The 72,089-nt window shown below is 42.3% G+C and overlaps 1 long non-coding RNA gene across 3 annotated transcripts; it reads right to left on the bottom strand.

Annotated features, from left to right (window-relative positions):
* Positions 1-45,465: 45,465 nt before the first annotated feature.
* Positions 45,466-58,758, bottom strand: LOC133071772 (uncharacterized). 3 transcript variants are annotated; one of them, XR_009696524.1, is made up of 6 exons: positions 56,894-58,758; positions 54,564-54,863; positions 53,652-53,749; positions 53,040-53,278; positions 49,311-49,966; positions 45,466-47,528 (listed from the first exon to the last, which is right to left on the bottom strand). It is a non-coding gene; the product is annotated as an uncharacterized LOC133071772 (long non-coding RNA). The 3 variants fall into 3 exon arrangements; XR_009696525.1 differs by lacking the exon at positions 54,564-54,863 and having other exon boundaries at positions 58,539-58,758; XR_009696523.1 differs by lacking the exons at positions 54,564-54,863; positions 56,894-58,758 and having other exon boundaries at positions 53,652-54,522.
* Between the last annotated feature and the right edge of the window lie 13,331 nt (positions 58,759-72,089).

Raw genomic sequence — 72,089 nt, 5'->3', positions numbered from 1 at the left:
ACAAAGAAGTATTTGTAGAGCATTATTCTATATTTTTTAAAAAAAAAACTATAAGAGGAAAAATTGAAGAACTATGTATTGGAATACAAATTTTGGTTTTTTCTGGATGGTAGGAATATAGTTGATATTTTCCTCTGTTCTTTTTTACCCCCTGTATTTTCTGACTTTCCTACAATGAACATTATACAGAACATTGTGTGGAACATTGTGTAGATAGGATTGCTCTTGGCTACAAGTAACCGAAAGCCAAACTCCAGTGGTTCAGTGGCTCAACAAAGTGAGGACCAAAGTCTGAAATTTTCATGGTTTTTCCTTCATGACCCTGATGTGGCCACAGCCTCTCCAGTCATATGTGTTTTCAGAGTAGAAAGGGGGACCAGAAGGACTGATGCTTTTCTCAGGAAAACAAAAGCTTTCCCAGGGACTCCAGGACAGACTTATGTTCCACTGGCCAGACTGGTGCCACATGACTACTGCTAGCTGGGAAGGTGAAGAGAGAAGGGAGGTGGGAAATGGAGGTAGTCAGCCCCTTTGCAACATCTGCTACAAACACAGATTGCTTTTGTCATAAAAAATAAAGGTTATTAAAACATTTCAAACAAATTTTTTTTTTTTTTTTTGTTACCTTGATGCCTCCTCTGCCACCCTCCCATCCACTCTGGCTGCAATAGCTAGAAAATCATATTCTCTGAGCCAAGAGGGTGGGGAAGGATGGAGAAACTTGAGTGGAGGCTGCACCCTCCTAGGTGGAGGGAGTGGAGAGACGGGCAGAGGGCCAGAGACCTGGGAGATCAGCCTGTTGCTTGTTCAGCCAGCTTCATCTCGGTGTCCCTGATCTGAGGCTGTGGCTACACGAAGCTTATCAACAGAGACTTTTGCAACATCAATACTTCTGGCCCTGCTGTTATTTTGTGGTGTGCTGAGCTGGCTTTGGTAGTTCATCAAGCTTACTTTGGGCTCAGCAGGGCTTCCTAATGAGCATAAAGAACATGTTCATGACTCCTACTGAGAGACTGGACCGGATTGCCTGGCTCTAGATCCTGGCTGTGCCACTTACCTGTTATGTGATCTTGGACCAGTTACTTAAGCAATCTGTGGTTTGCTTCCTCAACTGTAAAATGGGAATAATAATAGTGTACATTTCATAGGGTTGTTTTGAAAGATTAGATGAGTCAGTATTTGTCAAATGCCTACAATGTACCTATCACATGGTAAATACTATAGAAGTGTTTGTTTAAAAAATAAAGCTAAGAAAGGCAGAAACAGCCATTGCTGTCTGGATCATATTTGTATGAAGTCACATCTTACATGACATAAACCTGAAACATCTAAAGCTATAAAGAAGCGCTGAATTTTCTTTCTGTTCCCTGCCAGCTGCCCCACTTGGTCTCAGGAGGGGGCAGGGGAGGCAGAGGAGAATCCACAGAAAGCCAAGAGCTATGGAACACCTACTGGGTGGTGTAGCAAGCAGTTCATTAAATCTTATGAGGCAGGTATATACTGTCTTCGTTTTACAGATGGGGAAACTGAGGCTCAGAAGAATGAAGTAATTAGGCCACAGTCATATGCTGGGATTCAACCCCAGGTACCGTGAATGTTACATGTTAAGATATTTACACAAGGAAACTTTCCTGTACAAGATCTTAAAAGGTTTAACATATACATCAATCCCAAGTTGAAAGACACTTTGTACTTAAAAGACCGTATCACAAATCCTTCTGTAAAATGCTGTATTTATCTATATTTAATTTGGCAAATTTGAACTTTCATATATTGTGTTTCTTACAATATATAGTGTGTCTCTCTTGTTTAAAAAATAAATTCCAAGGCTGAAACTCCAGCTAAAATTCTTTTGTAGGGTAGTGAGGAGGAAGGAGTGTTGTTGGACTTTTTTTGTCCTTTTTTGTTTGTTTGTGTGTGTTTTTTTTTTTTTTGAAGTGCAGAATGCAGTATCCAAATGTAGGATGTACCCCTGAAAACAGCTCAAGTTTATAACCCCTATTTCCGTATCCCAGGTGGTGCTAGTGGTAAAGAATCCACCTGCCAATGCAGGAGACATAAGACACACGGATTTGATCCCTGGGTCAGGAATATCCCCTGGAGAAAGGAATGGCAACCCACTCCAGTATTCTTGCCTGGAGAATCCCATGGACAGAGAAGCCTGGGAGGCTACAGTCCACAGGGTTGCAAAGAGTCAGACACGACCTAGCACACACACATAACCCTTATTAGCAATAAATGACCATTTTGTTGCCACTTCTAGGCAAATTGTCTTGAAGCTCAAAGCCTGGCTTAAACCAGTTGAAATTGTGCATAACTAATATCATAAATATCTTGCAGGTCAAATTCTTCCATTCCTCCTCTCTGCAGTGTTAATGCCACCTTTGAAATGCCAGTTACAAAGAGATGCAACCAGACATAGCTCAATGGTTTCCTTTGTGACTCTGATCAAGTTCAAGCAACGTGTAAACATTTCAGGAGTCTCTATTCTTGCCCTTTAAGAAAAAAAAAAAAGAGAGAGAGAGATCTCTAAGCCCCACCCAGCCCCACCCTTAGTTTCTAAGGTTCTGGAGTCAGCAGTGCCAGAGACAGAGCCAAAATATCAAGAACTGAAAAGAAAATGGGCTTTTTTTTTTTTTTTAAACTTTTGTTCCCAGCTCTTATACCCCACCTCCCCTAAATTGAAGTCCTGAAGTCCAGGGATCTGGGATCTGTCTGTAACTGACCTGTGCCACCTGGGGAGCTCTCCCTGGCCTGGGGCCAGGCCTGTGCAGGCTGAAGTCCATTCCATATCAGCCCTTAAGGCCATCCAAGGGGAATTAACCCTTTCAAAAGGCAGGAGGTAACCTCCAACACACCCACCTTCCTATTTTGAGTACTAATCTACCCCCCTTTTATGCTTTTGGCTTCACAGTAAATCTCATTCTTCTGCCAGGAGGTTAGAGGGTGCAAACAGCCAAGAAGCAGCTGCAAGGAAGCTCTGAAGTGCCAATCTTGCAGGTAGGGCGACCGCCGCAGGCAGAAGAGACCGGGAGAGAGATTAGGTGAAACATTAGCCGTGGCCTTTTGGATTCAGTCCCGTGTCTTTCAATTATTTCTTTATGTGCTTTTGGTCCTGGGTTTATTTGGCATTGGACAGGCATCCATTAGAAGATTTCACAATGATTTGCCATGTTACAGTTCTAAACAGATGTGAACTTGTCACCAAAGGAAATTTATGTTTTACCATCTTTTCCCCCACCTCTCCCTGGGGAGCTGCAGGGAAAAGCATTCCAAGCGAATTAATCAAAATGACTAGGTAATGCTCTAAAAATAATAAACGGTGTTGTAGTCTGGATCTCTTTCAAGTTTGAGCTCATTTTGTGAGCTTGAAGATCCATACATCACATCGCATGTATATATTTTTTATTAGAGTGAAGTGGGCAATTGCATAGTAACAGATAAGTTATTAAGACACATAAATGCAATTACTCTCATAACCCTGGACTGCATTTTAACTAAGTTAATTAAGCAACTGGGCCAACGAGGGGGCAAGGGGTAGGTGTCTTAATGATTCCTTAACTTGCCTCCAGAAGCCAGCTATGCAAATCAGGACAGACTATGACTCTGAAATCAGGGCTGGACAGAAATGGAGGTACAGGGTTAGAATAATAACAAAAAGGGAGAATAAAAGTTGTGTCTTCTTGGGCTTCCCTCAGCTGCTAACAGAAGTTACACAGTTGCTAGACAGAGGCAGAAGGACTGGAAATTTTGGAAAACAGATTTTATAAAGTCAGTGGATAATGAAAAAACAAACAAGCTGGCAACATTATTATCACCATATTTTCAGAATATCTTCCAAAAGCTCCAAAAGAATATTTTTATACTAGAACAAACAAGCAAACAAAAACCTGTAGCAGTCTCCTGGATTCTCCATCGTTGGAATGAGATTAGATAAGCCTCAAGGTGAGGTTGGGAAGAGAAATCCATACTGGAAAAAAGGAAAGCATGGATGATAAGATAGATTCGTTTCTTATTTTAACTGATGCAGTTTTTCAATTTTCAGTTGGCCTCTTTTCCCTAATATATGTCCCAAATATCCAAGAGCAAGATATTCTCTAAAGATCTGTATCCAAACCAGCCACAACCCTTGATGAGAATTTATCCACATCAGGCAGGAGCTACTAAGCCAGTGTGACTGTGAGGAAAACTAGGAGCAAGGATTGCCCAGGTTTGTCATGCGTGCCCTTTGTCTCCAAATGCAAGCCCTGCTGTTATTAGGCTAAATTATCGACAAGGATAATTCCAACCTAAGAAATCTCATCCAGCCTCAGAATGCTTGTTAGATAATTTCCACGTCTTCATTCTCCAGAAACGACTGATTGCAGTGTTACTAATCTCAACCTCCTTTAGCCAGCTTCCATTCATCATGGCTGGCAGCAGAGACTAGAGGGTTATGGGTAATTGAATTCCAGCCAACCTTCCAACCTAATTTAAGTCAACCCTTTGACCTCTTACCTGACCAAATCTGCTGCCAGAGTTAGTAAACAAATATTGTTTTTCCATTAGAAGAAGCTTTTTTGAATGCCTACTATGTGTCAGCATGGTGCAACACATCCTTTATCTCACCTCATTCATTCGTTCTGTCAACACTTCGGTGGGAACCCAGACATGAGGAATTAACAGATAGTGAAGATGAGTGTAAAGGTCGTCTCAGGGTCGGTCTGGTGGGGGAAATGTGTGTTCTGCAGACACCCTGACTTCCTATCTTTGAAAGAAGATAAATCCTTAGCTCTGACGGAAAGCCTGAAAGCTCTTGTGCCCAGGAAAATGAAACGGTAAACATATCCCGTCTCTCAAAAAGAAGCCACGTAGGATCTCTGAAGTCCAAAGACTTCCATTCCAATCCTCCCTCCACTGTATCTGACACTCCATGTCAGGTACCTATTTAAGTTCCCTGGGCCTCAGAATCCTTGTCTGTGATAAGGAGATGGGGGTGTGATGTGGGGGAGGTAGAGGGGAAGGAGTAACAACCTTAACTGGCAAGGCTATTGTGAGGGTTTGAGGATTAAGTGATATACTGTGGAGGGGAGCTCCTTGTAAACTGTAAAGCTCCTCACACGGCAGGAGATTATTGCTAATTACTCCCACACACTGCTAAAACTGCCATCCAGCTCTGAGACCATGAAAGAAGGGCTTCTGATCGAAGGTCTAAACGCACAGTAGACGCTCTTATTTTAAATCATGGAAGCAAAACTGTAAGTTCTTGTGAAATTTGCTTCATTTATTTTCTTTGGTAAATCTCTGGGTCACCATCACATCTGCTGCATGTATGTATGATCTGAACGTTTTGTTGCCAGAAAGCTTTCTAGCATTTCAAAGTCATTAGAAATCATGTTCCCGTTCCTATTATTTCTCATCCTCAGTTAGAAACCAGCTCACGAGAGACTAGTAATGTTCGACTGGTTACCCCGCCCCCCACCCCGAGTCCATACTAAAGCTGGCACTGAATTGCTACAGATAATATTCTTGGCAGCAGAATTTTTTTAGGAACAGTCAAGGTCTGTTCAGGGGAAAAACTAATGTATTTGAATAATTTATTTCCCTTTTTAATTCTAAAATGATAAGAGGCCCTAAGATTTCACAAGCAGCCAGGAGACCCTGAACAGCCAGAGTGGCTGGGTTTAAATGGTAATGCTAATGGAATTATCAGTTGATGCTGGATGACTGTCTGCTGGATAATTACCCAGGCAAAGATGAGGTATCGCTGAAGATAAACACTGAAGGAGGGACCTCAGTGTTTATTTTCCACGCTGCAGCTTAATTTCCTCCGCTGTTTAACTTCCTCAGCATCACTGCTAACCCCAGGGCCACACAATTTCACTTAAAAGGAGGAAATTAAATCACCAGAACATACATGCAGTTGTGAACAAAGTTGCAGGAGATGTGGGCTGGGATGTTCTCGCTGCCATAGTCAATGGCAAACAAGCATTCCCTTTTACCCTCTCCTTCTCCATTGTGTGATGAAAAGGACAGCAACATTTACTGAGCTCTCACTGTGGGGCCATGCCCTCCATTAAGCATTTTTCATACATGGTTCTAGTTCATCTTCACGTGCAACAGAGTTAAGTACCAGTGGAGGGAGCTGGGTGTCGGAGAACATAAGTAACTGGCCCAGGGTTCCAGGACTCGTGAGCAGTGGACTGAGGCTTTCAATTCTGGTAGACCAGCTCCAGCTGTTCAAAGAAACACACTGGGACACCCAAGTTTCCCCATCTCGAGTCTGTTCTTCTTGACTTCAGAGATGAGTCCAGGCAGTTTTATGAGTCCTACAGCTGCCCCATGCTATCTCTACTGAAAATGCTGCCAAATCTCCCATCCGGCCCTATGTCTGGGTTCAGTTTTACTGAGAAAGTATTTGCATCCCACCCTGTGTGGCCAATCTTGAGATTTGTAACTCACTTCGGAAGGCCTTCTCATTGGCCAAGTTCCCTGCCTTCTTCAGCCAGTCTGTAAGTAATCACTGCCTCCTTCCAGAACTCCTTCTGGGTTTTTTCCCCCAGAATGTATGAAAATAAATTTTTTAAAAACTAAAAGAATATTTCAGTGCACACGTGTCTATCCTCCACCAAATCCAACAATTGTTGACATGCTGCCATATTTGATCAACTGATCAGTCAACCTTTCTATTTTTCTTTCTGGGCCATTGGGAAGTTAGCCTCAGAAATCATGATATGTCAGCCCAAAGCATCATTGTGCATCTCCTAAGAATATAGAACGTTTCCTACAGGTCAGACCTGAGAAATTATAATTCCTTAATATCGTCTGTTATCTAGCTCAACGATAGATCTCTTCACCATTCATTAACTATCTTTTATGTATTTTTAAAATTAATTCCATGCATGGTATTGGTAGTAATGTCTCTTTAGTCACTGGTAATCTAGAATCGCCCCCTCCATCTTTATTTTTTTTTCCTACACTACGTTTAGTTTTCTGAGAATCCCTCTAGTATAGGCACAGCTGAATTGCTTCCTGTTCCTAAGGGTCTCTGCTAGTCTCTACTTTCAAGTCTAATCCAGCTGCTAGTGAGATGGCAGCTCTCTACTTTCCATGTGGGATGGGCTTAGGGGTTGCAATGTAGTAATAAGGAGTGGGAGGGTGAGAGGACTTCTGCATAACAAAAGCATTTTAAAAAGCTTAAATTGTTGATTTATTTGACATGGCTGCTTACCTTTCAAGTGATAAAATGGTGAATGATACAGACTCTGAGCAAACTGCCTACCTTCAAACCTCAGCTTTGCTACTTACAAGCTGTGTGACCCTGAACAAGTTATTTAACCTCTCTGTTACTCAGTCTTATTTTTTGTAAAATGGTGATGGTAAGAATAATAGAATCTAATTCACAGAGTTGGGCTGACACAAATTGGTAAGCACAAATGCTGCCTGGAACAGCATGCTATCCACACATGGGAGCCATCATCATTACTGATAGTCTTCCCTCATCTTCTACTAACTTCCCTCTTTAGTCATTTCCTGGAACTGGAGCATCCAGCATTTCTGACTGCCTGATAGTTTTACCCACGGCCATTCACTTTTTTTTTTCAATTGATTCTGATTGACCTAGGGCACATATAGTTTGCCCTCAACCACATCCTCTTTCCTCTCTCTCTAATTCTCTGTTATGTTTTTCTAATCAAATTCTTTAAAAAAATATCCATTTGGTCCTCCTTTCTCCTATTATGTTATACGTCTGGAATAACTTCCTTACTTTTTGGACTGAGACATAGCTTCACTCTTTGATTTAAGACGCAGTTACATCAGTTGTTTCTAGTCCAGGGAGTCTTTCTTGCTTAAGTGAAGGTTGAAGCCTCTTGGTTCCCATTCATTCTTTCAGTCAGACTGCCAGTCTTTCAGTGCACATTGGGGCCCCCTATGAGGAACTGGGTCCTGGCTGAACGCTGCGGTATACAGCGGTGAACTAGACCTCGTCCTGGCTGTGGACAAATAACCAGCCAGTTACTCAGAGTGATTCTGAATGGCAGTAAGGGATGGGTTGAAACAGGTAGTTCTGGACTCTCCCTGCACCTGGACCACACTGGAAGAAAAATTGAAAGAATGTTAACGGGTCCCTTTCTCCAAAGGTGTACTCTCCATTGTCCTTAAATTCCTGCCAGAGTACTGCTAGAGTGGCTAGTGTTGCTTCCTGTTTTTCTACAAGTCCTCTCAACATTTCTGTAAAGCTTTTGAATTCTCCTTCATATCTGAATGAGATCCTTGCTGGGTACAGTAATCTAGGTTGTAGGTTATTCTCTTTCATTACTTTAAGTATGTCCTGCCATTCCCTTCTGGCCTGGAGGGTTTCTATTGATAGATCAGCTGTTATCCTTATGGGAATCCCTTTGTGTGTTATTTGTTGTTTCTCCCTTGCTGCTTTTAATATTTGTTCTTTGTGTTTGATCTTTGTTAATTTGATTAATATGTGTCTTGGGGTGTTTCGCCTTGGGTTTATCCTGTTTGGGACTCTCTGGGTTTCTTGGACTTGGGTGGCTATTTCCTTCCCCATTTTAGGGAAGTTTTCAGCTATTATCTCCTCGAGTATTTTCTCATGGCCTTTCTTTTTGTCTTCTTCTTCTGGAACTCCTATGATTCGAATGTTGGGGCGTTTCACATTGTCCCAGAGGTCCCTGAGGTTGTCCTCATTTCTTTTGATTCTTTTTTCTTTTTTTCCTCTCTGCTTCATTTATTTCCACCATTTTATCTTCTACCTCACTTATCCTATCTCCTGTCTCCGTTATTCTACTCTTGGTTCCCTCCAGAGTGTTTTTGATCTCATTTATTACATTATTCATTTTTAATTGACTCTTTTTTATTTCTTCTAGGTCTTTATTAAACATTTCTTGCATCTTCTCAATCTTTGTCTCCAACTCTTAAAGCTTCAGCTATTACTATTTCCATTAAAAAGCATGTATTTTATTAGAATGACTGTAATAACACAATAGCCTCATCTGAAGAATGGGGATAATACTAATACCTACTTTCCAGGACTGGCATAAACATTAATTGAGTTACTAGAAAAATGCTTAGAATGCAGTATAGATTTGAATGTTTGATAAATAAATAAAAATAAAGTTTGTTGAATTATCATGATGGAGTCAAAGAGAGGATGACTCAGAGCAGGTGAGCTTTGAGGGGGTTCAAGGACCTGACTCAAGGAGCAGATGAAGCAGGAAGCCTTTGAAGACACTAGAAGAGGCCGGAAGAAAATCCAAGTATTAATTTTGACTACTTGAAAAAAAGTTGTTTTTTTTTTTTTCAATGTGGCCTCATGTACTTTCTTTATTCTGAGTTCTGGGCTCTAATCAACCACCTCCAGGACAAATATGCCATCATTTGGTGTGTATCAAGAAAGAAACTTGCTGGGAGAAATAGTTTCCATGGATCTATTGAGTTTTGCACATCTTGTGAGGAGGGAGACAGATGCCCTTTGGGAATATCTTTTTGAGGATGCTTGTATAGTGAACAGCTTTGGAAGATAGAAATAGTGTCTTCCTCCAGTTTGAAGAGCAGAATGTTTTCTGCCGTTATAAATGTTCAGGTTCCCCAAGCTCAGGTTCCTCTCCTGTAATGTTGTTCCCATGGCAACAGGATCATCTGGCCCTCTTCTCATCATCCTATGGGAGCTGGGGGTCAGGAATCTGACACAAAGGCTGATGCTCTGGTTGCCACTATTGCTGTGAGGAATAAACTGTCCTTTGTTTCTGAACCCAGAGTCTCACAACTTCTACTAACTCCCATGAAAATGCAGCAGGCTAGTTTGTTAGCTTGCAAATAAGGTAAGGTCTTAGATCTTCAAGGGTCTCGACACAACTATTATTTACAGACGTGTTCCTCTTCCTCTCACAGTCCCTTGCTGGGCAAGCAGTCCTAGGTGGTTCTTGGGGAGTGGGTGGCCCAGGTCTCTATTGCACAATCCTTCTGCTTGAATAGGACAAGCATGTGGATCAAATGCAAACAATCTACGGGCTAGGTGGTAGTCCATGAAGTGGTCTAACATGCAAGCTTTTACCATTGGTGATAATGATGACTAACTTCACCAATCAGGTCCTTTGTCTAAGGAATCTGAGCTCAGGATACAGAGAATCTGTCAGTTACAGTCATGGAAGCAGCCATGGAGTGACCTGTAGAAGCAGAAGCAAAGAGTTAGCAGAGGCAGGCTAATGGCAGCTACTGGGATAGCGAGGAGGGCCAGTCAGTCAGGGGACAAGGAGGCACACTCTACCATTGTCTCTGTGAGCCCTGACCTCAAGCTTTCTCCATGTCTCAGCCTACTGGGGCTGCTATAAGAAAATGCCATAACTGGGCAGCTTGAAAGCCACAGAAACTTACTTCCCACACTTCTGGAGGGTGGGAAATCTGAGATCTAGGTGGCAGCAGATTCAGTGTCTGGTGAGAACCTGTTCTTTCATGGACAGCTGTCTCCTACTGTAACCTCACGGGCAGAAGAGGCAAGCTAGCTGTCTTTCACAAAGACACAAATCCTGATCATGATGGTCCTGCCCTAGTGATCTTATCCCCTCTCAAAGGCCCTGTCTCCTCACATCACCACTGCAAGAGGTAGGATTCCAACATATGAATTTTGGAGGGTCACAGCTTTCAAACAGTATCTCTCTGTCTCCTGTCTTTCTCTTGGTGAAACTTGATTATTCAGTGATTCCCCTACTCTTTGAAGCGGAGCAAAATGGCTAAGAGAGTCTTTTTTGCTTGTTTGTTTTGTTTTTAGCTTTCCATCTTTCCTTTTAATAAAGCAGGGGAGATCTCACTATCACATAATGGAATGATTACTGCCTCTCCCCAACCCTTTCTCTTCCTCACTCAGACCAGATTACAATCTAAAAATGGTAACTCTGTTCTCTTCCCTCTTCCCCACTTCCTTCCCATCTCCTTACCCTACCTAGTTCCTCCATGACTTCAGCCCTGTGTCCCATTTCAACAAGAATAACGAACTGTACATCTGACCTCCTGCCAAATGTGCCCATTGAAGATCACAGGCTTGTAAAAAGGAAAGCTTGAGGGAGTCTTGCCTCTACGGCTTCCTTCTCCCTTTCTAACCCAGCAAAGCATTCCTGTTCAGTGACTCCCCAGTAGCTCTGGGCTTATAATGTCCCCGTTTGCTGTGTTTTCTCTTTCTTCTTTTTGCCCCAATCCTTCTTTGTGTTGCCTCTTTTGTCAGTGGGGAGCACCTGGTGCTTGGTAGGCACACAATCACCATAAATTCCCAGATTTTCCACCCCTCCATTCTTTTTCTTCTACCATCCCAAGCCTTCTCTCCCACACTCTCTGCATCTCTTTTCACTCTTAAAATATATCTATGAAAAACCTAGAGAAAGAAAATAAAAGCAAAGACTAAAGAGTACTTAATAGAGTATAATTTTATTTTCTAAACAATAAAAAATACACAATATGTGTTTTTTTGTAAATGGTTTTACAGATGACAGTGATAATCTAATAAGTATTTATAGGACACATAATTGTATATTTACAGCCTTCTGCTGTTTGAGCATTTAAACTTTTTACAAAGCAATCTGTACCACCAACACTCAGAATGGAAATAATTTGGGGTGATTTAGGTTGGATCTGTTGTATAGCATTTTAGGGACTGATTCTAACACGATACTGTGGGGAAATATTTGCTTTTCAGATAGTGTTGTTGTTGAAGTATGAGTCAGTTGGGTGAGATTGGGCCAAGGCTGGTGATAGCTACATGCATTTGGCAAACTCTTTGGGGGACAGAAGTGGGAGGATGCAGACCTAGTACGCAGAGACCATGTTCTCGGTGTAGCAAGGTTCACGGGGTCTCTGGACCACCAGCCAGACCTAATCCATCAAAAGGCCAGGAATTAGAAACAGACAGACTCATTAAAAAAAAAAAAATCAATAAAACACACAATGCGTTTTTAAAATGAACCAAATTATGTGTGAACATCGTAGAAACATTAGAAAATATAAACAGGAAATTAATAAATAAAATTATCCATAATTTCACTACCTAGATATAACCACTGTTAACATTTTGATGTAGATCCAGTTTTATTTTCTATGTGTACCTATACTTTACATATACCCAAATGGGGAAAAATTCTCTTGCAGTTTAAAAAAATTGTTTTGCTTGCACTGTCTTGTGACCAAGAAGTAGACATCCACAGCAAAATGTTTAAATGATTACTTGGTATTTCACTGTGTGGACTGTCAAATGATCAAATAGATTAATAGTTAATTAACATATTTGATTATTTGGGTTGTTTTTAATTTTTCATTGTTGTAAATAATGATGTCATGAACATCCTTGGACATACTTTGAACATTTGCCTGACTGTATCCTTGAGATAACTATCTAAAAAGGGAATTTCTAGGTCAAATGGCCTGCAAATATTCGGAGCTTAGATACCTGTTACAACTACAAGTGCAGTGCTCAATTGATCAGTTGTATCTAACTCTTTGTGACCCCATGGACTGTAATCGGCCAGGCTCCTCTCTCCATGGAATTTTCCAGGAGAGAATACTGGAGCAGCTTGCCATTTTCTACTCCAGGAGATCTTCCTGCCCCAGGGATGGAACCCCAGTCTCCTGCCCGGCAGGTGAATTCTTTACCACTCTGCCACCTGGAAAGCCCTACTACAACTATACCTTCCAAAAAGATTTAATCCGTTACAGTTTCACCAGCAGTCACATTAGATTCTTGAGCAAAGTTTTCAGGCCAAGCTCAGTTCTAAGAAGGAGTTTGAGAATCACTTGCTGCTAAAAATCACAAGATGGCTTGATGTATGTGCAAAACGGAAAATACTGTTGTTCCTACAAGGCTCTTTGATGCTGTGACCTAGGTCAATTCTACCAAAAGGAAAAAATATCCTGTGTATGTGGGCACAATATACAAGGATCATGAAAGCAACCAAAACCCAATGGTTTTCAAACTCTAAAGAAATAAACCCAGTCCAAGAATCCTTGGTCAGAATAGCAAATTGTCAAAGTAAGAGTATTCAATATTCACAGCTGCATGACAAATTATAACACTTAGTAATTTAAAACAACACATATCTGCTGTCTCACAGTTTCTCAAAGTCAGGAGTCTTGGCATACCTTATCTGGGATGTCTAAAAGGCTGTAGTCGAGATGTTAGCCAGGACTGGGTTCTCATCTAGAGAATCAGCCAGGAAAAGGTGGGCTTCCCAGTTCACTCCACTTACTGCTATAGGACTCATAGAAGCTTGATTCTTCAAAGCCAGCAAGGAGAGCACGGCTCCATGGTGTATCTGCTAACCAGACAGAGTCTTACACAGTGTAAGGTAATCATGGCAGTGAGAGCCCATCCACTTTGCCATATAATAGAATCTAATTATGCCTGGGGCACCCCACCACTTTGGCCATATTAGAAGCCATATTAGAACTTGCCATATTAGAAGCAAGTCATAGGTCCCAGCTACACTCAAAGGGAGGGAATTACGCAAACACAGGAACACCAAGATGTAGGGATCGTGAGGGCCACCCAAAGTCTCTTCATCGTAGTAAACAACTCTGAAGTTTCTCTCCTTAAAGTGCTTTCCACATGAGTAATCAAGGGGGCTGAAGATGGGAAAATGTAAAAATCTGAAACTCATCAACCTAAAAATAGTCATCCTAATGTCTCTCATTTCAACTGGAGGTGAATGACACAACATTCTATAAATAATCCCTGGCCCTGTGATGAATGTGGCATCTTTGAAGGTGCACCCTGGAGCTAGTGTTTCATGTTTTCCTGGGAATTCAGTTCTACATCCCTATGACTCAGTTATTTTCTCCCAATTTTGTCTTGTGGAATGAGGTGGCCTATTCCCAAACCCATGTCATAATGACCATGGTTGAGACATTTTCCATGTGATGTGCTCGCTGTTCTATGTCTCTAGTTACTATCTCCCTGAAGACCTAGGCAAGAGCCTCCACAGCCCTTTCAAGAATTTAAAAAACACAAAGGGAGGCAGGCAGTTTAAAATGTTCTTCAAAAGCGTAATAGAAATCATGTTATTAAAAATGGGCGCTAAAGAATTTCCCCATCAATGTCCGCATTGTTATCTTCCTTTTAAAAACTCTAGGGAGAGTTTAGGTTGCATATGTCACACCTTCCTTTAAATTTTTTAATTATTATTTTTTAATTTTTAACTTTTATCTATTTTTTCTTAACTTTATCTTCTAATTGGAGGAAAATTGCTTTACAGTGATGTGCTGTTTTCTGCCATACAACAATGCAAACCAGCCATAATTAAACCTATAATCCTTCCCTCTTGAGCCTCTATTTTTTTATTATTATTTCACACCTTCTTTGTAGTTCAGTCAATCACTACCTTCATTGTAAAGCAGCTATAGCACAGCATTTTCTTAGGAAAACATTGTGCATTTCATGTATCTTCCCCTCATTGTCCACAATGAACATCATTTGAGATTGCATCAAAAAAACCTTGGAGGAAGGGTAAGGGGAAAAGATCTCTTAAAACACTTGTCCTTAGTCCCCTTCTTGTCTTCCAATTGGTACCCTTTCCTGATCCACATTTAGAGAAAAACAAACTGGTGGCCCAGGGGAGAGTGTGATGAATGACTGGAAGGATGGTCAGCTTCAGTCACACAACACCGCACAGATTTTAAAGGCTTGAGTTCTGTATAACTGCTTCACTGATCAACTTATTCCTTCCAAGGGTTGTTGCTCAATTGCTCAGTTGTGTTCGACTCTTTGCCACCCCATGGAATCCAGCACTCCAGGCTTCCCCGCCCTTCACCATCTCCTGGAGCTTGCTCAAACTCATGTCCATTGAGTCAGTGAGGCCATCCAACCATCTTGTCTTGTTCTCCTGCCTTCAATATTTCCCAGCATCAGGGTCTTTTCTAATGAGTCAGCCCAGGTGGCCAAACTATTGGAGCTTCAGCTTCAGCATCAGTCCTTCCAATGAATATTCAGGGTTGATTTCCTTTAGGATTGACTGGTTTAATCTCCTTGCTGTCCAAGGGACTCTCAAGAGTCTTCTCCAAGAACAGACTTATGGGTTCAGAGAGAGGAGAGGAGAGGGTGAAATGTATGTAGAGAGAAACATGGAAACTTACATTAACATATGTAAAATAGATAGCCAACGGGAATTTGCTGTATGTCTCAGGGAGCTCAAACAGGGGCTCTGTATCAACCTGGAAGGGTGGGATGGGGAGGAGATGGGAAGGAGGTTCAAGAGGGAGGGGACATATGTACACTTATGGCTGATTCGTGTTGATCTTTGACAGAAAACCACAAAATTCTGTAAAGCAATTATCCTTCAATTAAAAAATTAATTAATTAAAAGAAGAGTTTTCTCCAACATCACAGTTCAAAATCATCAATTCTTTGACACTTATCCTTCTCTATGGTCCAACTCTCACATCCATAAATGACTACTGGAAAAACCACAGCTTTGACTATGTGGACTTTTGTCGGCAAAATAATGTCGCTGCTTTTTAATATGCTGTCTAGCTTGGTCATGGCTTTTCTTCCAAGGAGAAAGCATCTTTTAATTTCATGGCTGCAATCACCATCTGCAGTGATGTTGGAGCCCAAGAAAATAAAGTCTGTTACTGTCTCCATTGTTTCCCCATCTATTTGCCATGAAGTGGTGGGACTGGATGCCATGGTCTTAGTGTTTTGAAACAAAGCTAAGTGCTGTGAGTGCAGTGAAGACGGTGGGAGAAAAACATTGAATGTGTTCAGAGCCTGTCCTCTTCCTCTTGCCTGCTTGGTTTCTTGCCCCCCACCCACTTCTCTAAGGGAAAGAAAAGCATTGCAGAAAGATTTGCTAGAGAAACCAGACTGGGAAATAAAAGACTATTCCCCAGAGGGTGGGGGTGGTGGGGAGTGGATCTGGCCCGGGACTGTGTTTGGGGAATTGAGATCTTCACTGACAGGCACGATGAAAAGAGGAACCAGGAGAGAAACAGAACGCACTCAGATAAAAGTTTGGGAGGGCCAGGAATTGGGTGGGAGGAAGTTAGGGCTGGACGGGGGGGTTTTAGTAACAGTTACTCTAGACCTTATACTTGGACTCTCCTCAATGTTTGAGGGAACTGTTAATGAAGATCAGTGACTCTATTTAGAATGGGCTTATTTAAGTGTTACATCACTCTGATCCCCCAAAGCATGTATTATTACTTGTAAGCATGTAGTATCACAACCTCTCTCCACCACAGCCTGATCTCCTCCAGCTGTCTTCACAAAATGCCACAAACTAGGTGGCTTAAAACAACACAAATGTACTATTCCACAGTTCTGGAGGCTAAAGTCCAAAAGCAAAATGTCAGCAGGGTCCTGATCCCCCTGAAACCTATAACAGAATTCTTCTTTACCTCTTCCTAGCTTCTGGTGGTTGTTGGATATCCTTGGCATTTCTTGGCTTGCAAACACATCATTCCATTCACTGCCTCTATTATCACAGGTATTCTCTGTGTGTGTGTGTGTGTGTGTCCTCTGTGTCATCCCCTCATTATAAGGACACCAGCCATATTAATTTAGGCAGTACTAGCCCCACATGCTCCAGTGCTCTTGCCTGGAAAATCCCATGGACAGAGGAGCCTGGTAGGCTGCAGTCCATGGGGTCACACAGAGTCGGACATGACTGAAGCGACTTAGCAGCAGCAGCCCCATATGACCTCATCTTAGCTAATTACATCTGCAAAAACCCTGTTTCCAAATAAGAGCACATTCTGAGGTTCTGGGTGAACATGAGTTTTTTGGCGGGGGAGCGTTATTCAACTCAGAACAAGATAGAACATAAAGAAACACACACATACACAAAGCTACTCACCAATTAAATTTAGTTTTCATGCTCTCATGTGTTGTTTTGGAAACAAAGTCAGCAGTATTCTGCTTGGGGAAGGAATTGTTTTAAAACCTTCAAGTTTTTATTGATCTGAAATCTTCCACAGGAAGGTGGGAAGGGTAAGAGACATTGGGATTCTGCACCAGAAGATGACTTCCAACCCCCTTAGCTGAGTCTTTCTTGCAAGAACCTCATTCACTAAATGCCAGAAGATGTCTAGGACCATATTTTTATCCAATCAGGGAGCCTGTAAGATTCAGGACAGGTAAAATCCAGTCTCAGACTTGTCCCAGGCTCAGGTGTCCAAAAAAAAAAAAAAAAAAAATGTAATTTCGTAACTTTCTGTAACTGGCTCAATTGTCCTTAAGTGCCCCCGACCCCAGTGCCACTGACGAGTGAGAAGTGCTGGTGGAACTGAATTGTAGTCCAACCTGGTAGGCTCAAGCTATCCCAGGAAGCAGTCTTTTTGAGTGAGTCAGTTTTTCCAGTTTACATCACCCTCCCTGTTGCCTCTCCAAGACGGTATCTGGGCATGTGGGAAGCTCAGAAATTTTGGGTCAGCTGGGGAGAGGGAGCCCTGCACTTCTCCATAGCGAGGAGCTAGCAAGTGTCTGCAGTGATGACTGATCTGCCGTTAGCTCAGGCTGTTCAGAAGTCCACTGCTGAAGTGTGCATCTGGGGCCCTTGAGGTCTGCTCTCTCTGTTTGGACAAGGCTCAAGGTCCTGCTGACTCAGCCCCACCGCAGTCCTCGTGGCGCTCTAACAACACTGCCTCTCGAGACCTAGCTTGGCAGAGGGCCCCACCACATGCCCCAGCATGGCCACTCTTCCCCGCTAGGGCCAGCGCACAGGCACCAGGAGGCCCTCAAGAAGACAGAGGCTTGTGGCTCCAACTGTCCCCTCTGGGCCACTCCACCCATCTTTAATAATTCTCAGCCCTATCCGCTGCACAGGACCAGGACTGGAGCGTGTGGATGACGTGAAGGAGATTATGTATTGCCACACTGCCCTGGCTCACTCCACTGTCTCAACCACGGGCGGGGATTGGGGGTCAGAGACTAGAGATGGAGGAAATGCTTGAACATAAACAGGAAGACAGCAGGAGCTTTAAGAGAAAGTCACGGTACTCCCAACCCAACCCCAGTATTTCTGTGGGAAAATGTAGGCCATGATATTGGGGTGAGGGCAAAGCGTGGCACTGAAAAGACAAGTCAGAAATGAAACACCACGCTCTAGACCAGGGCTCCCCAATAGGATTTTCTGCAGTGATGGACATACTCTGCGTCTCTAATTGTCCCCTGTGCAGTGGTTCCCCAACTTTTCTGGCATCAGGGACCAGTTTCATGGAAGGCAATTTTTCCACAGACTGGGGTTGGGAGATGGTTTCAGGATGAGTCAAGTGCATTACACTTACTATGCACTCTATTTCTGTTATTCTTACATTAGCTCTGCCTCAGATCATCAGGCATTAGATCCTAAAGGTTGAGGACCCCTATACTATAGTAACCACTACTCACATGTGGTTACTGAGCACTTTAAATGTGATTGGTGTCACTAAAGACATGAATTTTCAGCTTAGTTTATTTTTAATTAACTTAAAGCTAAATTCAGATAGCCTAAACCTTAACCTATATGTATCCCGAACCCCTTGGGTACTCTGGTGAAGCCCATGAACTCCTTCTCAAATTAATGTTTAAAATAGATAGGATTATGCTGGAAACCAATTAATTTTACATTTATGTGTTACTAATCTTAAATTTAAAGTTATTTTTAAAAAGGTTGGTAATATAGTACTCTATTTTCTTCTTTACTCATGCATTAAATATCAATCTAGCAGTGAGTCTAATCATCGCAGTTGTGAAGTAGTGATGAACATAAACAGTATTTTGAGGTAATGTAATGTGATATGCAAATGTCTATGACTTATATAGGTGATAAAGTCACAGATACTGCTAATACTGTTACAGTTTGGGTTCAGTTAGGAGTTAGGGGGGAAAAAAACAAGTAAAATTTTTTCCCATCAAAGTTTACAAACCTCCAGATTTCTCTTCACAGATCTGTTGAAGATACAGGAACGTGAGCTAAAAATCCTTGCTCTAGACTTATGTAAACAAGACAGGTTGATGATTTAGGTTAACACATTGAAGAAATACTCATGGAATGCATTCTTTATGCCAGGTATTGTTCTAGATGCTTGAGTTGCAATTGTAAATAAGAAAGACAAGTTGGAAGTCTTGTGTGTTTTCAATAAGCTTATATTTCAGGAGAGAGGAAATACAATGAATCAATAATCCAATCATTTCAGATGGCAGGACATGCTGTGAAGAGTACCTAACAGGTTGATCTGATAGAAATTGACTCAGAGTGGCTATTTCAGATTGGGTGGTCAGCAAGGTCTTTAGAGAAAGTGACATTTGAGTTGAGGCTTTAATGGAAGGATCCAGCCACATGAAATCTGGAGACAGCACCTTTGGAGCCTGGGAACAGTGAATAGAAAGGCCCTAGAGCTAAAGGAGTTGGTGTGACAGGAGTAGCATAATCAACAAGAGAGAGCGCCTTGGAATTGAGGTCAGAAAGGTGGAGAGGGCCTGAGTCAGTGCTAGAATTTGTGAGTTGTCATCACATGTGGTAGGGAATTCAGATTTTATTCTAAGTCAACTCACAGTGAAAAATGGTTGCATGATCCTCTTGGTAAAGAATGGATGAACTGGGTAAGTGGAAGCAGGGAGTTCATGCAGGAGGCTGTTTAAGTCTTTCAAGTGCAAGGAGAAGGTAGCTGGTGACTGTGAAGTCACAATACAGAGAGAGAGGTGAATGAATTTAGGACACGTTTCCAAGTAGAGCTGATCAACTACAGTTAGAGAGCACCCAGGAAAGAAAACATTTCTTGAGTGACTCAGGTAATGTGACTTACTGAGATGGAAGAATGGTGGGGGAAATATATTTGGCACAGAATCAAGACATATTTTAGTTGTGTTAATACCCTTTAGGTATTGAAGTAAAGATGGTTGTATATATGAATTTGAAGCTCAGTGAAGAAGTTAAGACCATAAATGTTGGACTCATCATCATAGAGATGGTATTTTAGCCATGGATTGAGTGAGATCAAACAAGAACAGTGTTTATACAGAAAAGAATGGGTTTGATCTGAACCCTACGAAAAGCAAGTGTTTAGAATTTTTAAAAATTATTTATTGTGCACCCTTTTTAGGTCTGTACTTTCAGGTTCATGTGGGTACCCTAAGGCATTTCCAACATTAGTGTGTATCTCTAACCCCAAAAAGCTACTCGGCTGCTCTGATAAATTATGTGGTAAAATGTGACCTCATAAGGTTTCTGAGAAAATGCAATTATCCTATTTACAAGGACCCATTCTCATACACCCCATAATAACATCACAATGATGCTCCCATGGGGCTTTTGCCATTCTATTTTGGTGAATCCAGCATCTTTGAATCTCCTCCCTGCATTGGAAGAAGTCCCCACTTTGTGAGTTCTTCCTTCCTCTATGGATTTCCCATAGTGCAGGCAGGTGACCTGGTTTCCACTCCAGACTTCGAGCAGGAAGCTCGGGTACAGAGTTGCAGATTCTGACCCCCATCCATTCTGGAGAAGGTAATGGCAGCCACATTCACTCTAGAGTCAAGAGTGACAGTGATGCAAAATGTACCAGGGGAAGCAGAAGCATTTCCACTGGAGCTGTCTATGCAGTCATCTGGAATTTTCTTTTTTAGAACACATTCTCCACGCTTGGCTTGTTGGCCTTCCTGGAGATTCTGTGATCCTTTTCTGCTAAACCAGTGTTGATGTTTGGGTTTCCTAGGAAACAGACAGACAGAGATTTGTGTGCAGGAGGTTTTTGGGTGGAGCAGCCTCCAGGATCAACATCTGTGAAGGGTGAGGGATGCAGGATTGGGCAGTGGAAGAACTTGAATCGTCATCATCTGATCCTATGGGGAGCTCTAGAACTGGAGGGCTCTTCAGAGTTGCCCTGAATTAAGCTGAGGAGGCTAGAATTTTTTACCCCCATGACCCCCACTATCCAGTCACTGGACACAGGCTGCCCCAAGATAGGGCATGTCCTTGGGTAAGGTGACTGTCGGGTTGAGAGCCATTTCTAGCCAGGGACGCAGCAGGAGCTGTCAGCCACCAGCACTTCCAATCTCCACAACGAGCTTTACAGTTTGGAAAGCCATTATTCCCCTGAACTCTACCAATAATCTGCTTATTTTCTTCAAAGTTCGAATAAGAAATTGAGGCTCAGAAATATTAAATGAATGATAAAAAGCGGTGGACATGAAACTCAAGCCTTGGTCTTCATAATTCCAAATCCTGTTACTTGGCTTGCACCAGGTGGAATGTTGCAGAGTAACAGACAAACCCTCAGGAACAGGCAAACTATCCAAGAAACAGACTAAGGCCTGGTGGATTTAAGATTTTGAGGCATATCACTTTGGGAGATTTTCTCAAGAACTCTGTCTAACCAGGATCTGGGACAATGGAGTCCAACTGGAACCTCCATTTGTAAAAGAGACTTTCCCTATACTCCTGTGCAAAAAAAAAAAAAAAAAAAAGAAACAAAAAAAGCAAACAGGACCACTGAACAGCAATCAAAGCCCCATGCTGGGTGTTATCTTTGATATGAAGCACCTATTCTGACTTTCACTTATGTTCCCTCTTAGGCTCCAAAATCACTGTGGATGGTGAATGCATCCATGAAATTAAAAAAATGTTTGTTCCTTGGAAAAAAAGCAATGACAAAAGCTAGACAGTATATTAAAAAGCAGAGACATTACTTTGCATACAAACATCTGTATGGTCAAAGCCATGGTTTTTGCAGTAGTCATATATGGATGTGAGAGCTGGACAATAAACCGGCTAAGTGCTGAAGAACTGATGTCTTTGAACCATGGTGCTGGAGAAGACTCTTGAGAGCCCCTTGGACTGCAAGGAGATCAAACCAGTCAGTCCTAAAGGAAATCAATCTTGGAAGGACTGATGATGAAGCTGAAGCTCCAATACTTTGGCCATCTGATGTGAAAAGCTGACTCACTGGAAAAGACCCTGATGCCAGGAAAGACTGAAGGCAGGAGAAGAAGCAGAGAGGATGAGGTGGTTGGATGGCATCACTGACTCAATGGACATGAGTTTGAACAAGCTCCGGGAGATGGCGAAGGACAGGGAAGCCTGGCGTGCTGCAGTCCATGGGGTCACAAAGTTGGACAGGACTGAGCGACTAAGCAACAATGTGTCTGAAAAGCAGCTGGGCTTCTGGGTGAGATTTAAGGTCTGCCAGGGAAATGCACTTGCATGACATTTGGAAGGCAGAAGAGAGAAGGTGACCATTTTCCTATAACTGAGACAGTGGACAAAAGTAAGGAGCAGCATCCAGACTCCACATCTTCTGCCTGGTAATTGGTGGCAGGAACAGAGCTGGCATCAACAACAACCTTTTCCTGACCTTCAGTTTATAGCTACAATTGTTGATTTTGAAGCCAAAAGGCCAGGAGCTGTCCCCCGATTTCTACCTCTCCAGCCCTTCCAAGACTTTGTTAGCACTTAATTTCCTAAATTAAGCCAATATCTCTTTCTGCTTGAAATATTTACTAAGATTTTCTTTTTCCTGTGCAGAACCTCATCGTGCACCCCAAGAGTGGAGCCAGAGTCCCTGGCTTTGCTTCACACACCCACACACCTGACACAATTAGTGAAAGAAAGTTCTTACTGGGAGAGCAACACAGAACAAGCCAAGTCCTTAAACAGGAGATGATTCTTCCAGGGAAACCAGTGACAATGGGCCATTTGGAGATTGCTTCTTGGAGCAGGTGGACTTAAGAGCCTCGTCTTGCTATCTGGATTATAATACTCGACCTTTCTGACCATGACACTTGGTGCCAGCATAGACCTATTCTTTGCCACTTTGACCCAGCAGCCACGGAGAGGTGAGGCATGAGATCCCACCAGGTGGTCAGGATACTTTCCAGCACACTCTGTTGATAAGATGCTTCTCTGATAAAGCATATGTGCAGGAGCCCAAGACCACTGGCAATTAACCAAGTGTTGGTGGCTCAAGTGGTAAAGAAACCACCTGCTGTGAAGGAGACCCAGGTTTGATTCCTGGGTTGGGAAGATGCCCTGGAGAAGTGAATGGCTACCCACTCCAGTATTCTTGCCTGGAGAATTCCAGGTTGGTGGGCTACAGTCCATGGTGTTGCAAAGAGTCATACATGACTGAGCAACTTTCACTCACTCACTCACTCAGCTAAAGTCATAAGCACCAAAAGCAATGAATGAAGAAGGACACTTTATGGGCCACAGGAATCCCATTCCCAAGAAATGGAGAAAAGCAATAAACTTTTAGAACTCAAAAATCACTTGGATTTGTAGCCATTAAAAGCCAAAAGACTCTTTTCAAATAAAGATGCCATTTTTAGAGGAGGACAGAGCCAAAGCTGCAGAGTCTTTACAAATTCAAGCATGAAACAAATATTCAAGGACAGGCCGCACACAAACGCAGAACCTGGAGGACAGAAGGTGCTATGAAACTTGGTTGAATGGTACACAATGAAAGAGAGGATTAAGGTAACGTACAGGCACGCTTCCGTTTTTTAACAAGAATCGCTGAAATATCCAGTTTCCACTTCATAGGGCTGTGCTATCTTTCAGGCAACAGCTGGTCCCCCTCTACCGCTGTGGGTACAATGAGTTCTAGTAAATCCTGTGTAATAGATGTATTCATATGCTCCATCCTCTTAAAAATCTTAATTAGGGTGCTGTCTTTTAAGCAAAGCATTTATATAGTTACTTTATTGCACTTGAATACAGTGTTAGCTTCAGCAGACTTAATATAATTGTATAGGGGTTTTTTTTTCTTTACAATGAAGGGAATATTTTTATCATCACTACAGAGTTATTCCCATGGATATTTAAAACCATCAGTACAAAGGTTTATGAATCTCTGCTGAGAAGGAAAAGACCTAAAGATGTAGTAGATGGTGATAGTTTGGCCAGTTATTAACTTCTGCAAACCTCAACTTCTTTGAGGTTGGGGTCAACATCTTCCTTGCCTACCTCATGGAGTAATTGTGAACACCAAATAAAATACTATACATAAAAGGGCTTTATAAAGATTTATGTGCATTTCAAGGGTTGTGTGTATTTCAAGAGCTATTACCATACCCATATAAGCTTCTGACCTTACACTCCACATGGAGACGATGCTGGTGCTTGAAATTTACAAGCATTAAAGTAAAATTGGACTTTCAAGAGGCATGGGACTAGAGGGCAGAGAGAGCTTGGATTGTTTAGAAAAGATGATGGAGGATAAGCAGAATCAAGATCCAAGGCGTTTGGGGAACAAGGGACAAAGGACAAATGTGTGGTCAATTAGGCCTTAGCCATAGGGTACCCACTGACGTTCTGATACCACATCTGTGTCTCCTCTCCATGACGCCAAATTGTTTTTCAGGCCTCCATCCAACCAGCCTCACCCCAAACCTCATTCTTTCTTGCATCGGAGATCAAACAAACCATTTTTCATTTAAGAGGATGGATGTTCTGGAAAACCCTCTCTATGTACTCCTTCAGCACCAGGATTCCACTTATTGAGGCCGGATGTCCTACACCCCCTAACAAGTGGATGAAACGGAACTTGGCTGACATCAGGTTTCAGCTGCCCATGCACACACAGATATATCCTCAGCAGTGTGGTTTGCAAAATTAAATGACAAGGGTTTATGAAGGAGGCTCTAATGTCTTTTCAATAACACTACATCACCAGTACTCCAGGATGATCTATATCATTTTCTTTATCATTGCACGTCATAGAACCAAAGGAGTATTAGTCCTTTTTCAAATTATGGAGTGAAATCAACTGTGTTTTCCACAATATATCTAATAAGAAAATGCAACTATTTTAAGTCCAGCTGTTACATCTACTTCTTTTAAATATACCAAAGTTTTATGTATTCTGAAGGATATAGGCACAGAGGCAGTGGTACAGTATCACCATGTTTGAGGTAAAAAAACATAGTTTTGAACATAATACCTAATAGTTGAGGAATTCTGAGCAAGTTGCTCTATCCCCCTGGGCTGCAGTTTACCAAGCTCTTCTCATAAAAATGGGGATGATAGCATTTACTTCACAGGGCAAGGATCAAATGAGATAATGTGGATGCAAGAGCTTTGAAAAATAATGTTCAGTTTGATTCAGTCACTTAGTCATGTCCAACTCTTTGCAACCCCATGGACTGAGGCATGCCAGCCTTCCCTGTCCATCACCAACTCCTGGAGCCTGCTCAAACTCATGTCCATCAAGTTGGTGATACCATCCAACCATCTCATCCTCTGTCATCCCCTTCTCTTGCCTTCAATTTTGTCCAGCATCAAGATCTTTTTCAGTAAGTCAGTTCTTCACATCAGGTGCCCAAAGTATTGGAGCTTCAGCTTCAGCATCGGTCCTTCCAATGAATATTCAGGACTGATCTCCTTTAGAACTGACTGGTTTGAGCTGCTTGCAGTCCAAGGGACTCTCAAGAGTCTTCTCCAACACCACAGTTCAAAAGCATCAATTCTTCAGTGCTCAACTTTCTTTGTGGTCCAACTCTCACATCCATACATGACTACTGGAAAACCATAGCTTTGACTAGAGGGGCCTTTGTTGGCAAAGTAAAGTTTCTGCTTTTTAATATGCTGTCTAGGTTGGTCATAGTTTTTCTTCCAAGGAGCAAGCATCTTTTCATTTCATGGCTGCAGTCACCATCTGCAGTGATTTTGGAGCCCAAGAAAATAAAGTCTGTCACTGTTTCCATGTTTCCCCATCTATTTGCCATGAAGTGATGGGACTGGATGCCATGATCTTCACTTTTTGAATGTGGAGTTTTAAGCCAGCTTTTTTGCTCTCTTTCACTTCTCTTTGTGCCTTAAGAGTGTTGTCATCTGCATATCTGAGGTTATTGATATTTCTCCCGGCAATCTTGATTCCAGCTTGTGCTTTATCCAGCCTGGTATTTTGCATGATGTACTCTGCATGTAAGTTAAATAAGCAAATAATGTTAGGACCTTTCTTTATTGATGTGTGTTATAGTCACAGACAACTGTCTTATTTACAGATATATCTTTGATATTGGAAACTCTCAAATATGTCCTTACCACAAGCACTAATTTCAAAGTTTTTAGCTGAAGATCAAAATCGGGATCTATCCTTTCCTTCTTGGCTTCCCTCTTCCTGTCTCAAGTTTCAATATTTAATTGTGGTCATGCCTTTCTTGGCTCACATCTCCTTGAAGATCAAAACCCAGAGTCTCACTGACAATCTTAGGCCTACCTAACTGCTAGCCAGATAGAGGGGCTTTTATATACCTCAGTATGATCCTAAGAATCTAAGTCACAGGAAGAGTAGAGGGAAATGTGGAACAGTCTTGAAGCTCTGAGTGAATGGAAGAGGAATTCACAAGGGTTATAGCAAAATGTAAAGGCCAAATGGTTCTCCGTACCTCAGTTTTACTGATTTCGAGGGTCCGTTTGTCTATGTAAGCTCAAAATGGAATACCAAACTATTTCTTTTAATCCACTGGAGAATAAAGGAAATGTTAATCCCTTGATTAACCTGAAAGTTAAGTCAAAAACAATATGAAAATGTATTTTTTGGCAGATGAAACCTACTAAGAATATGTTGAGGTTTGTGGGGAACCAATAACTACTTTTTCTTGCGCATGCTCTGAACTGAGACGTCAAACAAGAGGTTGAGGCAGGTAGAGAACCAAACCATCACCTTTATTATTGATAATGTTAAATTTAAGAGCATGGCTAATCACTGTAAGTGGGCTTCCTAATTCTTTCTAACAGTTAAAAGCATGCTTCATCTCTACATGCCACTGGGCTTCCCCCACTGCTGGCTTATTCTGTGTCTGAGAGCAATGACTTGTTCTCTCTAGAAGTGGGCTTCTTCCCAAGAGAAAGGGAAGAGGAAGGAATTCAAGAATGCATGCTCAGCCCTCAAATTCACCCTGAGGATGAATAAAGGATGGAAAGCAGAGAAAATTCAAGAATGTAATGGCAGTGGAAGTCCTTCCACATGGATGGAAAGATCAACTCCAGGAAAGAAGCATTCCTCTATAATAGATCAACTATCTTTTTCAGCCTGAAAGTAAATTTCTGTAAGAGGCATTAACTCTGAAATCCAAAATATCACACAACTGTACTTCTTAAAGATGATGATTTGGAAGAAATATCCATATTTTAAGAATACTTGTATATTGCAAAATGTGTGGTTGCCACATGTTTTAAGTCCCTTCTTACAGGGCTTTCTCCTCTAGGTTGTCTACCCTGCTGATTATAAAATCATCCATCATCTCGAATCTAGTAAGACAAGGATTGAAGAGCAGTTGGAAATAGAGGGATTGAAGTGATGGCTGGTTTCCAGATCACAGAGTCGAGGCTATGAAACATTTTGCAAGATGGCACTTTTTTTTTTTTCTCCCTCAGCCTGGATTACTTCGTACTGTTCCTGATTCTCCTGGCAGAAGTCCTGCTGAATTCAGGAAAACCGTATGAAACCCATCCCGGGCATTGCCAAAATAAATTGTTAATCATATCAGATGTAGCACCAAAAAGTGTTCCATGGTAGGCAATTTTCTGTCCTGTAACTGTTCCCCTTGGCTTCATTCAGGATCTGCCAAGAGGAAAGGAAGCCCATATTGAACATGCCACATCTGGTTATCTGCCAGAGGAGAAAGAACAGTGGGGGATGCTCATGGGGTCAGAGCAAGAGTACTCCTAATACAAATGGGAGATGTTCATTACAGCCCAATTTCAAATATCCCTCTGGGGATATAAAGAGTTTGGAATCCTCTACTCTATCCATTATAGCTTGAGAGTATGAGAGTCTCATGAAAGTTCAGTTTTCACAGAGTGGGGATGACCATCAGCATCTGTGCCTGCATGTTTCAAAAATGGCTTCTTTAAATACAAAAGTTATTGAAAATTACCGCAATTGCTTCTGTTATCTGGTTTGATTAAATGGAAACAGGCTCACCTGAGCACTTAGTTATCTGGACTATCATCTGTTTCTCCATTATGGGGTAAAGAAAGAAGTAAATGATAACCAGAATTTTTTTTTTTAAATAGAGCAAAAGCAGAATAGATAAGCAGCATCTAAAATCTGTCCTAGGGAAGACCACATTGACACATCTAACCTCGTGATAATAGACCCTTGGAAAACAGATTGAATACTTTTAAATTGAATCTGCACCCCTTCTGCATTTATAGTTATGCTAGAGCTGTTGCAGTGAGCAAGTAGAAGGGTTATGCAATTCTTGAATATTAATCATGGCATAGGACTTCTATGTTTATCTAGGTGAGAAAAGGAACTGCTAGAGTTCAAACAAGAAGAGAATTTTGTCCAGGCCTCAGGTTCTCAACTAAACAAACTCAGTATCCCTCTTTAGGCCTTCATTTTACTGAAGTTCAGCTGCTTCAGAAAGTAAAACATGAAGGTTGTTACACTCTCCTTCTAAAAAGTTGTCTGTTCTAGGGACTCCCATCATGCCTACTTTAGATATAAATTTTGATTTCGGCTTTAATAAAATAGGTTCTCTTCACCAAGGTTCATTTTTCCATGACTCATTTAAAGAGTGATTTATACACACTGATTTGTTCCAATTTAGGCATCTCCCTGCTTTTCTGAATTTGGAGAGGTTTTTTACCTGAACAGGGATCATGAGTCCAAGTCTAAAGTAGAACTGTCATAGCAGAAAATTGCTGACATTCCTAAAGTCAATCTAAACATGTTGTCAGACACAAGGGTTGGATTTTTAACACCTGGAGATGGTTAACTGGTGAGGGAGGAGGAATATATTTAACAGAGTCAAAGGGAAAATACATCCCAGCAAAGCAGAGTGGGTACCATTTTGCCATATTTTCAACATGAAACTTCCAAATTTGAAGTTTCAATCTACCAGCTCAGAGTCTAGCAATGATTTTCCTCTGTGTGTATATGTGTGTGTGTGTGTGTGTGTGTGTGTGTGTGTGTGTCTATGTGTGGTGGGTGGGAGGATGTGCAGGCAGAAGGTGGACATTTTTATGAAAAAATTCAGTTCAGTTCAGTTCAGTCACTCAGTTATGTCTGACTCTTTGTGACCCTATGGACTGCAGCACGCCAGGCTTCCCTGTCCATCACCAACTCCTGGAGTTTACTCAAACTCATGTCCATTGCATTGGTGTGCCATCCAACCATCTCATCCTCTGTCATCCCCTTTTCCTGCTGCTTTCAATCTTTCCCAGCATCAGGGTCTTTTCCAATGAGTCAGTTCTTTGCATCAAGTGGCCAAAGTATTAGAGTTTCAGCATCAGTCCTTCCAATGAATATTTAGGACTGATTTCCTTTAGGATTGACAGGTTGGATCTCTTTGCAGTCCAGGGGACTCTCAACTGTGGTCTTCTCCAACACCACAGTTCAAAAGCATCAATCCTTCGGTACTCAGCTTTCTTTATAGTCCATCTCTAACATCCATACATAACTACAGGAAAAATCATAGCTTTGACTAGACAGACCTTTGTTGGCAAAGTAATGTCTCTACTTTTTAATACGCTGTCTAGCTTGGTCATAGCTTTCCTTCCAAGAAGCAAGCGTCTTTTAATTTCATGGCTGCAGTCACCATCTGCAGTGATTTTGGAGCCCAAGAAAATAGTCTGTCACTGTTTCCACTGTTACCCCATCTATTTGCCATGAAGTGATGGGACCAGGTGCCATGATCTTAGTTTTCTGAATGTTGAGTTTTAAGCCAACTTTTTCACTCTCCTCTTTCACTTTCAAGAGGCTATTTAGTTCTTCTTTGCTTTCTGCCATGGGGTGCTGTCATCTGCATCTGAGGTTATTGATATTTCTCCCAGCAATCTTGATTCCAGCTTGTGCTTCATCCAGCCCGGCATTTTGCATGATGTACACTGCATATAAGTTAAATAAGCAGGGTGGCAATATATAGCCTTGATATACTCCTTTCCTGATTTGGAACCAGTCTGTTGTTTCCTGTCCAGTTCTAACTGTTGCTTCTTGACCAGATACAGATTTCTCAGGAGGCAGGTAAAGTAGTCTGGTATTCCTATCACTTTAAGAATTTTCCACAGTTTGCTGTGATCCACACAGTCAAAGGCTTTGGTGTAGTCAATAAAGCAGAAGTAGATATTTTTCTGGAACTCTCTTGCTTTTTTGATGATCCCGTGGATGTTGGCAATTTGATCTCTGGATCCTATGCCTTTTCTAAATCCAGCTTGAACAGCTCACAGTTCCTGAACTGTTGAAGCCTGGATTGGAGAATTTTGAACTTTACTTTGTTAGTGTGTTGCGTGGTAGTTTGAGCATTCTTTGGCATTGCTTTTCTTTGGAATTGGAATGAAAACTGACCTTTTCCAGTCCTGTGTCCACTGCTGAGTTTCCCAAATTTGCTGGCATATTGAGTGCAGCACTTTCACAGCATCACCCATCTTTTAGGATTTAAAATAGCTCAACTGGAATTCCATCACCTCCACTAGCTTTGTTCTTAGTGACGCTTTCTAAGGCCCACTTGACTTCACATTCCAGGATGTCTGGCTCTAGGTGAGTGATTACATTACACCATCGTGATTTCTGGGTCATGAAGATCTTTTTTTTTTTATAGTTCTTCTGTGTATTCTTGCCATCTCTTCTTAATATTTCCTGCTTCTGTTAGGTCCATACCATTTCTGTCCTTTAAAGAACAAAAAATAAAGGCAACTAAGAGAGGACATGTTTGTTTTTTTATTGTTACTATGTGCTGAACCATTCTCAACAATGTTAGAGATAAAACTCCTTTCCTCAAAAAAAAATTTTTTTTTATTAATCTAAGTTCTAAACATGTGCTATTGTTACTGTTGAGTTTAATAATACATAGATAAGCCTCAAATTGGAACACTATGTTACTTATCCTTAAAAAAAAAAAATTGTATGAGACTTCTCAGGTGGTGCAGTGGTAAGGAATCTGTCTGCCAATGCAAGAGAAGCAAGAGACTCTGGTTCCAGCCCTGCGTCAGCAAGATCCCCTAGAGGAGGAAATAGTCTGCTCCAGTGTTCTTGCCTGGAGAATCCCACGGACAGAGGAGAGCCTGGTGAGCTACAGGATACTGGGTCGCGAGGAGTCAGACATGACTGAGCCGGGGAGCACTGAGGGCAGTGAAGAGACGGAAACACTGTGTTCTACCGGAAGTGAAGTTGTAGAACTTCCGGAGATACATCTCTCGGCGCACTGGACCCAGCTTGCAGACAGCATTCGTTTCAGTGTAAGCTTATGCCTCAGAGTTATTGCCACTCCCTTTGGATATAGTTCTTTCTCTAGTACCTGTGATAACAAAGTTCCTCAGAAGGAAAAGTTCACTGTGTTTTCTTCTGGCCATTATTGTCGTTCATTTCATTTCATGATTATTCCTGAAAAGAATTTTCTCATTTGGGAAAGAAGTGTCCTGAAAGATGACCTGCTCTGAGCATCAAATATACCAAGTACATCACTTGGTTCTAAACCAAATACACAGAGTGTTTCTACTCTGAAAAAGTACAAAAAGTGATCAAGGGAAAACAATGATTTATTTGTGGATGGATACATATTGATAAATGAACAAATCTTGTTTGCTATACAAAGATTTGGTGTAGGGTCTTTTTTTTAATGCCTACAATAAAATAGCAAAATGCAAACAAATCATTTAAACATTAGGAGAACTAGTGAGGATCCCTTAGTAAAATTACTTCACAAGTACTTAGTCTCAGTTCTTTAAAGGTAAAAATTATTTGACTTGTCATGGGTCCCATACCACCTCAGGAAAGACAATTTCATGGCAGAACACACACAAAGGTTTCAAGGAAGAGTTAACTGTCTACTAGATCTGTCTTAAGTAATGAAGTATTTGGCCATTGACTTTCCAAGTAGAGCAGATTTTAGTGCATCAAATGTTCCAATATTCTAATCAAGAGCAAATCATTCCCCATACTTAGTTGAGACAAGTTCGGGCAACTGGGTAAGGATGGGTCAGGAGTGAGGAGAGTAGCTGAGACATTTTTATTTACTTGAAAGAATCATTTCACGTGGCATCCCTGTGTTCATGAGGCATGTAGCATAGTAGTCCAGAGCACGGCTCTGAAGTCAGCTTCTGCATCAAAGCCTGGCTACGGCCACACAGCTTAGTTTCCTCATCTGTCAGAGAGGGATGATAATAATAGGACCAACCTTATAATAATGTTGTTGTGAAGATGATTGAATTATGCTGTTGTTCTCACTCAGCAGTTATGTACAGATGTGAGAGCTGGGCCGTAAAGAAGGTTGAGTGCCAAAGGCTTGATGCTTTTGAATTGTGGTGCTGGAGAAGACTCTTGAGAGTCCCTTAGACTGCAAAGAGATCAAACTGGTCAATTCTAGAGGAAATCAATCCTGAATATTCATTGGAAGGACTGGGGCTGAAGCTGAATCTCCAATAATTTGGCCACCTGATGAGAGGAGCCAATTCATTGGAAAAGACTCTGCAGCTGGGAAAGATTGAGGGCAGGAGAAGGGGGTGACAGAGGATGAGATGGTTGGATGGCATCACTAACTCAATGGACATGAGTTTGAGCAAACTCCAGGAGATATGGAGGGACAGGGAAGCCTGGCATGCTGCAGTCCATGGGGTCGCAAAGAGTCAGACGTGACTGAACAATGACAACAAGCACTCAGTACTCAACACCCAATACTCATTCCTATTACTAGAAGCCGTAAGATCTAGTTGAATCCTGACTCTGGACTTGGAGTTACATTATATTACTTTACATCTTAACTCACCACATCACACACACATTTGAAAGTAAAATGGGAGATTCTGTTCTGTTCCAGCTACGTGGTAACTTTAGAAACTAGGAAGTGGCCACTGTGCTCTTCTCCTGTAACCCGCCCCCCCCCCCCCACTTGCCCCCCACCTTGAGACTAAGGGAGAAAACTGATACTCGAAAATAAATGATTAATATGTTTTGATCCAAGACCCAGTTCCAAGTACTTGGTAGTTATTATATTAGTTTCTGAGGGATGCCATAAAAATTACCACACACTAAGTGGCTTAAAACAATAAAAATGCTTTAGCTGGCAGGTCAGGAGGCTAGAAGTCTGAAACCAAGGTTTCTGTTGGGTCTTATACCCTCCAGGAAAGAAGGTTCTACAGGAAAGTCCCTCCTTGTTTCTTTCAGTTTGGGGTGACTCCCAGCAATCCTTGGAGCTCTTTCTTTGGCTTGTGGTTGCCTTACTCCAATCTCTCCCTGTGTCATCACATGACCTTCTTCACTGGGTGTGTGTCTGTGTCTTGACACGGCCGGTCACTGGATTTAGGGTCGATCTGGACCCGTATGACCTCATCTTAATGAATTGCATATGCAAAGACCCTGCTTCTAGACAAGTTCACGTGGCGAGCTTCATGTCCAATAATGTGGACACGAATTTTGGGAGACACTATCTAACCCAGCATAGCTATTTATGGTCACACTTTCCCAACTGTAGCTTCAGGTCATCACTATCTTTTATGTACTAGTCTTCTGACTTTGGCAACCTCTCTGTTCCTCTCACTGTTAACTGTACCTTGAAGCATAGCTACCTCACAAGGGAATGCTTTAGAAGCCCATTCCTGCACTGTTTTGCCTCTTCTTTGGCAAAGCAAAGCAGGAGTGAATAAATCTTCGCCTTGGAGCTGTGCTTTGCCATTTGGAACACTCTCCATTGGAAAAGGTAATATTTTCTCTTAAGAAAATACATTTCAAGTTGCAAACAGTCAATTGAGAAACTATTTTTAGAAATGCTGTCAACTCCACGTCAAGGGCTGCCTGTATTGTTAATGAGACATCACGCAGGGTTTTGGACTGTCATCAGAGCCACAGCAGGAATTCAGCTTCAATGTAATCGCTTCAGATAACACTGTCTTTGATTTTTAAGAAATGAGTATCCTCATCAAATATAAAAATTTTATTCTGGGGAGACTCATAAAAATCAGTTCATTCATTAGACAAGATTCTAACCTGCATGCTAAGAATTCAAATATGATACTGTTTAGTACAGGTTCTTCTAAAATCAGAGCCTGGGAGGTCTTACATCCAGGTGATTAATTTGGGAGATGATCCCGGGAAATAGGAGTGTGGGAACAAGGAGGGCAAGAGACAGGCAAAAGAAAAAGACAAAATGAAGTGTGTGGTCAAGGTCACTCCTGTGTTCGAGACACGCTTGGTTGCCCAGGACTCTGGAGAACTGTAGAGAACTTGTGCCCAAAATCATCCTCTCAAAAGACCAGAGGCTGGAGTGCTTCCATAGGTCCTTCTCACCATCAAATGAGTTCTGCCTCTGGGCGTCCTTCACACTTCTGATCTGTACCTGCCTGGGAGAAGGTGCTGGCAGCGTGATAAGGCTCCACTTCTACATAACTGTGCACCACGGCTGAGGATTCCATCAGAAGGGGGCCGGGGGAGGTCACACAGTGACCAGAAGCATCTGCTCTGTTGGAATTACTTGTTTTCATCAAGGATGTAATCTTCACTCTGGTCATCACCTAAGAGTTAGCCACTCTATGAATTAGAAACGGCATACAGCATATTTCTTTTACGAGTAAAAGGCAATTAAAGTATTTTTAGGTAGTATGGCTTCAGCTCAGATGTGCTCAGCAGCAGTACAAGAAGATCCAAATTGGGATGGTGTGAAGAGAGGAACAGAGGCTGGTATGGCATTCTGTGCTGTGAGACAGCAACACTTTTAGCCTCAGGCAGATAGCTGGGATCCTTCTGCAGGCTGACTTCTGCTGTGAGAAGCCTCATCAGGGACTCCTGGCAGGCTGGCCTGAGGGGCGGGTTCCACAGCACCATTATCGCTTTCTGAATTTAGCCAAGGAGGTGCTCCACCACTGAATGGAGACTTCCCCAGTGAAACTGCTGGAATGTTCATGTTCTAGGTACCCAAAGAGAATAGCCCGAAGAGTCTGAGCTTTGAGGAGGGGCAGCAAGGTAAAGTACAGTCTCAGTACCACAGCTCCAAGGGGTGGCCCAAACATTTGTCTTTATATATACAAGATGCTTCTGTGCATTTGTAGCTACTGCAACCACCTAATGGCATCTGAGCTAGCTGTAGCATCTCTGCTTTAACAGTGTGTCTATAAATTATAGCTCCACATGGTTTTGAAATACTTTATGTGAATTTTTTTTGTTAGTTGAGAAATCCATTTCTCATTAATCCAAAAAATTTTAACACCATATTGTCAATGACAAAAAAATAAAATAAAATGAGCTGTTGAACTTATCAAATACAATTTCAACTACTGTATTTTTAAATAGTCTTTTTTTTAATGATTTAACATTTCTTCAACTACTTTCACAAAATTTCTAGTCGACAGTCACATTCAAGTATTTGAAGATATCATTATTACAGATTATGGTCAGTAATTTCATGTAGCCATTTTAAGCATAAATCTCTGATCAAAATAAATATTATGTTCACAAAAGCAAGTCTGAATTCTTCATCAAAATGTTTGAAATGCTATTATTTGGAAATTTTACATAAATTCTGTATTCAATATATTCCCTCCTCAATGCATTTTATTTTCCATATAGTATAAGCTCTCATAGAACATCTATGCCAGCATGTTATACAAACACTATCATTTTCTATGTGTACCATCTCATTAAAAAGAAGCAAGAATTTTGAAACAGGGTTATTTATTATCTCACGTAAGAAGTTTGGAAGAAGTACAATTCCTGGTTTAATTTCATTAGATGCATAATGACATCATCAAGGGCCCACAGTTCTGTCTGGTCCCTGCCATCCTCTGTAGTTTAGCTTTTGTTCCATTATGTCCCTTCATGGTTGCAAGCTGGCTGTAGCAACCTTGAGCATTATATCCTTATGCAATAATATCAGAATGTTGGAAGGAAGACTGTCCTTTCTTCAGGCCCATCCTCAGGGCAAGAAAAGCTCTCATAGAAATTTCCTTGCAAACTTTCCATCACATCTCAATGATCAGAATTTATTCATGCCACTTCCCAGAGAATGATTACCACATAAATCAGTTAGAATGTTCCATTGTAGACCTCAGAAGTTGATCCTGGCTGATAAAGAAGGAGAGGAAGTTCTATAAAGGATATTAGTTTTAACTCACTAATAATCTTAGCACCATTAAAAGGAGGACCAGCCGAAGTGCATCTTACAAAAAGAGGTGCTACAAGTAACCAGCACGTTCTGTGAAGTGTCCTTGCAAAATCATGAAATTGAACCTGAATATTATCAAGTCCCTAGATCCAACCACCAGTTTAAAGGAAATATTGGAGCTAGAAGAACTAGCTAAACAGCACCACAAGGGGAAAATCAGCTGAATCTAGGATATAGGCCTTTTATGGGGCAAATGATTCACTTTTTCCAACAAACCGATTGCATGGGGGGAATAAATGGAGGGAGGAAGACTGTTAGAATAAGAGACTTAAAAGACATGACAATGAAACTCAATAATGTGAACATTTTTGGATCCTGACTCAAGAAAGCTGACCATGAAATGACATATTTGAGACAATAAGGGAAATTCAAATAGACTGGATATGAGATGATATAAAGGACATTAGACAGTCTTCCCTGGTGGCTCAGACAGTGAAGAATCTGCCTGCAATGCAGGAGACCCGGGTTCAATCCCTGGGTTGGGAAGATCTCCTAGAGAAAGGAATGGTAACCCACTCCAGTATTCTTGCCTGGAGAATTCCATGGACAGAGGAGCCTGGTGAGCTACAGTCCATGGGGTTGCAAAGAGTCAGACATGACTGAGCAACTAACACTTTTGTCTAGCTTTTGATTTTTCTATAATACATTACAAAATGTTGAACAAATACTGGGTAGCTCATTGTATTTGGAGGAGGACCTGAAAGCTAGGGCTTTAAGCTTAGCCCTAACAACCTGTGCCCCAGACTATGCCCCAGAACTGGCATGATAGGAGACAGCCTCAGTCACTCCACCCTCACTGAACACCAGAGGAAACTATTGCCTCCTCCGCACCAGGAACTGTCTTTAAAACTGGTACTTTTGACACTAAAAGACAGACATCCCAATTCCTCCTCGGAGTCAGCAAAAGACGGAAACATCACACATAGCCTGTTTCCTCATATTGCTCACTTTTGAACTGAAGTTTTATACAAGCGCATCTGATGGGTGGAGTCTCTGTTGTGTCCTAGCTTTAAGGGAGTCTATTTTTCCTTTAAGCCCTGACTGGTACACGAACAAGGCAGATTATGTAATACCAACATGCAGGATATCCCAATCCTCCTCAAATATAGAAAGGCTATCCAGATGATGATGGGCTCCCACGCCTAGTGCAGACGTCCACCATGTCCTACACAATAATCACCATAGACTAAGATTCATCTTCCAGGCTGGAGAGAGGCTCAGTCATCCCTGGTTTCAGAGGGCTTCCCAGGTGGCACTAATGGTAAAAAGCCTGCCGGCCAAAGCAGGAGACACAAGAGAAGTGGATTTAAGCCCTGGGTTGGGAAAATCCCCTGGAGGAGGAAATGGCAACCCATTTCAGAATTCTTGCCTAGAGAATCCCAGGGACAGAGGAGTCAGGCAAGCTACAGCCCATGGGGTCACAAAGAGTCAGACACGACTGCAGAGACTTAACAACAAAACACCTGACTAATACAGGGTTCTAATGGCAAGGAGGAAAAGGGTTGGGATAGGGAGAGCCATGCAGGGGGTGGCTACTGGGACGGTAACCCACAGTGATTGCGACAGATGTTAAAGAATCAGGGTGATAGTACCTTTGAAAGTGACCTGATCTGGAAATCAGATTTATATGCTATCTCTATAGTCTTAGGGGCTTCCCTGGTGACTCACTGGTAAAGAATCTGCCTACAATGTAGGAGCCACAGGAAACGCAGGTTTGATCCCTGGGTCGGGAAAATCCCCTGGAGGAGGGTATGGCAACCCACTCCAGTATTCTTGCCTGGAGAATTCCATGGACAGAGGAGCCTGGCAGGCTACAGTCCATGGGGTCACAAAGAATCGGACACGACTGAGTGATTTAGCACAAAGGCACATGCATAGTCTTGGATTAGTTGCTTAGCCATTCTGCCTTTGAATCAAATAAGCAAGTTCGCTTAGCTCAGTGGTATTCCCCTCTCCTCTCCACCTCCCACCCTCCCTTCTTCCTTCTCTCCATCTCTGAGGAATCCTAGGGAGCACTACACACTTTGAAAAATTACTTGACTAATTGATTTTTCAGTGTTTCCCCCTTCCCCTAACTCTAGTATTTTATTATTCAGTGACTCCTCTTTGGACCAATTTCTATTTCATACTTTGCTTTACATTAATAGAGCAAAGTTTTCTATGAAAAGAGTCAAATAGACTAGGGGCCATAGCAGTTCGGTTACATTCTGTCCTAACACTACCTCGGTGAATCATTTGCCTGTCCCTCAGTGTTTCAGGCAGTCAGACACTCAGGTGCTGAGATTTGCCAGGATATAGATTGAATACTTGCCCTGTTCATGCTTTCATATTATAAACTGCCTAGGGAAGAGGCTCTGTCTAATTCCTCTTCATGTCTGCCAGTCTCCCACAATGCCCTACACAGAGAAGGTGCCCAGGAACTGTTGGTAGATGATTTGATGATATACAAACATAGTTTTAATGTTCTGAGCACTTTACATCTTATGAATCACTAGTACAATGGAGAGTAACTAGGGAATGGGTTCCTTTGGGCTTCAGGAGAGGGAGGGGCCCCTTTAAGGCGTGGACGCATAGAAGACACTCAGAGGTGGCAAGTAAAGCTACATCTCTTACCATCTTCTCCACCTCCTACTCTATCCCTTGGATTACTGGTTTTAAAACTCTTCCATTTATTTTTCAGGATCCTTTATCCTTCCACCCTGCCCATCTTCCATGAGCAGCCTAGCATGTGTCCTAGTTAGAATCAGGGCAAAAATACATGGATGAAATTCAAGACCAGTGTTGATATGACTCACATTTTTTCTTACAAGAATCAGACCTACCAGAAGACATAATGATGCCATGATATCTCTTTGATAATCTTGCTCATCATGGAGAAGAGAAAGAGGGAAGCAAAGGTTAAAAAAAACTACTTAACATTCTGCAGTGGGTGGTCCTTTCAAATAAAATTAGATTCACACAGTATTCATCTCTTCTTCTATTTGCTAAAAGACTAATGTCCTCTAAGTTCATCATGTCTGTCCTCTGCCTTTCAAATCACATTGAGAGTTTTATCAGGAAAGGAACTGATCCTCACTCCCTCCTATAAATTGTATTATTGGAAAGCAATAAATTTAAAGATCTAAAAGAACCACCATAATGAAAGTGTAAAACAATAACTTACTCTAATTAATAACCATTTAGGTCTCCCATTTGGTGAAGTGCTTTGGAAATGTAATCACCTTTTAGTTTAAAGCATATTCATTTTGTGAGTAGAAAATTATTTCATTTGTGAGAATGAGAATTAAATATGGCTTTTAATCAGCCTGGAGCTATTTAGTGCTAGAGGGACTTTAAAAATATTAGCAGTACTATGAATTTGCTACAGTTGTTTAAAAATCTTATCTTACCATAGATGACAATTTTTCCTTATTTCTAATCAAGAGAAAATTAAACTTAAAGGATAAAAATACATACAATTATATAGTATTAAAGCAATTAGTGTTAAAATTCTCAAATGTTGGCACTATTTTTGAAAGTCTTGTCTTTATTCATGACTTAATGTTTTATGATTTAACATTTTAGGTAACAAGTTGCCGTATTTGGAACCAGCCATCCAGTTACTGAACTCCAACTATAGAAAATTTCTAAAGATATTGCCACCACTAATAATTTCACATTAATGACACTAATTGTTCGGTATCTGTCCTACCAAGAACAAATGTCATTTTCTGAAAAATTTAGAGATTGTCTTTTTCCTAACTTCAGACTACCTTGTAGAAATCTTTGTTTAAAATTTGCTTTTAATAAATGTGTGCTGTATCGGAGTTGGGAAGATATGGTGGTCTGCACAGTGGGACAATAATGTGTGGAAAGTTCTTTGTAAGCTTTTATTGGATTCTCACTATCAGTGTGGTCCAACCAGAATAGTAGCCTTTTCCCCTCCAATAATTTATTACAAAAAATTTCAACATACAGAGTAAGTTAAACAGTTCTACGGTAAATCACTCTATAACCCTCTCTAGACTCTATGATTAGTATTTTGCTATATTTGCAAAAAATAGTTATCACATAAATATTCATCTAGTCATCCCTCTATCCATCCATCAAGCTATTTTTTTAAATGAAAATCAGAGTAAGTTACAAGTAACAGTATACTCTCTTATAAATACTTCACTGTGCCTATAATAGCTGGAGTTCTCCATTTTGTTGTAGAATTTTTGAAAAATGGTATACATCGAAATATGTAAATCTTCAGTACTTCATTTGATAAGTTTTGACAAGTGCCTGTCTGTGTATCTGAATAGTTATCAAAATATAGAAGATTATCATCACTGCAGAAAATTCTCTCTGGTCCTGTTCTAGTCAATCCCCTGCTCTTACTTTCCCACTCTGATTTAATCACTATTTGGATTTTTTTTTCACCATGGAATAGCTTTGTATAAATGGAATCATTTATACGTACTAAACATACAAGGCTTCTGTTACCGAGCATAATTCTTTTGAGATTCACCCATTTCATAGCCTGTTTAGTAGTTTGCTTCGTTTGTATTATGCTGTAGTATTTCTTCGTGTGAATGTATCAACTTTATCTCTTCTTCTGTTGGTGGGCATTTAGATTGTTTCCAGTTTGGGACTCTTGAATAAAGCTGCCTATATAAATTTTTGTTTTTCTTGTAGATGTATGCTTCCATTTCTTCTAGTCCCTTAGTGCCTCCAGAAAGGAATATAGCTTTGATTTTCAACACCTTAATTTTAAATTTGGGTGCTTTAAGCCATTAAATTCCAAGTGATCCCTTACGTGTGTGTGTTCAGGTGCTCAGTTGTGTCCCACTCTTTGCGACCCTATGGACTGTAGCCCACCAGGCTCCTCTGCCCCTGGGATTTTCCAGGCAAAAATACTGGAGCATCGGGTTGCCATTTCCTTCTCCAGGGGATCTTCCAGACCCAGGGTTCGAACCTGTGTCTCTTGCGCCTCCAGCACTGGCGGGTGGATTCTTTACCAATGTGCCACCTGGGAAGCATCATAGAAAACTAATACAGACTTTGGTGCTGGGAAGTGAGGGTACTGTTATCACAAATACCCTGAATTATAAACTGGCTTTGCAATTGGGCAATGAGCAGAGGCTGGAAGAACTTTTGAGGTGCAGGATTAGAAAACACAGGTTCCTTTGAACAGATGGTTAGTAAAAATATGAGTGTTAAAGACTCTGCCACTCAGAGGGCTCAGAGGAAGTGAAGACTCTGGTAGAGAAAACATGAATTGCCCAAATTGTTGTAAACAAATGATTAGCAGAAACAATGGGCTTTAAAGGCACTACTGATGAATGCTCTGAAAGAATACATTATTGGGAACTAGAGAAAAGGAGGTCCTTGTTATACAAGGCAGAAGTTCTATAGACATTCACCTGAAAAATGGAACTTGTAAATGATAAAATTGTATTATTTTACCAGAGGAGCTGTCCAAGCAGAGTGTAAATGTGAAACTTGGATTCTTCTTGATGCTAGTAGAGAACTATGAGAGGAAAGAAATAAACTGAAGTAAAAACTATTAAAAAGAAAATTAAAAGGAATCAGAACTTGGTGATTTGGTAAATTATCAGCTGATTCAAACTGCAAACAATGCTAGAAAATAAGAGATCCACTATCAAGAAGACATGCGCTAAAGATAAGAAGGGGGTGGCAAAGCAAGTTTTGCAAATGCTCCATAAACATGTGCGTCATTACCTATGATAAATCTTCTCTTTTTATTCAATGTATCTATAAATATCTCATTGGTTCTGTTTCTCTGGAGAACCCAGAATTATATATAGTCATAATGTATTATTTTTTTTATATATTACTGAATTAACTTTATAAACATTCTGTTAGAATGTTCATGATGGATATTGGTCAATAATTTTATTTCTAATGTCTTTATCTGGCTTAGGTTTCAAGGTAGGCTAGCTTCATAAAACAAGTTTTTGGAAAGAGTTTATCTAAGATCAATTATTTATTTATTTATTATTTATTTCTTAGAAAATTGACCAAGTTCAGTAGCAAAATAATCTGACCCTGGAGTTTTCTTTGTGTAAAGATTTTAGAGAAAAATTCAGCTTTTTTAATGGAAATAGAGCTATTCAGATTTTCTATTTTCTCTTGTGTCAGTTTGGGAAAGTTGTATCTCAAGAAAAAAGTTTTTGTTCTAAATTATCTAATTTATTGTGAATTGTGTCTAAAGCATCTCTTTTATTCTATTCATGTCTACAAGCTGTCTACTGCTATTCCCCCTTTAGTTCCTGATATTCATAATTTGCATTCTTTCTCTTTTATTCTTGATCAGTTTACAATGGTTTTATTAATTGTAGAAGGTTGAGGGAAATAAAAATGATGCATAAATCACAGAGCTTAGGTTTACTTGTGGACTAAGAACTGACATGTATTATTTCCCAATTTCTACTAAAGGATCATATAATAAAACATTTATTGCATGTAAAACCATACAACTATTTCCCTATTTCTCAGACTTTCTCCATTTACTAATCTACAGAAAATAATGCAAGAGCAGATGAGTTATATAGAAAAAAAGCCATTGAGTTTGACCAAAACCTATCATTTACAGCATCAAGATTAGGCAACATATCCTAGTGGTTAAGAGCTAAGCTTCTGGAAATCAGACAGACTTGTGTTTATATCTTGGCTCTAGTGCCTGCTAGCTGAGGACTTTAAACAATTTACCTTATTCTTCCAAGCTTATAATGTTCCTAGGATTAAATAAAATAATACATGTAAAGCATTAAGTATAATTATTGACCCAGTGTGTTCAAAGCATTTTAGGCTCTTATTTCTATCACTTTATTGTCATTCAGCTGCTACGTCGTGTCTGACTCTTTGCGAACCCTTGGACTGCAGCACGTCAGGCTCCTCTGTCCTTCACTATCTCTCAGCGTTTGCTCAAATTCATGTCCACTGAGTCAGTGATGCTAATCTAACCATCTCATACTCTACCACCCCTTTCCCCTGTTGCCTTCAGTCTTTCCCAGCATCAGGGTCTTTTCCAATGAGTCAGACCTTGATTCACAGACCTAACCTTCCAGGTTCCTCTGCAATATCATTCATTACAGCATTGGACTTTACTTTCACCACCAGACATATCCACAACTGAGCATCATTTCCGCTTTGGCCCAGCTGCTTCATCCTTTCTGGAGCTATTAGTAGCTGCCCTCTGCTCTTCCCCAGTGGCATATTGGACACCTTCCAACTTGGAGGGCTCATCTTCTGGTGTCATATCTTTTTGTCTTTTCGTACTGTTCATGAGGTTCTCGTGGCAAGAATACTGGAGTGGTTTACCATCTCCTCCTCCAGGGGACCACATTTTGTCAGAACTCCTCACTATGACACGTCCGTCCTGGGTGGCCCTGCATGGTGTGGCTCACTGAGTTATACAAGCCCCTTCCCCAGGACAAGTTTGTGATGATGAAGGGGTTTCTATCACTACCATCTCTATCACTAACCTGGTCAGATTTAATCTTAGATAACGGAGTTTAGCTTATTTTTGTGTTTTTTCCCCCTCCTGTTCATTGTCTCAAGAATTTTTACTTCCTGTCCTAAAGTTTGTGAAATGCTGCTCAGCATTATTTACCAGTACATGGTTGTAAATTATCTCCAGAGACAGTTTTGACATCAAATGGAATGTTGTCCTTGATTGATTGAAGAGATTTCTGTACCATTTCATTTGCATAGTTCTTTGGGGAAGAAGAGGGTATGACCAAGACTTTTTCCATGTGTTCTTGAAAATTATCTAAATAAGAACAAAAAGGACATTAAAATATAACCCCAAGCAAACAGGAAACTGACTTTTTCTTTCGGGAACTTAGTCAAAAGCCAACTTTTTGTGGTTTCTGTGAAGGTTCCTCCCACAAAGTTCAGATATTCATCTTACATTTTCAGTCTCTCTTTCCCTCATCTTCCAGGCTACCTGCAAAGACCTCAGCCCTTCATTCACCTTCCAGAAATTGACTACAAAGTTGCCTGCACAGATTTTTTTTTTTTTTATTCTTTTTTCTTTTTCTTACAAAGCAGACTTTTTTTCTTCTTTCTAAGATGAAGACAATCTCATAGAAATACCAGACAGCCATGCTGGCTTCAGGCAACTATAAATAATTTCCCTATCCATAACCAAATACAAGTACCTGGCATGCTGTTTATATAGCCCATTAATCATTATTTAGTCAAAAGAAATGTCAAGCAATGGACAAGCCTGGACAGAAGATGCGTCTTTTGTGGAGAAACTCTTTTGGCTTGTAATACAACTACAGATATTTTATAGCCATCATGATTTAGGATAAGACTGTTGAGCTATCCTCAAACTTATGGCAAGCTTTTGACTTTAAAAAAGTGACAGAGCTGGGTCAATTTATTTGGGGGAAAAAAAGAGAACTTGATGATCACATACTGTTTGCTTTCCTCATTGCAAGTTCTTTCTTCTTTAAAAATATATTTTCAACATGTTTTCATGTTATGTGAACCTGAGTGTGTAGATTGTTTTGTGATCTATTTTTTCACTTCTTTCTATTTTCTATACACATTTTTGCATAATGATACAGATTATATATTTGTCATCATTGACTAAGGAGCAGTCAATCAGGTTAAGATAACTTAGTGTGCTTAGCTATTCTCCTATTGGTGAGAATTTGAATTGTTTCTAACTTGCGAGCTACTCTAACAGATATTGGACAAATAACGACTTCATTAGGCTTCCCTTGTGGCTCAGACAGTAAAATCTGCCTGCAATGCAGGAGACCTGGGTTTGATCCCTGGGTCAGGAAGATCCCCTGAGAACAGAATGGCAACCCATTCCAGTGTTCTTTCCTGGAGAATCCCACGGACAGAGGAGCCTTGTGGGCTACAATTCATGGAGTCACAGAGTCTGACACGACTGAATGACTAACACTTACTTAAGGACTTCATTATCTTAATTATCCTCTCTCTTTTGGGGTATTTTCTTTGTATATACTATCAATAGCTCTGTATATCATATTAAAACTTTCTTTTGGGGGGATGATCTGAAGAAAAGTTTTATTCTAAATTAATTCTTTGTAATCAGATTTGACTTCAAATATTTGAGCACTGGTTTATTTTTTATAACCATGTTTCTTACTTTTATTCAACCTATGAGACATTTCAGAATCATAGAGTCAAAATAAGAACTTCGGAAATAGCTTATTCAACCATTATTATTGTACCTTATGTATTATACTAATCCCAACCCTCCCCCCTTTTTATAAATGAGGAAAGTAAGACCTGGAACAGAAACTCTGAGAGTGAAATGCTAGTACGTTGGTCTTGTATTTGAATGCGCCATTTTGCATTTCGAAAGTTTTACCTTGAATTATTACCTATAATTATCCCATTATATCGTCTCAATGGTCCCATAAAATTAAAAAGACAGACTTGTTGCCTTTTTAAAATTTTGCTTTGATTTTTGGAGGAGACATTAAAACCTTAAAAGTCACAGAGTTAACTTTTTTTTAAGTTTATATTTTGTATTGGGGTATAGCCAATTAACAGACAATGTTGTGACAGTTTCAGATGAACAGCAGAGGGACTCAGCCATACACATCCCTTCTCCCCCAAACTCCCCTTCCATCCAGGCTGCCGCTAACACGGAGCAGAGGGTCCCTGTGCTATACGGTAGGTCCTTGTTTGTCACCCATCACACAGTTAAGCCATAATACAAACTCATTTTAGTGACTTCTTTTCCATGATTCTGTCCTCAAGACTACAAATATTCCAAAATTAGAAACATAAATTAATTCACACATGTGGGAATGTTAACTTGCTACTTTTTATAACTGTTATAAAACTGTAGACTTTCCAACACTGGATTTTATCATTTCAAATATCTGATCATTAAAAACACTATTCTGAATAGATAAGTGGGCAGTTTATCATTTAAAAATTAATTTTGTAAAGTATTTATTGGGTGCCTTCTATATGTCAGACACTCTCCTCAGAACTAGAGATTCAGAAATAAGCAAAATAGACACAATCCTTGCCCGTATGGTTAATATAGATTGAATTAAAATGTTCAATCTTACTAATAATCAAATATGTACACAAAGAAATGCAGCAACCATGTACTTTTAATTATTATTGTATCATATCAGCTCTTTAAAACAAAAAGAGATAATGCTCAAGGCCACCAAGATACTTTCATGCACCATATAAGAGGAACTCCGAGATTAGAATCCCCTGCTGGGAAAGAAATTTTGCAGTAGAAAGAGAGCCTATGAAATGCCTATAGGTTTTGGTTCAGAAGTCTCACTCCTTGGAATCTTTCTTAACAGAAAATACCAGATGCACAAAGATGTTCATTTCAGAATTCTTCATAATAGTTTAACATTTTTTTAAAAGTAAGGATGATGATAAGAACAATGAAGAAAAACATGAGGTATCCACACAATAGACTTAAATATCAGCTTTCAGATAGGACATTTTAAATGCTTTGTGTAGAAAAAAAAAAAAGACTATGTAAAATGGCATAGTCAGTGTGAATATGCCTCTCCTAGAAGAAGAAATACCAAAATGATAACATTATGGGTAGTTTATTTTTTACCTCCTGTTACATTTTTTGGTACTTTTTAGATTTCAACAGCAAGATTTTACTACTTTTATCATCAGGAGAAAACTTAGCTCTCCATCCCTCACCCCCCTCCCCATACCCTCCTGCTCGCTGTATTCCCACCACCACCAAATAATGTTTTAGCTCCAGCCATCTATTTGTCTTTGTGGAGTTGCAGCAAGGAAAATGCTAATGGGAAGAAAAGGGTACCAGAGGGTATGTGAGAAATGTGTTTTCTTTTTCTCAATTGTCATCTTATATTTAACTCTGAATAATTCTTTTTTCCTCTTTTATCATATTGGTGCTGGACTTACATATAACAGAGGTCCCAAAAGAGAATTTAAACATTAATGTTAGGTTAAAACTTCATCCTGTGGCTTTACACACTGGATCAGAGCCCACACGTATCATCAATGTACCTGAAGTTTCATTCAAACAGCTTTGCGCAACTAAAATTAATCTCTTACTGGGTAAGCTCCCTGTGTCCCTGATCCCACATTATCCTCCAGCCCTAGTCATCCAGAAAAGGTGGAAATGAATCCTGGCAAAAGGCTCGAGAAAACCTGCCAGACGCACAGGAGGAAATGTCTTTATTCAGCCTTGTTTGTCCACAGCTTTTCCATGAACTGCTGTGGGTTGATCTGGATGGAACGTTCCGTGCTGGCAATGGCAAGATCAATTCAAGAGTTAAACGTGACCAGGTCAGAAATGTGCTAGGGAGTGGTCTGAGGGACTGCAGGGCGTGGAGGCGGGGGAGGGGGGCGGCAGGCACTCAGGGGGTTTGTGATCCTGTCCAGCTGTTCTCAGGGCCTTGAGAGACTTCCGATGACTTGACCCTCCTCTCCTCCGGTCATTTCTGCTTGTCTTGATGTCGGATGCCATGGAGCTGTTAGGATCACTGATCTAAATGGAATGAAACAGTGGAACGAGTTTGGGTTACCGATGGAATTTCCACCCAGTAGCAATTTGTTGTTGATGCCTTCTGAATCCTTAAAGAAAAATCCTTAATAAGCTTATGTTTAATATTGCACTCAGTTGGAAATATTAACTAGGAAAGCCTAGCTCTGAAGGATTTAGATTATATATGTTTATTTCTTTTGTAACTAATGCACAATTATATGTGTGCATTATTTAACAATTAAGAACAAAATATTATTATACCATGTTATATTTTTGAGTGCATGCATGCTCAGTCACTTCAATTGTGTCCGACTCTTTGTGACCCTATGGACCATAGCTCACCAGGCTCCTCTGTCCAAGGGATTCTCCAGGCAAGAATACTGGAGTGGGTTGCCATGCCTTCCTCCTGTTGTATTATTATGTTATACTAAATAAAACCTTCAAGATGAAACTAATCTTCAATGCCCAAATAGTTTCCAAGAGAAAATATTTAATATAAATCAACTTGGAACTCTGACAATGCACCTTGTATTGAGTAAGTTCCACTGAAATATTTGTATTCAACTGAAAAACGTGCTAGAAAGAGAAGCAGAGTCAGGGCACTGTGTGGAAACCCTGGTCTGGCTAACCAGCTGCAGAATTTGGGGAAGATGTTTACTCTCCACCTCTGAGCCTCAGTTTCTGTATGTGTAAAATGAGATAGTTGTCAAACAAGGACCTCAAAGTCTTCACCCAGCGTTCTGACACAGGGTGCTGGGTTGGGCTCTCAGGAGTCTATGTGTCATCCATGGTGGTTACTAAGGAAAGGAATTCCAGGGTCCACACTCTTGACTCTGCCTCTACTCCAGGTCTCTAAGCATGTGCTATGATGATGCAAGAGTGTGTGTCCATGACTTCAGGCAAACATACATGTTCCAAAGACTAATAATAGTGAGACACAAGGGAGGGACAGGAACCAGAGAGAAAAAGATGGTTCTGGGGTCGCAGGCAGGGCCAAACATCATTGAATAGAAACACAGCATTGAGAGAAGCTAGCCTGAGCACCACTCCCCATAGCCAAACTGGATCTCCTCTGCCATCCCTTAGCAAGGACCACTATAATCCGCTCTCACCAAGAGTGAGATTCCTTTATCCTCCATGATTTGGAGGTTGGGGCTTCCCTGGTAGCTCAGCTGGTAAAGAATTTGCCTGCAATGCAGGAGACCCCGGTTCGATTTCTGGGTCGGGAAGATCCCCTGGAGAAGGGCTAGACTACCCAGTCCAGTATTCTTGGGCTTCCCTGATGGCTCAAATGGTAAAGAATCTGCTTGCAGATCTGGATTTGATCCTTGGCTTGGGAAGACCCCCTGGAGGAGGGCATGGCAACCTACTCCAGTATCCTTGCCTGGAGAATCCCATGGACAGAGGAGCCTGGTGGGTTAAAGTCCACATGGCCGCAAAGAGTCAGACACGACTGAGCAATTAAGCACGGCACAGCACAAGATAAGAATCCCCCCCAACCCTCCTCCCCAGGGTTCAGAACTGGCCCTTGAAATTCCAGCACCGAAATACATATAGGCTTATGATGGTTCATTACAATAGAATTATTCTTTTATTTCACCAGCTCTTGCTGGGCATCATTTTATTGCCAGAAAGCTGTGGAGCATATAAAGAGGGAGGCATAAAGAGGGTATGGTCCCTACCCTCAAGGATAGCAACGACTTGCACATAACCATTAACTCTCTTCTCAGTTCTATAGGATTTACAATGTGCAATAGAGTCATCAGAGACATGATCACATGGTACCTAGAGTGATGTCTTCTTACATCCATACACTACCTCCCGGGCCAGTTATGAAGTGGCTGACTTTCAGTGTGAAGCCCCCCTTCTCTGCTCTGCAGCTGGGTTCCTGCTGACTGCAGCTCCGCTCCGCCAGCGGGCTCTGCGCTAGTTTCTGCCATCAGAGCTGCAAGGCTGAAAGAGGAAGAGGCTCGCTTTGTCTTGTCTGCCTCCTGGTCCTGGGAGTGTCACCCCAGCCACGCTTCTTCACTCCAGCAGTGACAGTTCCTTCCCAGAGCAGTCACTGAATCCAGTTTTCAGCTTCCCCAACACTTAGAATCCGCTTTGTGGAGTGGGCCGCCAGGACCACAGCCGGCAGCAGGCTTCACCGAGTCTGGGTCCCACAGTCCTGGGAGCTCAGAGACGCCAGCCCCAGCAAGTAGCATCCACTCTTCAGAGGTCCAAGTTTCAGTTCCATGGGGCCTGCCCTCGTGATTGCTAAGTTTTAATAATGTAACCTCTTCCCTCTGTTTCCTCAGCCCCGGGGGCGGTAGCTACTTCCTGCAGTGACCACTTCCATGGTATCTGAAGACTTCCCTTTTCATCTTTCACTTACCTGTGAACATCTTCAAATAAGGGATTTGGTTTCTGTCTCCTGATAAGCCGCTAATGGATGAGACTCCCTGGATAAATTGAGAGTCGGGAGAGAGAAGAGTGAACATCATGAGTTTTGGAGTCACCCAGACCTGGATTTGAATTATGGTTCTGATCTTCCCAACCCAGGCATTGAACCCGTGTCTCTTACATTTCATGCACTGGCAGGAGGGTTCTTTACCACTATCACCACCTGGGAATCCCTCTTACACTTTTAACAGCTACCTAATTCCTTCCAGCCTTGATTAGCTGGTACCAAAGATGGGGTATTCAGCTGCCGTGAGGCTAGCTGAAGGTCTTGGCACAAATGGCCTGCTCAGTGATAGCAGCCGTTACCATTACCAGATTGTTAGCTTCTAAGGCCAAAGTCAAGGTCTTGTATATCTTATCATTCCCAATAGGATGTATCATAAATCTGTTTACGTGAGATATACTTAATAAGGTGATATTGAATGAAAAAAGTGCTTAAACTATTCATGGATGAAGTGAAGTACTTAACTTTCACAGATCTAACATGAAACCCTTTGTGGTGGTCAGGTTTTATCTTGAAGTTATGGTTTAAAACATCTTTTTAAATCGCTATTTTAAAATAAAGAGTAGTGAATTGACCTGGATGATAAGAAAAGAAAATCCGTGTCATTCATTCTTCTATCAGCCTGGCAAGTTGTCTCAGAGCCTGACTAATAGGATGTCGGAATGTACCATAACTTCCAGAAAGGAGCCAAATTTGGCTGGCGAGTGACACATTTGGGGCTCTTCCCAGCTACAAGGCAGACACTAGTTTTGTTTTTTGTTTCACGGCATACTTCATAAAGAGAAGGATTTCGACAGCTCCTATAATCAGTGATACCTCTTCTGAGTGTTGAATTCAAGACTTTAATGTAAACCCTGAAAATGAACGTGGTCCTGAAGTGTCCGGGGCCTTCGCAAGTCACTGTGGATAAAAGTCGTTCCAACGCCAGAGGGGAGAACAAAGCACCTATTCTTTTCAGTACAACAGAGAGATAGACACCCAATCTGGGTAACGGCTGTGTACACAGGCGAAGGAGGAAGTCCGCAGTGCTTTCTTATTTCACATTTAGGGTTGTGTGGGGTGGGGCCTGATAAAGGTATTTGCGTCTAAGTATGGAAGGCTTCCCCAGTCCCAAAGGCCTGGATGGGGATGTGGAAGAACTCAGTTCATTCCAGAACATTGCCTTCCCACAAAAGCCTACAACATCTATAAAGAGAAAACCAGCTGCCCAAGATCCTAAATCATTCGTTTCTCAAATAAGCCATGAATCTTAGCTAACCAGGAGTGCTGGTTTGAAAGAACCATAGTGTGCTATCCTCTTGAATGGCTTTCCTAGCCTTGAAGTAGCTATTGATTTCTTTGTGAAACAGTGTGACCCTAAACACAGGAAGACAGGCTGCAGTGTGCGAGAGCGAGTCATGCTGTTTCCAGAAGACTTTTCTTGTTTCCAGCCATCCATTTGGGGGCTGGCCAAGGCCATGTCCTCCAGGAAGCCTTTTCTGAGCATGCGTTCTTCTCTTAGAGCAGGTGGGCATTGCAGGGAACACACAGTCCCACCTGGATTGTGAGCGGACACTGTGTTTGCTCTCTGACAGTCACACACACACACCACACCACACACACACACTGCACACAAGAGGAAGAGAAAGAAAGAGGAAGGAAGGAAAACAGAAGGAAGAAAGGGGGGAAGGGAGGGAAAGAAAGGAAGAGAGAAGGAAGGAAGGGAGAGAGAGGGAGGGAAGCAGGTAGGAAGGGAGACAGGAGAAAGAAAAAGGAGGCAGATGGGAGAGAGGCAGGAAGGGAGAAAGAAAGAGAAAAACAGGAGAGACAGAATCATTCAGAAACAAAGCGTTCTCAGGCTGTGTGAGAAACAGCCGTTTGTAGAGATCATTGCTACTACACAGACGGAGATTATCTTTTCTTGGATTAATCATTGCCCAGGCTGGAGGTGGAGGACCTGAACCATCTGCACAGAGCTCCTGGGGAAATAAGTCTGGGTCACCTGTGAGGGTGAACAGCTCTGATTGTGTCTTGGACATTCATTAGGGTGTGGAATCACCTTTGCTGGGTTAATATGCTGCAAGCTAGAGGTTTACCCCTTGGTCTGGACACATGGCTGGGGGTGGTCCACTAGAACGCCAGGTTTACAAACAGGCAGAGACAGCAACTTTCGGTGAACCAGGGCCAGGGCAGAGATGGCAGTGAGGGGAAGGTCCAGATACCAGATTAGATCAAAGCCAAATACCTGGTCAAGCTAGAAGGGACATCTAGCTGATGAATATGCCTCAGGCACGTTCAATGACAGCTGGTTGAAGGCCAGGCAAGGCACAGAGGCCTGTGTGTCCTTTCAGTTGAGCCTGCACATCGTCCGTGCTGGTCCTGCCAGTCCTCAGCTGGCTGTTAGTTATCTCAGGACACCAAATTTGTGCGTCTCTGCCCTGCCGTGCCCAGCCATTTCATTACCTATGGTTTCTTTTCCTCTTTGGTTTCCTAGCTACACTTTTGAAAACTGTTAACTCTTTCTTAGTTAAATTAAGGTATAAAGGGAATGCTTACATCTTAGCTAGGTAATATAAAGAGAAAAAACACCACTCATACGTAGAGTAGGCATAAGTGAACATACAATCATATGTCTGTACAGGCTTGGGGGCAGTGAATGCTGATCAGTCCCAAGTCTTTAATTAACAGCCTTAGACAGGAACTTCCCTGGTGATCCAGTGGTTCCAGTGAAGGAAGTGCAGGTTCGATCCCTGGTTGGGGAGCTAAGATCCCATGGCAGCATGCCTTGCTGCCAAAAACCATAAAACAGAAGCAATATTGTAACAAACTCAATAAAGACTTTAAAAATGGTCCATATTTTTTTAAAAAACAAACCAAAACTTAAAAAAAAAAAAAAAAAAAAGGCCTCAGACAAGTTAACCTCTCTGAGCCTTGATTTCCCCGTCTATAAAATGAGGGTGATAATCATACCCACTTCACAAGACTGTGTGATAATAAAGATCAAATAAGTTAACAGGATTGTGGTAGAGGCTGCTCCATGTCCACCTATAATATCTATCCCCTCCTTTTTTCTAGCAATGAAGTCTTACCTGGATTCATGGCCATCTGGAGTAAAAATTACATCTCTGAGTGTCCCTGCAGTTAGTAATTCCATTTGACTCAGTGCTAACCAACGATTTACACATGGAGACATGGTGGTCAACTTTTAGGAAATGTCCTTAAACTGAAAAAGAAATCCTTCACATCTTCTTCTTTTCTTGCTCATCAGAATGTGGAAGTGATGGCTAGAGCTCGAGCAGCCTTCTTAGTCCAGCAGGCAGTGCAGTAACTGTGGAAGAGCAAGAACAAAGAAGACTGGGTCCCTGTAAAGTTTGAGGGTGCCATCAGACAGCCCTTAAGTGCCTGCCTTGGGATTCATTACAAAAGAGTAATGACCTAACTTTTGAAAAAAAGTCCATTCTCAGAGAGTCTTCAGGTACCATTACACTACAATCTAACTAGGGCTACAGAGTATGCAGAATGATTAGGAGAGATCTTATTGTTATTTTTTCTGATTTTTAGGAAATACATATCAAAGTTCTCAAAAGTACAGACATGAAGCAGATGGGTCAAGAGGGCCAAAGAGGGAGTACTGGTCTACCCCTCCATGACCTTGGCACCACTCCCACAGCTATGAGGGTAGGACAAGAAATAGTCTTTACCAGGCAGAGGCTATAGGCCACCAGCCAGAAGGGAGCACTCAGCCTCCTGGCCTCACTTTATCCCCACTGCTCGTCCTCTCTGCAAGCAGCACTGTGACCTGGAAAAGGGGGAAAGGACAGAAAGTACCCCCATGAACCACACAAACGCTGGACGCTGGTAGACCCGAGTCTGTGCCCTGGTGCCTCCAACCACTTGCTCTGTGACTTTGGGCTAGTTTCAAACCTCTCTGAGCGCCAGTCTCTTCACGTCAAAATGGATCATGGGATGTTACCAGCTCCTTCGTGTTGCTGTGAGACTTAAACAAAATGTCAAGTTTTGAACATCATGCCTGACACGGGATAAGTATTCGGTAAATGTTTAGATGTGAAACCTGAGCTTCATCTCACCATTCCCAACCACAGCCACAGGCTTCCTCCAGAGCCATTTGACTAACTGTCTGCAGCAAGGACTCTTTCCCCCACGCTGTGCTCCCTGCTCTCTACACGCTGTGCTCCCTGCTCTCTACAGGCAGCTCCATTGGTTCTTTCCGTCTCTCCTTATCTTGCACAGATTTTCCAGGCACCTTTAAGTCCTCCTTGACTTTCAGCCCAGGGCAATCTCTCTCCCTTTTTCCTGGACGGTGCCAGCATTTGATGTCCAACCACTCGTTAACATTTACTGCCTCAGATTGGTATTGAATTTCAAAGTGCGTGTCTCATCTTGCCAGCCTTACCTTATGCTCTACAAGGGTGTGGCTCATGCCTGTGGCACCCTCTATCCCCTCAGCCCTTAACTCAATGAACACTTGCTGAGCAAGGAAACCAAACCCAATTATCCAGAGCCTTCTAACTAATTTCTCTTTTGGAGTCCTTTTTGAACCTACATGCCTATTGGGCAGGCTTCCCAGGTGGCGCTAGTGGTAAAGAACTCACCTGATGTCGATTCTATCTCTGGGTTGGAAAGGTCCCCTGGAGGAGGGCATAGCAACCCACTCCAGTATCCTTGCCTGGAGAATCCCATGAATAGCAGAGCCTGAAGGCTACAGTTCATGCGGTCACAGAGTCAGACATGACTGAAGCAACTCAACATGCAGGCATGCCTATCGGGCATCAGTGTTCCTCCGAGTTCAAAGCACGTGGACAATGGTGCCTTCCTGTGACATCATCGGGTGCTCCTAAGTGCCGGGGTCCGCATCCAACTCAGGTCCAACGGCACAGATTGCTTGGCTGACTCTGGTCAGTCATGGGGAATAAGAGGAAAGGTGAGAGAGGACTTCACTTAGGAGAAATTCATTACTCCAAACAAGTAAAATGATGTAGAGAAATGTTTTAGGGGTGGTAAGTCAAGACTACTATTTGGAGTTTGGCAGCACATGAGATTTGTCTTTTGAAAGAACACTGCGATGGAAGCTATCACTATCGTTTTGAATATGAGAATGCTTTTGTCTTTTAAAAATCTATCTATTCTTGACTGCACTGGGTCTTTGTGGCTGCCCAAGGCCTTTCTCTAGTTGTGGCAAGCCAGGGCTACGCTCTTCTTGCCGGGCACGGGCTCTAGCGCGCAAGGGCTTCAGTAGTTGCAGCACGTGTGTTCAGTTGCTCCCTAGCATATGGGATCTTGGCTCTGGGTGCTAAGTCGCCCCAGTTGGGTCTGACTCTCTGTGACCCCATGGACCATAGCCTGCCAGGCTCCGCTGTTCATGGGATTCTCCAGGCAAGAGTACTGGAGCGGGTCGCTATATCCTCCTCCGGGGGATCTTCCTGACCCAGGGATTGAAGCTGCATCTCTTACATCTCCTGCAATGGCAGGCGGGTTCTTTACCACTAGCACTAGCTCAGATCAAACCTCTGTCCCTTCACTGGCAGACAGATTCTTAACCACTGGCCCATCAGGGAAGTCCCTGCATTTGTCTTTTTAAACAGGTATGTTGGACTTGTTTCATGTGCGTGCTGTCCCCAGTGCCTTAAGGGAATGAACAGAATGGCAAGAGCTGCTGAGCTGGTCACTCTGGAATAGCGTTCCTCCCCTGGACCAGAGGCCCTGCCTTCCTCCAAGGAAACTGGAAAGATCCACAGGACTGTTAGGTCATCCCAGCTGCATGGTGGGACAGAAATACTACAAAAGGAATTCCCCTGCCATCGCTATCACTTTTCAGGTAATTGAAGACTCATGAGGGATGCTTATTAACAATATAAATTCCCTCGTTTCTAACTCCAGCCTACCCACCCCCAGGGACTCAACAGGGCTATGGTAGGACTCAGGAATCTGCATTTCCCCCCAAACTGCAAGTGCTCTCGATGCCGGGCAGGGCTCACAGACTACGCTTGGAGAAACACCGCCTTAAAAGAAAGGCCTTTCACTCTGAACAGGATCCACTGCTGCCTTCCCTTTCACAGCCTTTCCACCTTAGATGTGGCAGTAATAAAGCAGTGAGTTAATCATCTCTGTGAAAACGCAGACGGAGCAGTGAGCTGAGGACAATTCTGAACTAGAGGCACTCCAGTTCTGGAGGTGTGTGGGTGGTTGGCCCTTTCAAGGCAACCTGCGCCGAAGGTTGGGTCAAGATGTTTTTGGGTGGCAAAGGGCAGGTCCTGGAAGTGTACCCCAACTGTGGACACGAGAAGGACGTTGGCCACCAGCTGCTGTGGGAAGGTGACTCATCAGCCTGTGTGGCGGTAACCACTGGCTGGCGGAATGACTCCTTTGGCCGTGGGGGGCCGTGGGGGAGGTGATGGCTGTGGTTGGAGAGAGCAGTGCATTCCAGAGGAGAACCAGACCTCCTGCAAGGATGCCGATCTGCGCTGTCAGTCACCTTGGCAGCGATGGAGGAGGGAGAGGGAGGGGTAGATGAGCGGTCTCAGCAAGACGGCAGAGGCACCATTTAGTCACTGGTGTGAACAACCCTGTGTTCATTACCCCTGGACTCACCCTGCCTCCTTCTCTCCCCATCTCTAAATCCAAAGACTAAATCTGGTCGATTCTACACTTTAACGTCTGCTAGGTGCCCCCTCTGCCAGTACCTCTGTTACCGCTGTCTTTTACCATACATCTTTCTCTTTCTGCGCATCCCCACCATTGTCACCCAGGCTTGAGGCCCTGTCATTGCTCACTTGGACTCCTGTCCCTGCCTCCTGCCTCCCGATCTCTACTCCATCCTTCCTACAGCCACCAGTGCATTCTCTCCAAAAGTGAAAATCCAAGCATAGCATTCCCTTACTTAAAATTCACAGCTAGAAGGGGAAAAAAAAAATCCTCAGCTTACCACGGCTCAATGGTTCTTGAACTTCACTGTGCCTCAGAATCACCTGGGGGCTTGTTAAAACACAGCACGGGGCCCCAGCTGGAATGTTCTTCACTCTTCCACATCTTCCTCCTTTACCCACTGAATTCCTGACCCTATAATCTCTGTGACGCCTTCTCCATCTCTTTGCCTTCATCCTCACTCCACCTCCCCCAGCATCATCATCATCATCACCACCCACACACATAGAGTGGTTGCTATAATGCATTCTATTGAATCACCACGGGGAAAAAAAAAAATCCATGATGTGGGTCCCATTATTCTTCCTATGTAGTATAGGTGTTGAAACTGGGGCTCAGATAGGTTCAGAAACTTGCCCCAGTCAGATGACTAGAAAGCAGTGAAGTCAGAATTCAGTGCCTGGGCTCAGGACCCCAGCAAATATCGACTCATCCAGATGGAATTAAACCTTTCTTCCTCAATGCTCTCGGCACACTCTTCCTGTCACTTACACATCTAAATCCACACACAACCAGGCTGAGTTATTTAAGGGTGGGTCTTCACCTTTGTTTCCTATGCCTAGCCCATAGAGGGAACTCCATGTTGAGTGAATAAATCATGAATTATGCACACTAGAGTACCAGCAAATGTAAAGTAAAATTTTTTGATGGGCCATAAGAAATGAGAAATATTCCAGGTTATTTAAGTTCCTTATAACATGCAAACTCAACATATAACATGCCAACAGGTACCATTTCATACTGGGGATACACAAGAATCACTCTATATTAGGGGAAACCCTGAGACAAATGAAAATACAAAGAACATGATTGCCATTAAGTCGTCCTTTTGACCTTTCCATTCTGACTCTCCTGATTACATCTTTTAGACACATTCAAAGTACATGGAGGTGTTTCTGGAATAGCATGATGGCAGAAGTATTAATTTTACAGGAAACTTTGGTTAAGTCTTTTCTACTGGTGCAGAAAAATAACTTGAGAAGTCAGCATTTTAAGCAAAAATTAAAACAAAAATTTACAGGAGTATGTGTTTTAGAGTGAAATTTCACATGTATTTGGAACCAAGACCAAAACAATGCTTTCTGTAAATGAGCACCATTAACTAGCGAATATAACTGAACTTCCATATACAAGTCCAAAGTATAAGCAAATGGCAATTTTTTGCTTCTCTCTTTTACTAGGAAGGAAATTGTTGCCAGCCAGCCCCGAGGGCATCTCTCCCCTGCTGCAGCTTTGCTTTCCTGGGGTAAGAAGTTACATTTTTGGTCAAGAAAGGGGGAAAAAAATGAGAGAATGCTACACCCCAGAGTAAAAATGACCTGTCAGCACTGATTTTCCAGAACTAGTGCCTGCCTCACTGCTCCTCCCCATCTCAGTCTGGGCTTGGGGCCATGCAGTGCCAAAGGTAGTGCTCCTTTTCCATCTGACTTCAAAGCCGTTGTCAGAACGAACCTTAAGTTACTAGGCTCTGTCAACGTGGACGCCGCTCTGAAGGCACCTGAAGGCCCAGCGTCACCTGCTGTGTTCCGGAAGGCAGCGAAACAGAGAGAAAGCCGCGCCTCTCTCCTGCAGGGTACATTCTCTCTCGCTACCAACTGTACAAAGCCCTGCTCTCTCAGGCACGTCTCGGACCCAGAGTAGCTCACCGTCTGGGCCTCTCTGGGTCTTCTCCCTCCACTTAGAAGCAAAGCTCTCAGGCCTTCTGGGACCTGCTGAGGCCCGGAGCTGGGGCTCCTCCTCGGTAGCAATGGGGAAGCTTGAAGTTCCTTTCACCCAGTGGGCATAGAGGTGACTTCATTCTGCAACTCCCTGCGGCTGGCCTTCCCTTCCCTATAAGTCAGTAAGCACAAATCTTTGCAGAGAAGCCTGGAGTTCTAAGCATTCGCTCAGCAGAAGGAGAAAAAAAAAAAAAAAAAAACCACCACTTTTCCAACCCAGCCCCGTTAAGGACACGGTCTCAGACATTTCCTGCCCGAGTCCCAGCGGCTCCCCTCCTCTTGCACACGTGCTCCCCCTACTGCCTGATGCTGGCAGCGCAACCCTGGCTCCCGGAGACCCAGGAACGCCCGAGCCTGGTCCTGGAAGAGCCATGTTGTAAGGCTGTAGGGGGATTGCCAAAAAATGAACCAGTAGATCCTGAAGAATTCTTCCATGGCTTCGGGGAAGGGCCCAAGCTACGTCTTTATATTTCAACAGTAAACTCTGTAGTAGAGACTGAATAAACAAATCTTTCCTGAATAGAATTTTGCCAAATAAATTAAATGTAGGCTTCCCCCTAAGAGTTAAATAAACGAAAAGAGCTTTGGACTTGGATTGCGAATAGGGGACTCAGATTCAGGTTTTGCTCCTTTTTTTAAATAAGTGACCTTGGACTTTTAACCATTTTCAGTATCAGTTTCTTCATCCACTATTTGGGCATATGGCTCACCTCTTAGTGTTGCTGTGAAAAGTAAATAAAAGAATGTGAATGTGTGAGAAAAGCGTTTTATAACATAAAAATTTAATATGAGCTATTATTTTTTTCCCTTCCAATGCAACACACACACACACACACACCCCTCCCTTTTTCATACATTTCAGTGGAAATGGTAGGGGAGGCAATTTAAACCCCCCCCAAAAGGAAGTAGGACAAGGAAGCTCAGTCACACACAGGAAGTAACAAAAATGCCATCAGAAAATATTGGCTCAAGCAAAAGAAAAAAAAAAGTCATAGGTTACGTTTTAAAGATCAAGTTAGGCTTAGTTCATGATTTGGGGTGTTGCACAGACCACTAAGTTAGGGGGTTTTCAGAGATGATTAGCTAACTCCTTTGACCTTGATTTGACCTCACAAATGGGAATTCTCCGGGGCGTGTTTGTGGATCTCTGTAGTTGGTAGGTTCCTGCCTTTTTAAATGTAGGTCTCTCCTCCTTTTCCCCCGCGGCCCTGGGAGGGGCCCAGCGCCCGGAGCCGGGGCCCCGCCCTCGCCCGCGCCCGGAGCCGCCCGGCCTCCTCTCGGATTACTCCTCCCTTCCTGGCCTCACAAACTTGCCACATTGTAGGTTGGCTTCTGCAGGAAAAGAAAAGCTCTGCAGGGCCGGCGCACAAAGAAGTTTTACAGTGCTAGGGTTCAGGTCCAACTTTCCTTCCAGATTTTTGTTCAGAAGAGACAAAATCTTGGATATTTTCCTAGGAGGAAAAAAAAAAAAACAACCTAAAGGGAAACAAAATAACATGTCAGGACACATTGTGCTATTTATTTTCTTGTTTTTCCTCTCATTCTTGAAACTTCCCTTCAAAAATCTTACCACCTTTCTTGCCTCTTCCTTAATTTTGTGTATTTTTAGCGTAGGGAGAGAGAGGATTTGAAGCCTAAGGATTTTAAGTCAGAACCAAGGAGGAGGGCAGGGCAGCCACTCTAGTATTCTTGCCTGGAGAATCCCCCTGGACAGGGCAGCCTGCTGGGCTACAGTCCATGGGGTCTCAGAGTCAGACATGACTGAGCGACCAAACACAGTGTACGTCAAGCATTCCTAAAACTCGTCATCTGTTTGCAGAATCAGGCTTCCTTTTCTGACTCAAATGAAGAGACTGGTTTCTGCCTTCTTTCCCCAGACTTTTTAAACTAAACCACTCTTCAGCAAATTGCTTGGGGAAGGTGCCATTGGGAAAGTAAGGAGATCCATGTCCATCTAAGTGACTCAAGTTTAAGGATAATGCCATCAGTTCAGTCACTCAGTCGTGTTCGGCTCTTTGCAACCCCATGAACCACAGCATGCCAGGCCTCCCTGTCCATCACCAACTCCCGGAGTTTACTCAAACTCATGTCCATGGAGTCGGTGATGCCATCCAACCATCTCATCCTCTGTCATCCCCTTCTCCTCCTCCCCCCAATCCCTCCCAGCATCAGGGTCTTTTCCAATGAGAGTTCTTCACATCAGGTGCCCAAAGTATTGGAGTTTCAGCTTCAGCATCAGTCCTTCCAATGAATATTCAGGACTGATTTCCTTTAGGATGGACTGGTTGGATCTCCTTGCAGTCCAAGGGACTCTCAGGAGTCTTCTCCAACACCACAGTTCGAAAACATCAATTCTTCGGCTCTCAGCTTTCTTTAGAGTCCAACTCTCACATCCATACATGGCTACTGGAAAAACCACAGCCCTGACTACACGGACCTATGTCGGCCAAGTAATGTCTGTGCTTTTTAATAAAAGGATAGTGCCATAGAGACACATATGCTAAAGATTGTCCCCTGTCTTGTTGCAAGTTTACTTTGCGGTGGCCTCCATCTGTGCCTTGGCCTCCAGGGTAGGTGTACATTTGGCAACTGTAGTGTCAGGATGCTGATAATGATATTTTCAAAGTGTTTTCACACTTGTGCTTCATAACAACACCGGGAGCATGGTGAAGGGATGGAATTTGCTGCTGTTATAGGCGAGGAAGTAAGGAGAAGGGGGGGAAAGTGATTTGTCCAAGGCCACTCAATTGGTTCCCTATGAAACCCAGATGAAGAGGTCAAGAGCTTCCAAATACTACACTGGTATTTAATGCCCGGTCTGGAAATTATTACCAACAGGTTCTACAGGCTCTTGTTTATGCCAAAACAAACTGTCTTCATTTTTAAACTAGGGTAACAGGAACATTTAAATTAATTTTTACAAATTATGTAGAGTGTGTATCATTATCAAAGGGACTTAGAGGCCCTTTTCAATAGACAGTATTTCTTTAAATTAAAACTTCATTTTTAATAAATTTAGGGAGGGTATAATTCACTTGCATGACTGAAAAGTCTCAGTCCTAAAGCCTAGTACACTTGGGAAATCTTGTTGCCACCTCCTCCCCCTTCATCTCTTTTCTCCACTTCTCTCCCTCACTGGTAGGCATTTTTATTTTTTTTTTAAATCTTACCCCTGTTTCTTTAGGAAAATACAGATAAGTACAAATACATATTCCTGTTCTTATGTATTTGCAGTTTTACAAAAAAGAGAACATTTTGAATTGGTTTTCTGGACGTGGCGGTGGGCTTTGCTAAATTATCTCTCTTTTCCCTGGGAAGCTCAGGGTCTGCAGACAATTCTAGTGTGACTGATAATCTAGAGGTTTCAGCTGGCCATAGAGGTTTCAACTGGGTAGCTTTACCTGGTAAACCTAGGTCCCTCCCTCAACCAGAACCAGATGCAGCTGCTGCAACTCTGGGCTTCAATAACATACTACTAGAGGACAGCTAGTTGTTTCACAAGGAGAAAGTCATCTAGATGCCCGAGTGGAACCCAAATGATATGATAGGGGCAACATTTTAAGCAGTAGTTGTCTGTCACTGTTGCTGAAAGGATGGTTAGTGACGAGTTCCATCAGTATGGGATTCATTCTACTGTGTCCCACTGCGACAAGGTCAGTGCCTGACAGACAGAGGGGCCGTCTCCAGTATATCTCCAAGTAGGATTCTTCCACCAAAGGAGCTTTCACATCCTTCCTGTCATCAGTGGCACTGAAAGAATAATCAAAGATCAAATTCGGGCTATGGCAAACAGGAAGGTCAGGGGCTCTCTGAGAGCAGGAAATCCAGGCCAAGAGCTGAGCAATGGAAGGACCAGTGTAGGTCAGAGCACCTGGGCCATCACTGCTCAGGAAAAGAAGGGCACAGACCAGACCAGCAAGTGCAGAGACTGGCCAGGAGTTTACAGCAGTTCCTCGTGAGGAGGGATGGGCATGCAATGGGGCCCCTCCAGGTTGACGGGACGGGTCCTGAGGAGACGGCTGACAGATGTGTCATAGCATCACCTGCGGTCCCTTGTGTTAGTCTACTAGGGCTGCCCCGACAAAGTGCCACAACCTGGGAGACTTAAACTTCCGAGATGTATTGTCCTGCCATAATGGAGCCTGGAAATTCAGGACCAAGATGTCTTCGGGGCATCTGGTTTCTCCGAAGGGCTGTGAGGGAGGAATCTGTTCCAGGGCCCTCTCCTCGGCTTGTGGATGGCCATCTCTTCCTCTGTGTCTTCTCGTCATCTTTCCTCTGTGTGTGTCTGTCTGGGTCTAAATGTCCCCCTTTTTATTAGGACGCCAGTCACGCTAGGTTAGAGCCCATCCTAAGAGCCATTGTTTTAACTTGACTGCCTTTGGAAAGACTCTGTCTGTAAATAAGGTCACATTCTGAGGTACTGGGGGTTAGGACCCCAACATATTTCTTAGCTTTTAGGTTTTTAAAGAATTTATTTAAATGAAAACTTATAGCTTACTGTCAGCATTAATAATAACATATAGTTAATAGTTTTCACCCTTTTAACTGGAAATACCAAAACTCAAAAGAGTTTCCAGAGTTGTTGGTGTAATTATTATTATTGTCATCATTATTATTTTATATGGCACAATTACTGTTAATAAAGATTTTTGATGTTGAATGTGAGAAATTTGAAAGGTCATATTTTATAGTTTCTATTCCCATGGTATTTATCTGGGACCATAAGTTTTAGAGAAAACTTTTTTTTTCAGTTTATTTTATTGTGGTAGAAGAGACTTATACATTTTACCATCATGACCATTTATAAGTGTACGTTTCAACGCTGTTAAATGCATTCATATTGTTGTGCACAGTCACCACCTTCCATTTCCAGAACTCTTCATTTTGTAAAACTCAAACTTTAGACCCATTAAGTAGTAACTCCCATTCCTCCATCCACCAGCCCCTGGCCATCACCACACTGCTTTCTGTCACTGTGGTTTTGACTTCTCTAAGTACCTCACGTAAGTGGAATCATACAGTATTTGTATTTATGTGACTAGCTTATTTCACTTAGTATAACGTCTTCAAGATTCATCTGTGTTGTAGCATATTGCAGAATTTTTTCCTTCTTAAGGCTGAATAATATTCCATTGTTTGTATATATAAATATATATCACATTTTACTTATGCATATGTCCAGTTTTAACTACTGTGAATAATGCTGTGATGAACATGGGTGGACAAATTTCTAAGACTCTGCTTTCAATCTGTTTGAATATATATCCAGAAGTAGAATTGCTAGATCATGTGGTAATTTTATTTTTAAACATTTTAACTACTGTAAGTGATGCTGTGATGAACATGGCTGGACAAATCTCTCTTCAAAATTCTGTTTTAATTCATGTGGATGTGTACCAAGTATTAGTAGAATTGCTAGATCACGTGGTAATTCTGTTTTTAATTTTTTGAAGAACACCCTATTGTTTTCCCAGCAGCTGTACTATTTTACATTCTCACCACAAGTGCACAACGATTCCGTTTTCTCCGCATCCCTGCCAATACTTATTTTCTTTTTGATAGTAGCCCCACCATCTCAGGTGTGAGGTGGTATCTCATTGAATTTTGGTTTGCTTTTCCCTGATGATGGTGATGAGCATCTTTTCATTCTTTTTCAGATCCACAAGAGTCCTCTCCATTTTCAAAGGTGTTGGCCTCACACTCCCATTTCAACATTGAGAACAAAGCCATACAGAGTCTGTGGAAGTGGTGAATTAATTGGGCATATTATGGTTAAGTAGGAGGCAGTGTGAAACCCCCCTGCTTTATCACTGGTTGCATATACACTAAATCTAACATGATCTCATTGTGAAGAGTAGGGCCTGTCATTTTCAACAAATCCTTTCTTTGTTTTTATAAAGTCCAAAGGAGAGAAAGAAAGAAAGAAAATCCCTCCAACAACTATGCTATAAACCACACTCCTTCACCACTCTCACCACTGAGTACACACCTCACGGCTGGTGTTGAGATCCTGAGGCCCAGATGGTACAAAATCGCATGCTCCTTTTGCTCAGAAGGATTTTCTTTACCTACAGTTTTTAAGACATACTAAGCTAAAATGTGCATATCACTCTATCTAGAGTTGGGCTTTCGGTGTGGTTATTAATCACTTTACTTTTGTTTCTGTTAAACCTGGCCTGACATCTTGCTGAGACGCTGTGACAAACACTTTGGGTCCATGACTCGGCAGGACCAGGTGTGGCCTGGCCCACCCCTTGTCAGGCAGGCGAAGGCAGCCAAGCTCGCTCGGTTCAAACATGCTCGAGGGACTCGGCACCTGGAAATCCCCACAAAGCTAGTTCCATTCTGGATCTTTCTCAACACCCAGAGGAGGGAACACAAGGACTGATTGTGCTCACAAGTGTTCCTGCCTGCAGTTCCATGGTCTAGGGGTTCGTGTGGGCCGAGGGTGGGTAGACACATCTACTTATTAGTGCAGAGGCTCAAGTCAGAAAGCAGATCTGATGCCCTAGAGCTCAGTGACCAAGTGTTGCACCCTGGGATTCTGTGGGGTGATATTTAGAACAACGTGATCCCCAGCCTGTGGGTGCCAACGTCAAGCCCAATGGCCTATTTTCCATAGGACTTTGTGGTTCTGGTTTCTTGTTGCTTCCTGTCGTTCTTGTTTTCCACATTTCTTGGGCTCCATCCAATGCTGAGTAATGATTCATAGCCAGAAGGCCCGAGGCGAGAAGCTGCCACTCCAAAGAGGGAGTAACTAACAGCTCCAGGCACCAGCAGCAGGGCCCCTCACCTGGCCCACAGGCTCCTGGCCTGTACACGTCTACAGGAGGAGTTGGTGCAGCCAGGGTGGGGTGATTTGTTTTCTCTGGCAGGGCTGGGGAGAAGCGGGGGTGTGCCCAGCTGAACCTCCGTCTCTGGTCTTCCCAGGAGAGGTCCCTTACTTCACACACAAACTGAGATGTGCAACAGTCTCTCACTCCCCTTCTTTTCTCCTTCCCCGTCCCACCCACGCCAGGTTCTTCTCTGGAAGGACTTTACTCCAACATTGCCTTGGGGGGAAGGAAAGAAAGATCTGAAAACAGGGAGGGCTAACACAGTGACTTTCCTCATGTGCCCCCCATCTGTGACATCCCCTGGACTCTGGAGCTGGCCCCAACTCCTGGCGGGTGGACCCCCAGGGCTGGTATGGGAGTTCAGTGGGGCCGACAAATGGCCTGAGGGAGGTGCCAGCCTTGAGAGTGAGCTCTCGACTGCACTGTACGAGGTTATGGCAGAGGGGAAGGCAGTACCAACAGCCAAGGTTCACTGACTGCCTTCCGTGTGCCAGGTGATGTTCAGTTGAATCCTCCAACAATCCTATGAGGTTCCTGCTATCGCTGTTTGCATTTCACCAGTGCAGACACTGACTCACAGAGAGATCCCGGATCGCACAGTGAACCCGAGGCAGAGCTGGGGTGTTTCAGCCCCGGAAGTCCAGCTCTTGAGTTGACGCTCCGTCACAGCTCTGTATTAACCGAACGGGGTATCACTGTTCCCGCGTTACACGTGAGAAGACAGGAGTGTGTCTCTGCCCCACACTGCTAGGGGACACAGATGCCAGGCGCCTCCCTCCCATCCAGTCCTGCCCACTCCTCTGTTGGGCGGGGAGGAGTTGAGGAGGGCTGGAGTCAGGATGTGACTGCTCCCTACTCACCCTTCTCCACCCCAAGTTTCCCCCTTCCTCCCGAAGCTGTGCGCTCTTGTTTAAGGTGGCAGGAAGCTACCAAAAACAAAGAGGCAGATAGTGAGTGAGCAGATGAGGAAATCAGAAACCTGCGTTTGCCAATCTAGGAACTGGTCCAACACGCCTTATGGAACTGACAGCTGGCTGCCCAGGTAAAGTGTCCAGAGGCCCCAGGCAAAGGGAGGTGACCATTAAGGAAGTTAGAGTTTGCAGAATGGTGAACGTGGAGTAGTAGAAAAAATAGAGAAGGCTAAGGTGTGACAGAAATGGCTAGAATTAGATGCCCTAGATTGCTAGGGTGGGAAGAGCCAGAGAGATTAATGAGTCCAACCTCTTAAGTGAAAGTGAAGTTGATCAGTCATGTCTGACTCTTTTGCGACCCCATGGACTGTAGCTCACCAGGCTCCTCCATCCATCGAATTTTCTAGGCAAGAGTACTGGAGTGGATTGCCATTTCCTTCTCCAGGGGATCTTCCCGACCCGGAGATTGAACCCGGGTCTCCCGCATTGCAGGCAGACGCTTTACCGTCTGAGCCACCAGGGAAGCCTGCCTCTTATATACTGTTATTAATGAGAACTAGCATTGCTTGGGCACCCATGTGCCAGGCATTGTGCTAAGTGCTTTGCTTATGCCTACAGCAATCCTGTGATGCAGGTGCTCTATTTGTCTTCACTAAGAAACTGAATCAAAAGTTCATCGACCCAATAAAAGGTAGATCAAGGCAGTCTCCCTCTCTCCAAAGCCCATTCTTTTGTACTCTTTAACATTTTATGATGAACCATTTTAAACGTATACAAAGTAGAGAGAATATTATAATGAACCTCCATAGTTTCACTGAGCAGTGGCAATAATCAACACAGGACAGATCTTGTTTCCTCATTCATCCCCCATCCACTCTTCCAGGACTAGATTGTTTTGAACCTCAAACATATTATTTCTTATTGTATCATCCTATTGGTATCTGTGCATATTTTAATAGGTATCTCCAAGAAAAAAAAAAGACTTTCTTAATGTAGCCATAATACCAGTGTTGTATCTAAAAAAAAAACCAATAATTTCTTAATACCATCAAATATCCAAACGTTGTTCAGATATCTTAGACTGTCCCCAGATGTTTTTTTAATAGCTGATTTATTTGAACTGGAATTAATAGTCTCGATATTAAAAATAGAAATACCATATGATCCAGCAATTCCAGTCCTGGGTATCTATCTGAAGAAAATAAAAACACTAATTCAAAAAGACATACACACCCCGATGTTCATAGCACATTAGTTACAATTGCTAAGATATGGACTCAGCCGAAGTGTCCATCAACAGATGAATGGATAAAGAAGATGTGATATATGTATATATGTGTGTATATATGTACAATGTATACACACACACACACACACACACACACACAATGGAATACTACTAAGTTATAAAAAAGAATGTCATCATTTGCAACAAGAATGGACTTGGGGAGTATTATGTTTACTGAAATAAGTCAGAGAGAGAAAGACAAATGCTGTATGCATCACTAACATGTGGAATCTAAAAAATGAAGCTAGCGAATATAAGAAAGAAGAAACAGACTCATGGATATAGAGAACAATCGAGGGGTTACCAGTGTGGAGAGGGAAGCGGGAAGGGCAAGACAGAGATAGAGGATCAAGAGATACAAACTACTATTAATATGTATAAAATAAATAAGATACAAAGATATATTTTACAGCATAGGGAGTATAGCCAATATTTTATATTAGCTATAAACAACTTTTAAAAATTGTGAATCACTATGGTGTACACTTGACACCTACATAATTTGTAGGTCAACTGTGCCTCAATTTTTTTAAAAAAGTCCCAACATTTGGTTGCTACGTAAAGTCCCCTCCCTGCTGCCATTGTTGAAGAGACAGAGTCACTGGCCTTGTAAATTTTCTCACATTTTGGATTTTGCTGATTATATCCGTTTGGTGTCATTTAACATGTTCCTCCATCCTCTGTACTTCCTGTAAACTGATAGTTAGATCTAGTGGTTTGATTAGATTCACATTTAATTGTTTGGCAAAGCCACTTCATAGGCAGTACATAGTCACAGCCCTTATACTTACACCTACTTTTCTCCGGAAGACAAAAGGTCAAATCTAACTCAGGTTAGAGTCAGAAAACAGCCAGAACCAGGATTGGAACTCAGTCTTCCAGCCCCCTGCCCTTCCACTCATCACTGGACTTGACTCTAGAATATTCTCTTTTACTAGGAGGACAGTTTGGCTGTCATTTAATCCTCTACCTCCTTCTGGAAGAGAAGCCGACAGAGGAGCAATGGGAAAGTTCAAGCCTTTCTCTGGCACGTGGTACTCGTTTAATTTTAAACAGATGATGGGAAGGAGGGGTCTCCTCAAGCCTGGGTGGGGCTGCGTACCTTCTGCTTTTGCCGGAAGACTGGAAGCCCTTCAGCCAGAACTCTGGCACTGAAAGGAGACGGAGCTCCTTTCAAATACTGAGAACTCATTTACCTGAGTGAGTACTGATAGGAACATTTCATCTTTTTGACTTATACATTTTCCTTGATAGGAAAGAGGTAGATGAACACTCACAGTGCTGAAGGCCTAATGAGGCACACAGAATTCTACCTGGGGGAATAGGAAAGGAAGAGCTAGTGAAGATGGCAACCCTTCTGTGCATTTCAGCACAGGGAGCACTTTTTTTTTTTTTTTTTCCTATTCCTGCTACACTGAGTATGCAAATGTCAGAACCAAGATTGATACAGATAACCAGAACTCTTCCCATTGCCATGGGAAGAAACGACCCTATACCAAAAAGATTGGACCAGGGAGAGGGGTTGGGGAGGAAAGATGACCCGAATGCACAATTACAGTGAGGGTGCACATTCATTGGACACTTAAAACACACTGGGAAGATGATTTGCAGTTTCTCACTTAATCCTCACAACAGCCCTGCAAGGTAAAACAGAGATGCTTTAATCGAATCCACAGGTGAGGAGGGATGTGAAATCTCACATACTATCACTGAGGCAGAATTCAAATCTCTGTCTCCTTTAGTGTCTGTAGCTTAACCATTAGGCTACAAGGTCAGCCAAATGAAGATGGTGATTTGAGAGGGGCTAGAAATCCAGAGGGCTTCCCTATTGGCTCAGACGGTAAAAGAATCTGCCTGCATTGCAGGAGACCCAGGTTTAACTCCTGGGCTGGGAAGATCCCCTGGAAAAGGGAATGACTACCAAGGCCAGTATTCTTGCCTGGAGAATTCCATGGACAGAGGATACAGTCCATGGGGTTGCAGAGTCAGACATGACTAAGCAAATAACACTTTCACACTTTTTTCCAGCAATCTAGATGGGAGCTTCTGTAGGGTTCTGGAATGGCTTGGATAAGGAACACAGGGGCCCCTAGCCTTGGGGGGACAAGTCATCTGATATTTTAACACAGGTCTCTGAAGTTCATGAATTGAATTTTATGGACGGAGGGATGGGAAGCCTCCACAAGTAGTTGACATAGAGAAGCAATACTTAGGCACTCTCCTGCTCCCTCTCTGTCAAGTTTAAGGCTCCAAACTGGAAAGGATTATTGGGGTCACATCTGACACATGTAAAGCCTTGTGTAAATTTGAAAGTGACACCTCTTGAAGGGGGATAAATTGCAAAAGCTGCCCCTCTGGGAGGCCCCTTCTGCAAGAGTGGTATCTGTGTAGGGCCCACTGCTTGGGTCAATCGTGAGTCGGATTTCAGCCCCTTTCATGGCCTCAGCCAAGCCATAGAGTATGCAGCAGCCTCTAAAAAAGGCAAGTTGGTTTCCCACCCAGCATGCTGTGTGTACACTTGTCAAGGCCAAGTGACCCTTGCTGAGCTGTTATCATCTTTTGGTGGTTGTTTCATGTGACTGTGGTCTCAAGTTAGCTCAGAAGAGGGCAGAACCCAATTACTAGATTACTCACGGTGCTGATTTTCTTTCTGTCTTTCTTTTTTAACCACATTCACAGCTGTGGCACATTCAATGCTGTGGCAGTCAAATGTCCCTCCTCTAACTCAAGAGGCCAGGTTCCCCCACCAAAGCCTCCAAGGGCCGCATGGTTCCCAGGCCTGAACCCTGCCTCCAACAAGGCCTCTCTGGTCATTAGGTCCAGGCAGGCCAACTGCCACCCTTCTCCAAAGCCTCCTCTGACTGTGCCAGCCCCTGCAGATATGCCTGTGGAAGCCTAACTGGCCTGCAGAGACACCTGCACTCCAGGCCAGCTTCAGGAGCAAATACTGGTGAAAGGAACACGCACAGAGATGGGGCTGACACGGCAGGTCCAGAGACCTACTTAGAGATCTTGGTGGGCCTCCTAGGGAGGTAGGGGTTGGATGTCGCTCACCTTGTGGGCAAGGACACTGATAGTGGAGGCACCAGGGAATTTTTTTTTCTGTTTTGTTGCTGCTATTGTTTCATTTATTTTACCTTTTCTAATATATATGTCTTTAAAAATTTCCTAACTTTGATTTTTACTTTTTGTTATTATTCTGCTCTTTTCTGTTTGTTGTCCTTTGTTTTTTGTTGCAGCTGATTTTTTCTTTTGATATTTCTGTGTTGTTTTGTTTCATTTGTGTTTTTATTTCCTTTTATTTTTATCTTTCTAAAACTTTTGTTCTTGCTTTTGTCATTTTTGTGTGTTTGTCTTTTGTTCTCTTAGCTTTTCTTTTAGTTTTTTGTTTGTTGTTCAGTTTTTGTTTTATGTTTAGGTTAGTTTTGTTTTTATTATTTTATTTTGGACTCTCATTTGTTTAGATGTCTTATTTTTTTGCTTTCCTTTTTTTCTTTTGGTGTTGTTGGTTTGTTTTTTGTTTGCCTGGATTTGTTTTTATTATTTATCTGTGGTTTTATTTCCCTGTTTTCCTTTCTTTTTCTGCTTCTGTGTTTGTTTTTGTTTGGTTGGTTTGGTTCTTATTATTTGCCTTGGGCTTTGTTTTTCTGCTGCCTCCCCACCCCCCACTGCACATCTTGCAGGGTCTTGATTCCCAGGCCTGGAATCAAGCTGGAGCCCCTGTACTGGGAGCGTCAAGCTGCTGGACTACCAGAGAAATTCAGGCCCCAGGGAATATTAATTGGTGTGAGTTCTCCCTGAGGTCCTCATTTCAGCAGCAAGATAGGGCTCCACCCAGCTGCCTGCAAGGTCCAATTCTAGATGCCTCTGGCCAAACAATCAGCAAGAATACAGCCCTACCTATCAACAAAAATGAGGTGATAGAGAAATACGTTACACATGAAGGAGCAAGGTAAAAACCTACAGGACCAAATAAATGAAGAGGAAATAGGCAATCTACCTGAAAAAGAATTCAGTGTAATTATAGTAAAGATGATCCAACATCTCAGAAACAGAATGGAAGCACAGATCAAGAAAATACAAGAAATGTTTAACAAGGACGTAGAGGAACTAAAGAACAAACAAATAGTGATGAATAGCACAATAACTGAAATGAAAAATATACTAGAAGGAGTCAATAGTAGAATAACTGAGGCAGAAGAACAAGTAAGTTAGCGGGAAAATAGAATGGTGGAAATAACTGCTGAGGAGCAGAATAAAGAAAAAAGAATTTAAAAAATAAGAACTGTCTCAGAAACCTCTGGGACAGCATTAAACACACCAACATTCGAATTATAAGGGGTCCCAGAAGAAGAAGAGAAAGGGTCTGAGAAAATATTTGAAGAGATTATAGTTCAAAACTTCCCTAAAATGGGAAAGAAAATAGTCACCCAAGTCCAGG

Source organism: Dama dama, chromosome 17 (genome assembly GCF_033118175.1).
Source record: "Dama dama isolate Ldn47 chromosome 17, ASM3311817v1, whole genome shotgun sequence".
In the NCBI taxonomy this organism is placed as follows: Eukaryota; Metazoa; Chordata; class Mammalia; order Artiodactyla; family Cervidae; genus Dama; species Dama dama.
This window is presented reverse-complemented; position numbering and strand designations above follow the sequence as displayed.